The sequence below is a fragment of the Quercus robur genome, chromosome 5, assembly GCF_932294415.1.
Source record: "Quercus robur chromosome 5, dhQueRobu3.1, whole genome shotgun sequence".
Classification (NCBI taxonomy): domain Eukaryota; kingdom Viridiplantae; phylum Streptophyta; class Magnoliopsida; order Fagales; family Fagaceae; genus Quercus; species Quercus robur.
The window spans coordinates 81,648,698-81,720,786 of NC_065538.1; the positions used below are offsets into that span (position 1 = coordinate 81,648,698).

The 72,089-nt window shown below is 34.6% G+C and overlaps 2 protein-coding genes and 1 pseudogene across 8 annotated transcripts; all 3 read right to left on the reverse strand.

The window, feature by feature from the left end:
- Nucleotides 1-518: 518 nt before the first annotated feature.
- Nucleotides 519-45,105, reverse strand: LOC126727355 (G-type lectin S-receptor-like serine/threonine-protein kinase At1g11330). 7 transcript variants are annotated; one of them, XM_050432965.1, is made up of 9 exons: nt 43,993-45,091; nt 39,014-39,469; nt 37,680-37,787; nt 37,476-37,597; nt 2,041-2,112; nt 1,754-1,964; nt 1,284-1,521; nt 1,047-1,197; nt 519-933 (listed from the first exon to the last, which is right to left on the reverse strand). In XM_050432965.1, exons 1-9 carry the CDS (start codon nt 44,816-44,818, stop codon nt 625-627), a joined length of 2,493 nt encoding a protein of 830 aa, XP_050288922.1. In that variant the 5' UTR covers nt 44,819-45,091; the 3' UTR covers nt 519-624. The 7 variants fall into 7 exon arrangements, 5 of the variants coding, with proteins under 5 accessions (XP_050288922.1, XP_050288924.1, XP_050288923.1 ...); XM_050432967.1 differs by lacking the exon at nt 2,041-2,112 and having other exon boundaries at nt 37,404-37,597; nt 43,993-45,105; XM_050432966.1 differs by lacking the exons at nt 1,754-1,964; nt 2,041-2,112 and adding an exon at nt 37,117-37,327 and having other exon boundaries at nt 37,404-37,597; nt 43,993-45,098.
- Nucleotides 45,106-46,563: 1,458 nt separating this feature from the next.
- On the reverse strand, nt 46,564-51,153 carry LOC126727366 (G-type lectin S-receptor-like serine/threonine-protein kinase At1g11330). The gene is made up of 7 exons (XM_050432979.1): nt 49,559-51,153; nt 48,418-48,539; nt 48,142-48,335; nt 47,856-48,066; nt 47,339-47,576; nt 47,099-47,249; nt 46,564-46,990 (listed from the first exon to the last, which is right to left on the reverse strand). The coding sequence occupies exons 1-7, from the start codon at nt 50,920-50,922 to the stop codon at nt 46,682-46,684; spliced, it is 2,589 nt and encodes an 862-aa protein (XP_050288936.1). The 5' UTR covers nt 50,923-51,153; the 3' UTR covers nt 46,564-46,681.
- Nucleotides 51,154-66,053: 14,900 nt separating this feature from the next.
- LOC126727359 (G-type lectin S-receptor-like serine/threonine-protein kinase At1g11300) lies at nt 66,054-67,803 on the reverse strand (annotated as a pseudogene).
- Between the last annotated feature and the right edge of the window lie 4,286 nt (nt 67,804-72,089).

The following is a 72,089-nucleotide window of genomic DNA, read 5'->3' on the forward strand; positions in this document are numbered from 1 at the left end:
TCACTAGAAAAATCTCCAAACTGCAGCAACCATGGCTGCAAATTTCTTTGTTGGTACTCTCCCTTTATGTGCATTGTCCATGCGCAGTTGATGGCACTCAACGTGGCCAGGTCTATGATATAATTCGCAAGGTGACCTAGGTCTGTAAGGATCACCAATATTACCAATTTGTGGAGTTCTTGGTGTGGAATCAACATTAAATCCCTCAATTTAAATGTTTGTCAACTGGCTTTCCTGCTAATGCAAAGTTGTCAGCAATTGAGTCGATCTGTTTTGTCAACAAATTCGGTAATAGAGAGATGTCCTCTATAGGTGGTTTGAAGTTGATGCTTTAGTTGTAAAATTCAAGAATGAGATTGAGACGCATTGCGTTTTTTCCAGCTATAGCCACAGTGTATATCATTTGTATAAAATGACCCTTCACTTAAATTATGCAAGAAATAAAACTCCCCTAAATTCTTTAGCTTCTCTTATCATAAAAATAATATGTATATTATTTGTATTGACGGTTTTGAATATTCGTTCAGTTTGATGAATATCGACACATGTTTTAAGATTCTTATCAAAGTGTACAAATGAACATAAATATAACCACAATATGATTATCTCAAGAACACATGCTACCTATCGACCTTCAACCACTGTGACAGTAACATTGTTAATAGAGCATTTACTTTGGCTGCTTTGAGAGGACTCTGTACACAAAGCAATCTCCCTTTCAGTAAATGCAGGCTGCTTTGGACGAGGAAGATCAGCAATCTCACTTTTAAGCATGGAAATAACAGCAGATATAGTCGGCCTCTCTTTGGCAAAATCTTGCACACACAACAATCCGACATGTATGCATCTCAAAATCTCTATTTTCAAACAAGGTTCAGATATCATTGGGTCTATTAAGGCTACAATGTTGTCTACATTCCACAATTTCCATGCCTGGAAAATAACATAAAAACAAGATTGCAATTCTTAGCTTCAATACAAAAACACACAAGAAAGAAACATTGGAGGTTTTCAAGAAACAGGGAAATGAGAGAAGGAAGACTTACAAACCCTAAAAGGCCCATGCATTGCTCATCATGATGAAAGCTTGTGTTTCTTCTTCCACTAACTATCTCTAGTAACAACACTCCAAAGCTGAACACATCTGATTTTTCTGAAAATCGCCCTTCCATTGCATATTCAGGAGACATATAGCCACTAAATTTTCACAACAAAAAATATCAAAATCTTGTCATCTCAAATAGACATCTAATTGAATTGGTGAAAAATAAAAAGGTACTTACTAAGTTCCAACAACCCTATTAGTATTGGCCTGGTCTTCATTTCCTCCAAAAATCCGAGCCAAACCAAAATCTGATATTTTTGGATTTAGCTCTTTATCCAACAAGATATTACTTGCCTTTAGATCTCTATGTATAATCCTTAATCTAGAATCCCTATGAAGGTAGAGCAGACCTCGACCAATTCCTTCAATAATGTTGAACCGTTTTCTCCAATCTAGCAATTTTTGTTTGTTTGGGTCTATTGAGTTTGAACAAAAGAGAGAAAAACTCACAAGGTGAATGAACACAAAGTTTGCAAAAGAAGTTCATATAGTGAAGTCATAAGAGAATTGGAAAAGTCTGTTCAATTGACATATCAAAACAAAGACTATTGTTTCGTTATCTCGAAATACACTAACAATATTTATATGCAGAAAATGTAAAAATGTAACGTATTTGTTTTATAATAGAGGGCATCAAAATGAACTAACCGAAGAGAAATGCATCCAGGCTTTTGTTCGGCATGTATTCATAAATCAACATCTTTTCATCTCCTTCAACACAACAACCAAGGAGTCTAACAAGATTCCGATGTTGGAGTTTAGAAATTACTATCACCTCATTCATAAATTCTTGTAACCCTTGTCCGGAGGCTTTAGAAAGTCTTTTTACTGCGATTTCTTGTCCATCGGACAATTTTCCCTATATACAAACATCAAAATGATTAATTAGCTATTCAAATTATTAGACAAGAAACCTCTAGTAGAACAACCATTACCCTATATACGGGACCAAATCCACCCTGCCCAAGCTTATTAGATAGATGGAAGTTGTTTGTTGCACTCGCCAGCTTCTCAAAATTGAATAGTGGTAGCTCTTGGACTCTGACTTGGTTCAGGTTGTCATTATGATATTTTTGACGTGCTTTCCCTTTGTTGAACAATAAGATCTCCTCTGCTTTCGTTTTCCTTGCTAATTTACATTAATAGTAGTAAGTAGTGTAGTATATAGCAACATTTCCGGGCCCACCGTGATAATTTAAGTTGGAAAATTACCTTTTTGTTTTGTCATCCACCTCCACAGAAAATAAGTGCAGACAGAAATGAAAAATATTCCTATGATCACTGTGATTGTGACAACTTTTTTCATATCTCCCGCTTTATCTGTAAATCAGGGGAAAAAAAGTGTAACAATTATTCTAACAAAACAGATGGCAAAACAGTGTTGAATTAATAGTCTTCTAACAATGATTTCCTTATCATGGAGAGCTGGGGGGTAATGGGAGTTGGTTGAAATTGAAAGACTAATCAGTCAGTCCTAGCTCTGTCTGTGGTTTCTCCGTAGTGTCCATATTATACAAGTCATATTTTGTTTTAGTTAGATTGTGTTAAATTGGATTTTGGCTCAGAATTGTTAAGAAGGAAGATTGTTAGATTTTAGTTTAGCAAATTCCATGATATTGTAATCTTAGTTGAGTCTGTAATGTTTGTCAAATGTTCAAGATTGTGTGTTCAAGATGCAGCTCAAAGAAGACAGTTATTGAAGATATCAATGGCCCTTCAATCACTGCTCAATCGACCGAACTTGAGTTTTTGACAGTCTTTTGATCACAGGTTGTTTGATCGAATGCCAGTTCTTGACGGTGTGGCTTGATCTGTTGAGCTTTGATGATATACAAAGATTAAAGACTAAAAATACTATGATTGATTATATAGTAAATTCACAATAATTTTACTTTAAATGTACAAAATCAAAAAGTCATCCAAAAAATCATCTTCCTTTTTGTTGTGAAACTTCTATTTTTGATGATGTTTATGACTAAAATGCCCATCTTGTAGTTATAGAAGAAACAAAAAGAGTAAATATAAGTACAATTACTCTATAAACAAATTGATAAATTGTTGAGCTTTTAATCTTTATTGACCATTTTAAACTATTCAAAAGGAAATGATGAACAATTTTAAAAAGGAAAAATGTGTACTTCAGATCTACTACCATCCCATCAAAATTTTAGAAACAAGAAAAAAGGGAAATACATTCACAAACATGACCCATACATGCACATATAAAATCAAGTAACTAAGTTAAAATAAAAATATAAGTGTAATTCTGTTTCAAGACCCTTAGTCTCTTATTACTTAGTTTGTCCTTAATTTCTACTAATGAAGAAATATTTTTTTTTTGTTATTACTTAGTTTGTCCTTAATTTCTACTAATGAAGAAATTTTTTTTTTTTTGTTGTTTACTAAAGATTGTTAACTGCATAAAAGACAAAAGCCCGAAAAAGAAAAGCATTTACAAAAAATATATTTTTAAAATATTATTTTATTTTAATTGGATTACTAATCCAAATCATAACTTACAGCATTCAACTTTTATTATAGATTGCACGACTCTCCTCAGCCACATACCGAGTCTGAAGATGTGGCATTGCTTTCAGAAAGCAAAATCAATGTGCTGATAGCGTGGCAAGGAAAGGTCCGACTTCAGCCACGATTTTGTAGTTTTTCATAGTCCCCTTGAGGACATATGTATTTTGCTAATTTATGACAGAGTTGGTCTGTATAATGAAAGGCATTATCCTCTTAACTTTATTTCTTCTGCTTCTTCCTCTTAGTTTATGAAATTGTTTATTACATATAGTAAAAGAATTAAGGAGACCTGTTGGGCTAGGAGGGTCATAGCCCCTTTAGGATTAAAGTGGCTCCTTCCCTGCGGTGGTGAATGATTTAAGAGTAGTGTTTATTACACACATACTAGTGTACACATAGTACACACAAATCACAATTTTCTTGTAAATTGTGACTTGTGTGTAGAATATTGTGATTTGAGTAATCACGCTGCAGGGGCGTCCTCCTCACACATCCACTAGCCCAATTTCCTCTACTCCATTCTATTGTGTTATTTGGCTCAAACCCCCGTAAACAGCTGCAAATTGGTGAATTCCGTGAATCACAGCTTCCAAATGCACCACACTTACCATAAACATGGCACTCAGTCTTCAAAGCTTTCCACCGGACCTCCCAATCGTCCTTCTCATTATCCCAATATATTAGCTCTAAATCTCCTTGCGTAGTCAGGACAAAATGTGACAAAGACAGGTTCACATAAAAGAAACTTAAAGATAATGTTCCATCTGGATCCTCTACGAGACTAAATCCATGATGATATACAGAATACATTTCTGGTATTCCAATAAAGTTCCGAGTGTTCCACGGGCCACTGCGCCAAAATGGGCTACCGTCTTTCCAAATAAATGCTTGAGGAAGACTTCGAGGCTTCATACCACATGAGAAGCTTCCGATGGATGGATCAGAAGGGCTTTTCCATGGTGTCAACTGATCTTTCTTACCTGTTCTTGAATTAGAACTAATTTTCATATTGGGCAACATTGTATTAGTAGGAAACTGGAAACTCCCCCATATGATTGACCCATTAGTGTCTTGCAAGACAAGGTTCCCAGAATCTAAAAGCTTGGCATTTGAATTGACAACAGTGTTTGTGGCTTTTGATGACCAAATTATCCGTTTTTGTCCATCTAAAACTACAAGATTTCCATCATCAGATATAGTAACAACCCCAGAAGCATCCTTCAGGGGGTTTTGTCTGTTGGCTATCCATACCCATTGGGCAGGGAAACCTGAATTTTTATTATACCATATTCCGACGTACCGATTGGTAGAATTTACAGGGCTGAAGAACCCCAATTTGAAAGTACTCCCATTGGAGATTATGTAGTCAGAGTCTTTGATGGGTTGAAAAGAAGTAATGGTGTCTGTGGCAGAGCCAGATTCTAAAGAAAAGCGACATAGCAAGATTAGAAGAACTGACATTCTTGTGTTTTGAACAAGTCCCATTGTAACTTGTTCAATGCTTCTGGTTTGTGTGGTTTTGTGGGGATGATACCCAAATCTATTCAAACCATTGTTTATAGACCAACCATGGTGGGTGGCGGGTCCTTCACGAAAACAAAGCTGGACAGACAAACAGATTTTTAAATCAAATCAAATGTACAATGATTCTGGTTTGTGATAACGATGACTTTTGACGCTAGTAGCAGTCACTGTTATTCTTTTCCCACATATATTGTACAAAAATTCTGGTTTCTGAAAATCATGATTTTGGATGAAGGGAGCATTTATTGCTTAAAATTTTATTCTTTTCCCATATCTTTCTTTTTGAAGGTTAACACTTGTTGCACACATATCTGTACACACAGCCATCATGTTTCAGTTTTAACTGACGTGTCGCACACACTCCGCATTTGCCGGTATGTAATAATCATGGTTCTTTCTTTGAAATCTCTCGCAATAGCCAAAAACTTGACTTCCTTTGCTTAAAGACCCCGCCCAACTCTCTCTCTCTCTCACACACAACAAAAAAAAAAAAAAAACCATATTGACTAAAAACGTGAAACATTTAGATCCCGTATTGACGAAAACGGGATACAGTTAGCTTTGTGAGCTGTAAAAATTTTAGGGGATAACATATTGAGTTTCGGTTGCAGAATTGCATCGGATTAAAATCTGGGATAACATATATTCTGTATCGAAGTCATAATAGTGTGTGAATGATCACTTAAAAGTTCTATATATTATCTCATCTTTATATATTATGGAAAAAGCTCACCTCCAAATAAAATTCTTCTTCGTGATTCCCCAATATTGTAAAATAGAATATGATAGGATGAGATAGAATGTAATAGACAATTAATAAAATAACTCACTCATATTTTTAATCACATGATCTATTTAATAAATTATGTAACTGTAAGGGCACAATTTAGTAATCAAGTTCTTGCTGTCACAACCTTGATCCAAAAAGCCCAACACAATGAATTCTTATAGAGTATGGGTTGAAGAACTCGGTTTAAATAAGTTTAAACGGGTTGTTGCATGGGCTAAGGGAACACACAAACAAGAACCAATGCTATTGTGTTGAAAGGTCACCCGGTAATGATAGAGCTAAAAACTTGATTAACAATCAGTGTAGTAAGACTTCTCTACAGTATTCTCTCCTTTTTTTTTGTCGTCCCCTTCTCTTGGGGGACTTTTACATATTATATAAGCTCTTTCTAATCATCAGGGCTTTACACGTGTTGATCATCCAAACCCCTACTTGAGCACCTGTCCCATCAGACACCCCTCTCAGTTCTTTGTGAGTTGCGGTAGTCAAGGTAGCACTGTTCAGAGGTATTCTCCTCATTAATGTGGTCAGGAGAGTAGTTGTAATGCATTTAATGTGGTGGTGGCAGTCTTTGCTGAGATATTTCGGGTTTCCTTCCTTTTTACGTATTTGGGAGATGGACTATAATGGCTTGGATGTACCTTTGCTCCGAATTTTGCAGTATCCGAGGAGAAATTACTCCTCGGACATGTTCTCTTTGCCCCAGTGGGCCTAAATAAGGATTGCTTGGGCCACACTGACTCCTTGAACGGGCTGCGTCCTCGGACGGGCCTAGGGCCCAGCTAGCATGTTATTTTGGGCCGGTCCCCACAGTAACTTATTTAAATAATATAGGTGGACCATTTTATAAATCACTACATAAATTAACCATGATGGTTAAAAAAATACCCAAAGAACATACATGGTTTAAAGTGAAAATCGAGTTGGTGTCTGTTATGTTTTAGGAAAAGAAAACATTCACATCCAAAAACACGTGCACATGAGTCTGAGTAATCGCAATGTAGGGTAACAAGTTTTTCAGAAGGAGAATAGTCCAGCCCTTTAGTTGGTAGACGATATATTAAATAAGGGATTAAATTCTATAAGGATGGGGAATAAAACCAATGTTTTACACCATCTAATAAGTGATTGCCACATCAGTATTTTACTTAAAATTCAATACATCCTACCACACCTAATAACATCTTAATAAATTCCCAATTTGGTTGGATTTATATATGGGTATTAGAATTGATTAAGTATGATTGTGTTTATTCTTAAATATGTGATAAGATGACGTGACATATTGGGATTGGAGGGGTAAAACATGGGTTTTACACCACGTCCTTATAGAATTTAATCTCATTAAATAAATAACACAATTGAAATATTATGTCTAAGAACTAGTTTCCATTCCAACCTGTGTATGCCTTCTTGAATTACTTGTCTTTCCTATTCTGGGGGATTGCTGGATCTGTACTCCAAACAGTCTTTCACTTTTGTTTCATTTGCTGTCTTATGTCAGTTAACGTCCCTAGTTGTTGAGCATAAAATAAGAGGAAAAAGTGGGAGACAAGCTCATCCCAAGTGACCCTGACAAAAGAGGAGAAAAAAAGAGACCCACTCCCACCCTTTAAGTCAATGTCTCTTTTTTGTGCGTGTAGCACGAGCTGAAAAAAATAAAAGAAAGAAAAAGGCTGAAGATAGGAAGCAGGAAAAAGGGCCTTTCGGCCATCTCCTTCTCTTCTTTTCTCTCTCTTTTAGCCGTAGGTCCCTCACTCTCAATCAAGAGAAAAATATCACCATATCAAAGATAGTTTTCAAGGGTTGAAAAGATTTGCTCCTTGCTTTCTCCCTTTCTTCTTTAGTCCTATTCTTCATCCACAGTTTCTTTTGCGGGTTTTGCTTTTGGGTTTTGGAAAAGGATAAAGTTTGGCTACAAATTTGGTTATAGTCTAAGAATACAACTTCCGTTAAAAAATTAATATGACTATATATTTTGAAAATCTAATTATTGAATTACATGTTTCTTATGCTTTTAACTCATAAGTCAAATTTTGTGCCAATCAAAAGTTATGTATTATATGATGGCCAAAATTGGGTTTTATTCCTTTCAGCCAAACTTTCTAGCAAAATGCTCACTGTCTGAAACTATTTAGAGATATGTCACTATTTTGAAACTCAATTTTTAGAAAATCAAGTTTCAATGTAAAACTTGATTTTTGGACAATAGAGTTATAGCGAACTAAACTTAAAAAATAAAATAAAAAATTTGTGGAACTCGAGTTCCACAAGTGTTTTTTTTTTTTTTTTTTTTTTTTTTTTTTTTTTTTAAGTTTAATTCTGCTATAACTTGATTTTCCAAAAATCGAGTTTTACATTGAAACTTGATTTTTAGAAAATCGAGTTTCAAAACAAGGGCATATCCCTAAATAGTTTCTGACATGGGGCATTTTGCTGAAAGGTTTGGTTGAAAGGGGTATTTTGCCATTTTGGCCACTATATGATCCATAAACTTAGTTTTTATGTATAATTTTATACTAAAAAAACTTGCAATTTAAACAATTGATTGATGATATAACTATTAATCTATAATTTTTTGGAAAATTTTCAAGCATGGAGGATATAAGAAGAAAATGTAATTCAATGGTAGTTTGTCAAAATTCACATCTGATAAAAAAAAAATACTGAATGAAGTTGTAGTCTTAGACTACAACCAAGTTTGTAGCCAAACTTTGTCCTTTGGGGAATCATTTTATGATTAAGGAAATGCTTTTTTTAAGGTTGTTCTTGAGCCTTCCTCTTTGGGTGTAAGTCCATTGAGAAGGTTATTGCTATAGTCTAATCCTAAGGGGTTTATTCTGCCAAGAGAACCAATCACACAAAGTTTTACTCCAAGTGGCACAAATAAACTTTTAAAGACAACACTTTCACATGATTCTATAGCTCCTACTAAACTTACTCTTTTGATTTATTGTCAATATTTTTTTAGGGTTTTTATATTTCTAAATCAAAACTTATTTATATAGCTATATTTTCCAACAAAAAATACCCTAAGAACACACACAATTTAAAGTGAAAATCAAGTTGGCATTTCTTATAGGGTTTTAAGAAAGGAAAGCATTAACATCCAAAAACACAAAAGTTTGAGTAATCACAAGTTTTTCTAATTTCGCAGAAGTTACAAGAAAGCAAACAGGTTGCTTTCTAAATAGAAAATAAACTAAATACATTAGCTTCTGAATGAAAACCATGAATCCATGAAAGGTTCTTTGAATCTACAAGGTGATATAGGGTTCATCCATCAAAGAGAAATAATAGATGAAGTCTGAAATTTTATTAATCTGAAAAACTAAATTGCCTTGGAGGCCACTATGCATTTAAATAGTAGAAAAGAAAATCTAGGGCGGCAAGGAAAACACCTAGAAAACTTTAATTTGCATTAATCACGTAATTAGGTGGCAAAATAGTAGTTTTTACCAAAAATTGCAAAATTGAGATAATTGCGGAAATTGAAACTATTGTCTCTAAGAGACGTCCTAAAATAGAGATGACCTTATCCTGACTTTTAAATTAAAAGTTATCAAGGAAAACCTATATTACTTAAAATAGCAAAATAATTGTTTTCGGGACCTTAATGGAAGAATTCACCTAAATTAGAATGTTGTTTCCCTTCAACCCTCCAAATTTAAGCAATTCCGACATCATCACTTTGATGACTTCTACTAATACCTCCCCTTGATATTGCACCACGATTTTCGGTGCCTTCGCTATTCCAAAAACTCTGCTCTAGAAAGGTTTTTAATGTTTGTTCTTGAAAGCTCGAATATGTGTGAAAACACAAGAGCTGTTTAGACCACCAAATTAAAAATTACGGCTCGGTTGATTTTACTCTAACTTAAACTAAGTGCGGAATAGAGTAAATGCGAGCGAACAAACAATAAAACTACTTTAAGCCATATTCATCAAATATCAACTATAAAATGAAAGCTAAAAGAGTAGGGAAGAAGGATGCAAACACAAGATAACTCCGAGACGTGTTATCAAAGAGGAAACTGAAAAATTCGCCAAAAAACCTCTCCACCACCCTCCAAGTGGTAAATCAATCTACTAGAGAATAAGTTGGAGTACGCAAATAACAAAATGTTAGGTTCTAAGACTTTAGGAACTAATGTATTAGAACTTCAATTTGTATTTTCTTGGCAAACCATGATCAAAACATAAGGTCTAGGTTTAGGCTTGCTCAAAGTATGTTTATTTGTAAAATTGGAATTGAGTGATTGTAGAATTTATTGGACTAAATCTGCAAGGCTCGGTCGATCGAACCACGTGCAAATTTATTTTTCTATAGAGTTCCAATTCAACCTAAACTCTACTTAAACGCATTGGGTTTCAAGTAAAACACTCCTATATATAAAGGAAACCCTAAAATGTTTTCATAAGTTTTTTAGAGAGAGATTAGAGTGCATCTTGTGCCTTTTTTGTACATCTAGGGTTTTGTACCCAAAAGCTCTCTAAAGGTTGCTCTTTATGTTGTGTGTGAATCTTCTGTGAGATCTAGGGTGTTTGCCTTCACATACACTTAGGGTTTCCAATCTCAAGATTAATGTCAAGAGTTTGGTGATCAATTCAGTTGATGATTCAAGAGCTTAAAGATACACAAGCGGGAGTGCTTGTACTTGCTGGGAATCCAAGAAAGAAGTAGTCTGTGGACTCGGAGCTATCATGTGATCGTGGTAGTAAGTTTCCTACTCGAGGTAGTAATAGGATGTTAATAGTCTAAGTCACTATTGTGTAAACTTCAATTCTTTCATAGTGGATTCGTTTTACCTTAAGGATAGCTAGATTAAATCCTCCCCAGGTTTTTTACCGGTTTGGTTTTCCTGGGTTATCATATTGTTGTGTTCTTTATTTTTTGCACTTTACAATAATATGATATTTGTGTGTTAATCTAGATTTGATAATTTGATTAAGTAATCACTTGACTAGTTAACTAGGTTAATCTGGTTGTGTTTTAAGAGGTCTAAAAACAAACACAAACGACCCTCCCAACCTAGTCTACCCCATGTACTTGAGCTCTCCAAACTCTTGCTACTAACTGAATTGACGAAGCCTTGTCTTCTCTAACTCTCCGGATCACGCAATTTAGCCCGATTGCATCCACCAAACAAATGGCTTCATCCAATGCTTCCCAGCAGCACCAAAACCTTACTTTACATTCAAAATGGTTGTAGTAAGTGTTTGGGCTATCAACCTCTCAAGGATATGGATATGGATATGGAAAGGTAGGAGTTAAGAAAAGCCACAAGGGATTGTGTAGAGGATTGTAGATATAACAATCTCTAACTCTCAAGGGTTTTATCTAGGATTTTCTCTCATAAAAGTAGTCCTTACAATATGTAGGTAATAAGGGTATATATAGTGTGGGTGAAGACATGGTGTAGCAGATATGCCAAAATAGCAAAACAGAATGTTTCGCAGGTATGTTGCAGGAAGGCCTTACCCGCAAAATACTCATGAAAACCAGCTGTCATAACTCTTCGCATTACAGTCATGTGCTCTGCACGTGGCTCACTTTGAGGGAAGGCTTCTTGCGAAACTTCTCACGAAATCCACTTTGTCTTCAATAATTTCTTGAGTCTTCACACTCTCTCTCACACACAACCCTTACAATAAAATCTCACATAAAATACAGGGTACATATGATTGAACAAAATTACAAACAAATTTGGTACAGAATTAAAGCCAACACAGAATAGTTGTAAATCATAATTTTACAGTTCTACATCATTTTCACAAGGGGAAACATAGTCCAACCCTCCTTTAGTTGGTAAATGATATATTAGATAAATAGCACTATTGTAGTATTATACCCAAAATCTAGTTTCCATTCCAACCTGTGCTAGAAGAGTAAGGCTAGTATCAACAACGTGTCTATGTTTTCTTTCGGAAAAACCACCTTGTTTTGGTGTGTGAAGGCATGACATGCGATGAAAAATTGAAAGGAAATTTTAAAAGGCGATGTCAATATACTCTCCACCTTAATTGAGTTGAAATTTTTTATTTTTGTTGAATTTTTTTTTTTTTGATGAAAAATGTTTTTAGCGAGGGACTTGAAAATTTTGAAATAATGGAATAATTCACTCTTAAAAGGATATATCTACGAATATCTAGAGTAATCATCAACAAATCTATAACTAAAATATTTAACAGCTAAAGTGTAAAATTTATGTTTGTTGACATCCCATTTTGCAACCGGTATTTAACTTCACATGGAGGGTAAAAGGGTAATTTCACCTTGGAAATATGCATCTTGATTCTAGTCATTAGATCCTTAATCTCATTTCACCAAAATGATCTTAATGTTGTAATGATCAAATCGACTTGTCATAAGCCCTAATCAGACCATTAGATTGAAAGTTATCACCAAGCCAAGTTTTAATGGCCGAGATGTACTATCACAAATTGAGCCTAGCTATATGTGATTATGAACAATTGATTTCAATTGGTTATAATTATAATCAATTTGAGATTAATGATGTGTCATAATTTGATTGGTTAGGACTACATTTTATGGTAAGGTTGCACATAATTAATTAGATAGTCAAACATTAATTATTCAACGAGTGATTTGTGCAATTAACAATTTCATTGATATCTCTCAGAATATTTTGAATCTGTGAATGTGGTTAATTTTTCCAAAAACTAGATATCCGAGGTTTCAATTTAAGCACAAGAATGAGACAATTCCGATCAGAATTGAGTAAAATATGATTTTTTGAATTGGACTCTACAAGCTGTTATAGTAGCTACGGGAAACTAAATTTTGCTTGCTTCTCACTCCCACCAATCTCTATATTTCATGCACCCGATTTCCCCAAAAGCTAAAATAAGGTCTAGGTTCATGATTCTTTGTCAATCCCCATTAAATGACCTTCCATTCATACTTTCTCCATCACTACCATATAAACCCCCCTCTCCTCCATTCCAACATGAAAAACCCCCCTCTCTTCTCCTCTCTTAAGTTCTTGTGAAGTAGAGTAGTCTTGTCATATCTTGGTCTTCCTAAAACTCAAGGTATTGAGTGAGACTCACTCTCCCTCTCCTAGCTCTTCTTTTCCTCCACCCTTAAAACCTCCACCAAGAGTCTCCTCATCCACCGTATGGGTCTTGCATGAAGGTATAATCCCTTTCCCTAACTTGTTTTTTATGTTGTCATGATGAGAATTTAAGATTAAAGCATGACAGTAATTATTTAAATTTCCTTGAATATGTTTGAATGTTCTTATGTGTTTTTATGTGTTCTTCACATGTTCTTAGTTTTTCAACACATGTTCATGCATAACACTAGCTTTGATCTTAAGTCCACATCAAAAATATGAAAAAGATATTTGTTTCATAATTCTTTCAAATTCTTGAATCTAGGATATCATCATCCATACACATTCACTAGAATTTATTTTTCAATCCAAATGCAATGCTTAATAAATTGAATTAGGGTTTATCACATGCACACACATTAAATTCAACATGCAAATTGATTGATAACATATTGGATGATGTGATATGAATGTTGGCTACCAGAGTCTAGAAGACCGGTTTCACCAGGTAAGGTGGGTGTCTAACACCTTCCCACCTTGTAACATAGCTTTTGAGTTTAGATCAAGGGTTGATAGATCAATATTTATTCTTGTAATTTTTAATTTCTAGATTGTAACTAGGAAATAAAGCCATGTACTTTATCTTAGATTGTATTTAGGACCAAAGCCATGTAATTTTCCTATAATCAATGTAAATTCAATTTCAAATTAATAAAATGAGGAATTTTTCAATTTTGATTTTCTTATTTATTCCAATAATTAAATAAGTGGCGACTCCATTGTAAAACCCTTAATCAGTCGAACCTCCATTTTGATAGGCAATAACACGACTCTACCCATTTACGTAGGTTTGGCCCAACATCCCAAAAAATGGGGCCGGGGGTGCGGTCTCTCACAATGTTACCAATCTCCTATTGAGTCACATTAGTATGCATTTTGATCTATTAGGTCCACTTTAGCCCATTCAATTCATTTCAGTCCATCTGGTCCATTTTGGTCCATTATATCCACTCTAATGATGCTTTAAAAGGAGAGGTTTGCGTAGAAAGAGGAGTTGCTTTATTGACAATTTTGTCACATTCTCAGTGTAATGTTGGTAAGTTCTTAATAAAATTACACGTTTCTTATATGTTATTAAAGTTATATATATATATATATATATATATATATATATATATATTCTCTAATAGGTGATAGATTTACTTATATCTGCTTTCCCTTTAGATTATTTAAGACATATAGAGGATGAATCATTTGTGAGGAGCACTAGAAAAAAATTTCATCCACATACATTAGATTATACCTTATATTATAATTAAATGTAAATGCATTATGTTTCCTTGAAAATAAAAACCTTATAAAATTTAAAACATTTTCAAATAACAACTGTGGATAACTTAATTTAGAAAATTTAATATATTGTAAAATGATAAGTAGTTAGAAAATAATCACATTATTTGAAAAATGATATGGGACTAACACTTATAAGTCTTATTTATCATTTTCATTTAACAAAAACAAATTGTCAACTTTTTCTGCATTACACATGTCTACAACTAGTAAAAGATAATACTTGCAACCTTATAAGGGCACATGGCGAAGTCCATACATCGGAAGAAAATGCATCTTAGATGAAGACAATTAAAGTAGCAACTTCATGACCCTTTCCTAAAGGACATGTATTTCAAAAAGGCATGGTCTTTTGCATTCCTTGTTCATTGATAGACTTATTTGAATTAATACAACTAACTCAAAGTTGATATAAAAAAAGGTTACATTAATGCCAAATGGATGGTGTAAGTTTGAGCGATAATCCACACGAAAGCAAAAACATAAAAAATAAAAATTGCAAACTGCGCCAATATGGGCTACCATTTTTCGAAATGAATGCTTAAGGAAGACTAAGAGTAAGAGGGTTGAATGCTAGTAGATAAGCTTCCAACGGATGGATCCAAAGGGCTTGTCCACGATGTCAACAGGACTTTTGAAAGCTCGTATTTGTGTTAAGACACAAGAGCTTGTTTAGACCTCCAAATAAAAATTATGGCTAGATTGCATTTACTCTAACTTAGACTAAGTACAGAACAAGAGTAAATAAGTGCAATGAATCAATAACACTACCCTAAGCCATATTCACCCATCATCAACAATAAAATGAAAGCTTAAAGAATAGGGAAGAGAGATGCAAACACAAGATAACACTGAGACGTGTTATTGAAGAGGAACCGAAGAACTTGGTGAAAAACCTCTCCATGACCCTCCAAGTCGAAATTGATCCACTAGAGAATAAAGTTGGAGTACACGAATAACAAAAGACCCTTTAAACCTAGTCTACCCCATGTACTTGAGCCCTCCAAGCTCCTACTACCAATTAACTTCTCGGAGTCTTGTTTTCTCTAACTTTCCAAATCCCGCAATTCAGCCCGATTGCTTCTGCTAGGCCTTGTCAATGGGCCGGGCCGGGCTGACCCGGCCCATTTTTACTTGGCCCATGGGTCTAATGGGCTAGGCTTAATGGGCTGTTGACTAGTCAATGGGCTGGGTCGGGTCGAGCTGGATGGAAAAACCTAACCCATGGCCCTACCCATGGGCAATGCCCACTTGGGCTTTAGCGGGCTGGGCTAGTGAGATGGGTTTAATGGGCTACCCATGGGCATTTTTAACAGGTCTTCAATGAGGTTATAAAAATTTAACCAAAATAATTATAATTATATATTATTACAAACTATCAAATTGAACAATTAAATCTACTAAAAAGATTCTATTAAAAAAAATACTAAGACATACTTCTTAAAAAGGTACTAAAATAGGATTAATTAACTTGTATTGATAAGAATAAATAAGTACATTGAAATTTTCATGAATATATTAGATTGAAAATAGTTGCATCACTACAAAATGTGTACATCCCAACTAGGTTGAACAATATTTGATTCTTCAAATATTTAAATATTTGAAGAATCAAATATCAATTCTTAAAGGAAATATTTGAGGAATAAAATATCAATTCTTTAAGGAAATATATGAAGAATCAAATATCAACTCATTAAGGAAAGAATTTCTTCCAACCAACGGTAAGCCTTTTTTTTTTTTAAAGAAATTTCTGCTATGATTGTAACTTGTAAGGAAAGAATTGGAATTTATCAAAGGAAAAAATGACTTTCTTTCCAAAGGCACAGAGGTAGGGCAATAGTCATCTTAGTAACTTTGTTTTAAAAATCAAAGCTACTAGACTAATACCAAAATATATATATTTATTATGCATATTGTATCACAATCATTCCAAGTATTTAGTGGTTAGGTGTGTGGTCTTAAAGTTTTTATAATGTCTAAAGTTCAATCCCTCACCCACCCAACCCCCAAATTATTTTGTTATAAATTTTGGACAACGGGTCGGACTAAGGGGCTGGGCTAACGGGCTAGGCTAACGGGCCGGCCCACTGGGCGCCCATGGGTAAAGAAACCAACCCATAGTCTGTCCCATTGGGCTACTGGGCTGCCCACGGGCTTCAATATTACCGGGTCGGGCCGCCCATTAGCCTGGTGGGCTAGCGGGCTACTGGGCCAGTCCATGGGTCATGGGCTATTTGATGACCCTTAGCTTCTGCCAATGAATGGGTCCTTCCAATACTTCCCAACAGCACCAAAATCTTACTTTACACTCAGAATAGGTGTTTCTGAGTATGATAAGTGTTTGGACTAGCAACCTCTCAAAGATCTAGAGATGGAGAGGTAGGAGTTAAAGAAAACCACACGGAAATATGTAGATGATTGTGGGTATAATAATCTCTAACTCTCAAGTGTATTTTCTAGAGTTTTCTCTTAGAAAAGCACTCCTTACAATTTGTTGGTAATGAGTGATAGGCCAATAATGTATTGACTCCTTGTGATAAATTAACCAATTAATTTAGCCAAGTGAATTAATTAAGTTAATTAACATGCAAAGCGTGTGGTAGCACAAACAAATCACCAATTAACTAAAATGTAGTGGAAATTAAATTGACACGGTGATTTGTTTATGAATGGGGAAAACCTACACGGCAAAAACCCCACCCGGTGATTTTAAGGTCACCACTCTCGAGAATCCACTATTATAAAAATAAGTGGTTACAAGTAAAGGAGTCTTAGTACCTTGTGTCGGACCGTGTGCTTTACCAATCCATCCAACGACCAATTGGTGAAGGATGAGGGGGCATAAATCTTTTATAACATTCGATTGCAAACCAAGCCCATTGGTATTAGAGTGAATTGTGAAATCCCTCGCACCTTATACCAACCTACAGTTGAACCCTTACCCCAATACCCAATTGGATTTGTTCTGTAGTGACAATCTCTCCTTTCAATGCACGGCTCTCAGTACGTGACTAACCAATAGATGCGCAGATCCCAGTATGCAACTTAATCACTAACTTGAGAAAGATGTTGGTTACAAATTTCTTCAGTTCATCACACGATAAAGATCAATAAGCTCCTTGGTCACAAAACCCTATAGTGTACAAACACAGTAGCTTCTTCAAGAAGAAGATGAACTAGGGTAAATTCTATCTCCGATCACAATTTGCATGAACAAAACTTTACTTCACACTTGCGCAACTTGTGTAACCTTTGACGGCCGTCAAAATAATCCTTATATATGTTTAGGGTTGTGAGAAAAGAAAGCCTAAACACATATTCACGGATTTGATGAAAAACAACTCTGAAAAACTGAGTTTTATAAACCTCGATAGATAGCCATCTATCGAGATAGCTGTCGAGCCACGGGCTGAAACAACTTTTAAACCTCGATAGATGCTAGCGGTCGAGTTTTAAAATCTAGCACTTTTCACTTGATTCTTGGATAGACTTGCATGGTTTTAACACTTGAACTTGAAACCTTGTTCTTTGAAATATTAAACACTTCCTACATCTACCCAATTACAAATAAAGTGCGTTTTGTCAAAGGATTAGCCAATTACATAAAATATTTGACATATGTTCCTATCATTGAATCACATATGTCCTAACAATGAGGGTATATATAGTGTGGGTAAAGACTTGGTAAAGCAAACACAACTTTTTGTCAAACAGAAACTTTTACGAGTCCTTCGTGGGTTGGCCCTTCTCACGAGACAGTTGCGAAAATGATAGCCTGGTACGACTCTTCGTCTTCCAGTCATGTGCTAGACACGTGGCCTTTTCGCAGTTTGCTTCTCACGAGCTACTCGTGAGCTAGTTGCGAAATCTACTAATTCAGCTCTTGAAGCTTGATTCTTCATTGATCTCTCACACTCATCCCTTACAAATAAACCCACATACATATAGGGAAAATGATTGAAGAAATTACAATCAAATTTGGCACGAAATTAAAACCAACACAATATAGTTGGAAATCACAACTTTACAACTTTCTTACTTGTGTTTACCTTAGTACTAATTTTCATTGTTGGCAAGAATGTATTAGAAGATGTTGAAAACAAAATCTCCAATATAATGTCCCTGCAGTGTCCATCTAGTACTACAAGATTATCATCTTCATATACAGTAAGAAGCCCAGAAGAATCCTTGAAGGGTTTTCGTCTTTAGCTATCCATACAAATGTGGATATTGAAATGTTATTAAACCATATTCCAAGGTAGTGATTGGTAGAATTTAATAGGCTAAAGAATCCAAGTTTGAAATCACTCCCATTGGAGATTATTTAGTCAGATTCTTTGATGGATTGTAAAGACATAGTGGTGTCTATGGCAAAGCCAAAATCTAAGCAAAAGCAACATAGCAAGACTAGAAGAACTAGTACTTTGGTATTTCAAACAAGTCGCATCCATGGTCAGTGAGGGTGTCCCGTAACCGGAGGATAAGGGGCACGTTAAAGGTTTGACTCCAAGATAGCAACAAAGCTGTGTTTAGACAATGATTCTGGTTTGTGAGAATGATGATTTTGGATGCCAAGAGTAGTCATTGCTTCTTTCACATAATTTGGACAGCACCCATTTTGACTACAACGTGAAGGGGATTCTAGCCTTTTACCCCTATTTTTAAAAATATTTGGCAATATGTCTCTGTTTTGAAAATATATAGGTTCGTGCCCCTGTTTCGAAACTCAATTTTACTAAAATCGAGTTTCAATGAAAAACTCGATTGGTTTAAAATTGAGTTATGCCCGATCAAACTTAATAAAAAAAAAAAAATTGTATGGAACTCGAGTTCATGGAGCTCGAGTTCCATTTAAAATGCTACTATAGGGCTTTAAAATGCCACTATAGGGCTCCTTGAACCTAGTATGGGGCTTATAAAAAAAAATTGCATGAAAAACGCCACTATAGGGCTTTAAAACACCACTATAGGTCTTTAAAACACCGCTATAGGGCTCTTTGAACCTGGTGTAGCATTTAATATTGCTATGCTCTCATTGAGCCATATCAGCAACCATGTCATTACCCTTTTTTTTCCTAAAATTCTTCCATAATTTAAAAATATTTTTTTTCTAAACTTTTCCCATAATTTTAAAATACTATTAAAAAAGGTGATTTCCAACCCTATCTACATCATAAAGCCCAATCTTACGGTAATGATGTTAATGTTGTCCATCATAAAGCCCAAACCCAAGCCAAATAGTATTTAATGCTAACCTCTCTGTGTCTCCCCTCCTTCTCCTTTTGCTCTTCCTATCTTTCACGCTTTCAAAACTTCAGAATTTCACCTTTCTAACTCCAAACTCCCTCTCTTCCCTCCTTGGTCTCTTTCGCTCCTCATTTAACAGAATCACTTCTCCGTACTTGTTCAATTGCCACTACGCTAAAAAAATCAAAATTCTTATTAGGTATGCATTATCTCTTCCTTTTGTAATTAACATTTTGCTATTCTTTCAAGTAATTGAGCATTAATTCAGCCCTTCTTCAAATCTGTGTCTCTTGATTAGTGGTGATTCTTCCTATTCCCAATCAAGAGGTTTATCATACGTTCAATTGTTGCCTATTGGAAATAGAACACCCACTGCTTTTTTTTTTTTTTTTTTTTCCTATATATATCTGCAATTTCTCTTCCTCCATAGATAAAGAGCCTATTAGCCTAACCTATGCCAATGTAGAATCCAATCCTTCCCACCAAGAAGCCCCCACGAAATTATCAGATTTGAAGCCATGGATATTTGTCATGGGGTTCTTAGCAAACAAATAGACCAAAAACAAAACAAAAATAAAATCTTTTACAATCAAAGACCTTCAACCTCCAAACCAAATCAAAAACCTCCCGAGTTTGATAACTATGGACGATTCTCACAAGTTCAGATCACAGATATATATATATATATATATATATATATATATATTTTTTGGGTACTTGCAACCATTGTTGAAGCTTCAACCACCATGAGATGCTGTCAAACCATGAGATTGCATTGCTATTTCTTCTATTCTTCTTCTATGTCTCTCTCACTCTCGCTATGTTTTCGCCAATTTTGTAAGTCTTTGCTTAACTGTCACAATGAAGGTTTGGCTGTTGCAGACGGACTGGTTGTGCTTGACCTACTAAATGCTTAGGCAAGCTTAGTTGTAAACCACTTTATAGTGTACCAAATGTTTGCAAGCCATCAACCACTTTTTTCTTTTCTAAATTGCCTTGGGCTTGTGTTTGTACTTGATCAATTTTTTAATGGGCAGACAAACCAATGTCCGACCCTCTTCTAGTTTTTGTAATTTTTTTTTTTTTTTAATTTCATAAATGATAAATGGGGTTGGACATAATAAAAAGAAGGGAAATTTTAATGGATGCCCTAGAAACAATGATTAATAATCCATTTAAAGAAAGTTTTTATGAGAAAAGAAAAAAATAGCAATTAATGTTTTGACAGCTTTTTACATTCCCATAAAAGTGGTGTCAAAACATTCCTTAAATGAATTATTGACCATTACCCTAAGGGCACCCATTAGCATGAGCCTAAAATGAATATTGGGTAATCAAATGGGCTAGACATGATTTTTTTTTTTTTTTTTTAAAAGATGATGTAGATAAAGACTTGAATAAAAATAGTTGCATATTAAACTCTAACAAAAAGTTTAAATATATTAATTTCATATATATATATATATATATATATATATATATATTAATTGTTTGAAATATAGACATTTATATTTATTTGAACTATTTTAGTCAATTTTTATATTTTTACTAATTTAATATATTTATTTATTTTTAAAATAATTATTAAATTAATTATGACGCCATCACGGTTTGACTTCAATTCAACCTCAGTCCACTCTAAAAAACCTTGAACCTCTCCCTTTTACTTTTCTTTTTTAACAATTCGGGTTTCAAAACCATCATTTGTATAACAAATCGGAGAGAAAATTATGGAGAGAAATCATAACTTTTCTTTTCTTTGTTTCTCATGAAAAAAGTATATGGGAAAATGGTTTTTTTCCCCCAAATTCTGTACACTATGGTTGGTCATGATTATTGAGAGTTGGAGTTGTTTGGTTGTTGACGATAAATGGGTCATGAATGTTTTTAGGGTTTGAGAAGATAGTTGTCAATTGGAGATTGTGTGTGTGTGTGTGTGTGTGTTTTATTTATTTCACTCTTTGTATTGGAACAGTTGTTACATTGTAGATATTGCATATATTCACCAATTGTAAGAGATAAAGTCCCAAAATTTGCAGATTTAATTTTTAACTTGTCCCTAAGAAAAATTATGTATTTCTTTTAATAATTAAACTATTGTTGATACCATATTTTGTCCAACCTCGATTTGCGTACAAGACCCTGGAAAATCCAAAAATATTATTTTCTCTCCATGAGACTGCGAGAACATCCTGAATGACATGGCGCAACCCATTCGGACACCGGTGCACCCAAAGTGCCTTTTTTAGCAAAATGACCAAAATGCCCTTGGTCAACCCTAGGTTGGCCGAAAGTCAAATAAGGAATCCACTTGAAATATCACTTTTCATAGCTTTACATCAAACCCAAGCTTCTCGGAGATTTTTGGCAACTTTGACGAATTTTGACCCAAAGTTGACTCCCAATGGACCCCGGAAACCCTAATTTTAATCTGGTCATTAAAACAGGTTTAGAACAATGCCATTGTGAAGATAATCAAATTCTCTTTCCAACGACTATTCATGGGTTGAAATTGGAGTTAAAACGGTTGAGATATTGAAAAAATCGTGAAAAGCGCGTTAGCACGCTTCCTAAGATCATAACTTTTGATCCAATTGTTTGAATTTTAATTTCTTTAGTTTTCTGAAAACTAGACATCCAGAGCTTTCTAGGGACATCAAGATTGTGTCAATCTATGTCCGGGAAGACCTCTAAATGCATGTTCAAGGGAAAAACTGAAAAAGTGCAGGAGGACCCGGCACACCTTGCAGGTGCGCTGGCCCCGAAAAGTGTGCCAGGACCTATAAAAGGCTCTTGGCAGCTCAAAATCGAAAAATTATGCTTTTGGGAGCTGTTTGGGGGTTGTTTGAGCGTTTTTTGGGCATTTTTCCTCTCTTCCCAACACATTTCTCCACCAAAAGTACAAAAAATAAAAAAATAAAAATACATCAAAGCCTCTTAATTCTCCTTTCTTCACCAAAAATACAAGGTATTATTCTTATATCCAATCTTGTTTTCCTTGGTTCTATACGTTGGATTTGGGGTTTAGGGGTGTGGATGTAGCTTTTTAGCTACTTTCCACACCCCTAACCTTCTAAATCTTTTCCTAGTATTTATCTTGCTCTTTTTGCCTTAATAACATAATTTGTTGATCTCCTTAGCATGTTTCTTGCTTAATCTTGCTCCTAGCATGTTCTTAGTTTAGATCCATGTTCTTCCATGCTTGATTATGTGTTATTTGTCTTGATCTACATGCTTTATGCTTTATGCCATGCTTTCTATGCTTAGATCTTTTCTTTCCTATGTTTTTGATGTTTAGATCCACATACTTCCATGTCTCATACCATGTGTTTGTGCCTAGATCTATCCTTCCCATGTGTTGTTTGGCTAGATCCACATGATTCTATGCTTGTTTACATGTCTATTTGTCTTTCCTACGTGCTTTATGCTCTATGCCATGTTTTCCTATACTTTGTTATGTTTTTTGCTCTATGTCGACGTTAGGGTTACTTGCTCACGTGCTTGTATGATGTTGTTGGCTATGCCTTACTTGGATCTATGTGTTTATGTGCATATTTCCATGCTATATGGTTTGATCTTTGTCTTCACATGCTTATATGCTTGGATTCATGTTCTTCCATGTTTATGTGATAGGCTTGTACATATTGATGTGTATGTTTCTATGCCTATGTCTAGATCTATGTTTTCACATGCCTATGTGCTTGGATTTATGTTCCCTACAAGCTTTATACTATCTTCTATGTGCTTGTGTGCTCCATGCAATGTTTGTGTGCCTAGACCTAGGCTATGTTTGTCATGCCATGTGCTATTGTAGGCTTTTTGTAGCTTTTGTCTATCTTTCTTATGTTTTGGCCATTCGGTAGGATTTAGATCTTGACCCCTTCATGGTCTTGATCATCATCTGTACTCCTTGGCCCATATCAAAGGGTTTGATCATCCCTATTTGCATGTCTATGCTTGCTTGCTTCTCTTTATGCTTGTGTTAGCCTCTCTAGTTCTAAGTTTTGCCACGCTTGATGCCCTTAGTGGGTTTGTGGTTGTGTGGTTACATCCGACACCCATGAGGCTTTGTTCGGATGTAACCACTTAGGATGCATCTTCATGATGCCAGTTGCTTTATGCATACCTTTTCCCTTTTTCGCTCCGTGCGATAATTATGCTTGCCATGCTTTTTTGCCACCCGTTGGCTTTCTATGCATCTTTACACGCTTGCTTACACGTCCATGCATGAGTCTTGCTTGCTAGTGTGTTGTCCATGCTTCAACACAATGAAGTTATGGACATTTGATCCAAACCTACATTTATCCCTCGCGAACACCACCTGTTGTTTGCTTTCTTGCTTGTTTGCTTGCTTTCTTGTTTCTTTGCTTGCTTCGCTTGTATGCTTGTCTGCTTTATACCCATTGCACATTATTTACACATCTCTATCTTTCCATTGCTTGTCTACTGGTTTCTTGTCTTTGCCTTTACATGTATAAACATGGAGCGAGGATGCATGGAGCTAAGGCACGGTCTCCTAGGTGCAAGCAAAAAGCACGAGCATGTGGATATAAGCCAAGCGGCTGTGTTCAATAGGTTTAGGGGTCTAGCCTCTCCCATTTGGTTATGTACTCTTTTAAACCCCCTTCCTTTCTCTCTTAGATGGGTTGTGTTAGGTATATCATGCCATGTACCATTCATCCTCATCTCTAGAGTATGGCGACCCCCGTTTACTTTCCTACACCTATATTTTGGGTCATGCTCTAGGGATGTAGGCATTTACTTTCCTGCTCTATGTGCTTGTATTGTGCATGATGTATGTATATATATACCTGCTCGCCCCTTTCGGTGTGATTGTCACAATCCATGTCACCTAAGGCAAAGTGATGCCAAATTTCCCGCAAAAGTAAGGTGACTTGTCACCGGATTTTCCCTGTGGATATCTAGTATTTTACCTGAATGCCTTAGGAAAGCATAGTTTGGAACCACACCCATTCAAAAGCCAAACCTCAAAGCCCCCATGCATGTAAAGCCTTGAAAAGCCAATGCCAAAATCATGTTTTTTACTGCCAATCTTTGAAAATTAAGGTTTTATCAAAACAAAGGACCGTCCTTGGACAGGCGTTGTTGGGTGCCTAACACCTTCCCCACACGTAACCAAACTTCCAGACTCAAGAATCAAGAATTTTTTTCATCCACATTAGATTAGGAAAAATGCCTTTTTTCTTAGCTTAGGATTGGTAATAAATCAACTAGAAATAAGTGACCAATCACACCTTAGAAAAACTCAATGACTGGTGGCAACTTCACTTACATTTAGTAATCACTTAAAATTTGGCCAAGATTCCTGTCATACGTCCAAAGGTAGACCTACCTTCCTCCACCGAGAGAGAGAGCACCCGAAGCTCAGCACAATCATTGAGAGGGGCCTCCAATGGGCCCCGCGTGCGCAGAAGCGTCACCACGGCTAGTGGTCGAACGAAGGCCCTGATGGTTCTCCATTCTTGGCTGGGCGTTGACAAGTACTATACAGTGAACAAATAGAGGGATTATGATATTGCATATATTTAAATTATAGGTGGACAATTTTATCTAAACAAAAAAACATGTCTCATTTATAGCTTTGTGCACAAAAAGTGTAATGTATTCAAAAAGTATAGCAAATATGCTCTTGCAATCCTGCTTTGTTTTTGAGTAGCTATTTGTTTATTTTATTTTGGCCATACAAGGAATGCACATTGCATTGAAGTGTGCATTGCCATTTGTTGTTGGACTAATACATTTTTCGTATAAGGTTCTGTAGTTCTATTTTAAAGATCAATGAGCACTAGCCTTTTTAGATATTGAATATAGACTTCCAAAGATATTCATGCTATTTTTCTACTTGAAATTTCCAATGTTGTATGAAATTGGTAATTCTCTTTAAGGAGGTGAATGAATAGCTAGCCAAGGAAAGACAAAATGTGGCCTTGAGCAAGAGAATATTGTTGAACCATTCAAAAGGAATTGATAAGGATAAATATCTAATACTCACAAATAAGGATAAATATGATACTAATAAATGCATTTATTTCATTCTATATATATTAGCTCCTTAACATTTGGCACATACATTGTAATTAATAGCATAAAACTTAAAAGTCTAATATCGTTTATTTTAAGAATATTATCTTAAAATTTAAGTTTTAATATTACAAGTATTACATTTATATTCATAAAGAAAACAAGAATCTATTACAATTCTAAACTTACCTATAAATACTATATAACTAAAGCCGTGGACTTTATGTTGACTTCATGAGAGCTTGCCAAATCAATTTTGCAAGCCTCACAAAGTTATACCTTAGGTTATTTATTTATTTATTATTTTTAATGTTTATTTTTAGCTCCCGGTTGCTCCGAATTTTCTTTTCCATTCTTTCTCTCTATTTCCAACCTATAAAATCGATCACTTCCCCTCCCTTAACTAAGCCAAAACCCACACTGGATTCATCATTCTCTCAAGCCCCAACCAAAAGATGCAAAGAAAGATATGGGTCTAACTCCTTTGTTGAAAATGCACTCTATACTTCGCCTTTTGCTTATTCTAAATCTCGAAGACTCTTCTTCTTCTTTTTCTTCTTCAAAAACAAAGGATTTTTTTTAAAGGCTGAGATCAATCAGTTGTTGAGTCTAATCATCTTTCTTTGTGAACTTTTAGCAATGCCTTTGATATTGATCATTAATATAGATTTGCTATGTTGCTCAAACCTTGAATTAGTTTTGTGCCTAAAACTTTGGAAAATTAGAAGAAGTTTTGTTTTTGTTTTTGTTTTTTGTTTTTTGGCATATAATGTTTGACATGTTAGTAATTGTGGCCATTCTGGCCTAAATTAAATGAAGCCATCTTTTTTGAAAGAAAAAAAGAGTAGAAGAAATTTGTAGATATGGATTATGGTCGACGAAGCTCCAGTTTGCAAATCTTTTCACAAGATTATATATGAATCACACAGAAAGTTAAATGAATTGAACACTCAAAAATCTAGGATGAGTACAAAGTTAAAAAAAAAAAAAAAAAAAAAAAACCTTATGTTGGAGGCTTGGAGTTGATCCTGGAAGGAGACTCTTTCTCTCTCTCTCTCTCTCTCTCTCTCTCTCTCTCTCTCTCATACACACACACTTGTTAATATTCGGCATCTATACTCCCTATTTAGTTTGGTCTCCTTTCCTTCTTTTTTCCTCTTCTTCTTTTCATCTTTGTCTCCTTCATTTCTGAATCTCTAAGATTGGTTTGCTTCTAAGTCCTCTCCTATTGCGTGTATGTTCACAATTCAAGTGTCCAAAAGTGGGAAAAAAAAAATTTTGAACTCTGCTATGACTTTTCTTCTCTCTTTACATATTACATTTTTTTTTTTTAAGATTAGTTTCAAATATTGACCTCATTTTTTCCGTTGGTTTAATGGCCATTAGCCCATCACTCACTATTTTCTTTATTTAAAAAAAAAAAAAAAAAAAATTCACGTTGGCTCATGTCACTACTAGGCTACTCCTTCCTACAAATCAATAACCCACTAAAATACATTTACTATTTTATATGTTCATTTTAGCGTTTCATTAGTTCTGGTGGACAATGGCATTTTACTTGATGTGGTTCACATTTATTAATTTGCTAACAAAACACTCCTTTGTTTTTTAGTAGTTCTATGTCTATAATATTTTTGTAACACTTTTACAACAAATTGTTAGGACATATGTGATTCACTTGTTAGGAACATATGTCACTATTTTATGTAATTGACTAATCCTTTGAAAAAACGCACTTTACTTGTATTTGGGTAGATTTAGGATGTGTTTAATACTTTAAGAAACTGTGTTTCAAGATCAAGTGTTGAAACCATGCAAGTCTATCCAAGATTCAAGTTGAAAAGTGTCTGTCATTAAAACTCGACAGCTAGCCATCTATCGAGCTTAAGAAGTTGTTCCAGTCCCGTGGCTCGACAGCATCTCGACAGATAGGCATCTGTCAAGGTTTATGAAAAATAGAGCTTCAGTTTTGTTTTGACTCTAATCCGTGATTATGTGTTTGGGCTTTCTTTTCTCACAACCCTAGACATATAAAAGGATTATTTAAAGGGCCGTTAAAGTGTACACAACTTGCACAAGTGTTGAGCAAAGTTTGTTCAAGCAATTTTTGACCGGAGACACAGTTTTGCCCTAGTTCATCATTCTTGTGAAGAAGTTGCTGTGTTTGTGCACCATAGGGTTTTGTGACCAAGCATCTTCTTGGTTTTCATCGTTGGGATGAACTAAAGAACTTTGCAGCCAACAACCTTCTCTAATTGGTGTTTGAAGTCGCGTATTGGGATCCGCGCAATTAGTTAGTCACGTACTAGGAGTCGTGCATCAAAAGAAAAAATTGTCACTACAAAACAAGTCCATTTGGATATTGGGGTAAGGGTTCAACTGTAAGTTGGTATAAGATACTGAGATTCCTTTACTTGTAACCGCTTGTTGTGATAATAGTGGAATTTCGGGAGTAGTGACCTTAAAATCACCTGGTGGGGTTTTTACCGTGTTAGTTTTCTCCATTCGTAAACAAATCACCGTGTCAATTTATTTTCCGCTGCATACTTAGTTTAATTGATGATTTGTTTGTGAGGATTCAACTGTAAGTTGGTATAAGATACTAAGATTCCTTTACTTGTAACCGCTTGTTGTGATAATAGTGGAATTTCGGGAGTAGTGACCTTAAAATCACCCGGTGGGGTTTTTACCGTGTTGGTTTTCTCCATTCATAAACAAATCACCGTGTCAATTTATTTTCCGCTGCATACTTAGTTTAATTGGTGATTTGTTTGTGCTACCACGCGTTTGCATGTTAATTTGATTAATTAATAAACTTGGCTAATTAATCAATTAATTCATCATAAGGGGTCAATTCATTTTTGGCCTATCAAGTGGTATCAAAACAGGTATTCTCTGATTAGGTTTTAATCTTTGCTGTGTTGATCCATTAACCCCTATTTGTCATGGATAGAGGAAAGTCTTTAATCATACCTCCTTTATTTGATGGCACTAACTATGCATACTGGAAAGTACACATGTGAGCTTTTTTGCAGTCTGTAGATGAGAAAGTGTGGTAAGCTGTTGAGATAGGCTGGACCAAGCCAAAGGAAGTGCCGGCCGATTGGGATGAAGCCAAGATCAAGGCGGCAAACTTCAACAGCAGGGCATTGAATGCTTTGTTCAGCGCAGTCACCAATGAGGAATTCAAGAAGATATCCTCCACTGAAACTGCTAAGAAAGCATGGAATGCTCCAGACAACCTATGAAGGATCTAAGGCTGTCAAGGATTCGAAACTTCAGAGGCTCACTCCAATATAATTTTATTTAGAGAGGCAAAAGAGGGACTTGGGGACCCTGTCCGTAGGCTTTGACAAGAGCCCAATTCAGAATAGAGTTGATGGGTAACGCACTTACAATTCCCAATTTATACAAAGAGAGGCCTAACGTGCCCAATTGTGGACCGGACCATAATGAGCGTTCAAATGGACCAGTCTGGGCACGAGATGGGCTTGATATCAAAGCGTCAATTACAACTTTGGCATCATCTTCAAAGAGAACGGATTTGCATCCTGATTTGCAGCAATGGAGACCAGTTTTGAATGTGGAAGATGCGGAAATCTTTTCAGTGAATCTTTTACTAGACGTTTTGAATGTAAATGGCTATATTGGTGTCAAATAATATTTGGAAAGAAGACCATTGTTCCATTGCTTTGAAGCAGGGAGGATGAGGTCTACTACTTGGTCGATTTTAAGGATTGGTTGGGAGGGTGGAGATAATTGTGGAGTAAAGCTAGGGATTGAAGGAACTTAGGAACCCAAGGATCAGTCCATAATCCATATATTTGTATTTGTGCCAGATCCAATGAGGTGGCAGTGGCAGATGTTTCCTTGAATTTTTAATTTTTTTTAAAAAAATTTAAAACACTTTCAAAGAATAATTATAAATAACTTAATTTAGAAAATCTAATATATTCTACAACTATACTTTGTTAAAAAATAATCATATCATTTTAAGCATGTTTTGGGACTAACATTTATAAAGTTTTATATACTATTTTCATTTTTTTAGTTAATAAAAAAATAAATCATCAAATTTTTTGGTGCATCCGACAAGTTTACGTCTAATAAAAGTAATACTTGGAACCCTATAAAGGTACATGGTGAAGTACATACAGCGGAAGAAAATGACAGTTTAGACGAAAACAATTAAAATATACTTCATGACCCTTTCCTAAAGGACATGTATTTCAAAAAAGGCATTATCTTTTGCTTTCCATGCATATTCATTGCGAGACTTATTTAAATTAATACAACTAACTCATAGTTGGAAAAAAGAAAAAAGAAAAAAGAAAAAAAGAGGTGTTGTAAACATTGATGTCAAATGGAAGGTAAAATGGTTGCTCATGGTTTATCTCATTTTGCTTTAAATGTCTCATATTATAATGTGTGGATGGAGGGTGTACTACCACAATTTTATTCTTTTCTTTTAGCAGATTCTGATGGTATTCATTGAATAAAAAGCATTATGTTGATTCTCAAAAAAAAAAAAAAAAAAAAAAAGAAAAGTGTAAGTTTGAGTGATCCACGTAAAAGTCTACATCAAAAAGTTAAAGTATAGAATTTATTGTTGTTACACTTTTGTTGAGCCATATCAACGGCCACATAATCCATCTATTTTCAACAATTTATCTCTTATTTTTTACTCTTCCTCTTCTTATTAATTTTGTACCTTATTGTTATACTTCTTCCAACATTTCTCCTCACTTTTACATTTTCATCTCTGTACTACTCTCAACCTTAATGAATCATTGTATTTTTTTATAACACTAATACGATTAGGTGGTGTGCTTTTTGAATTTTCCATCACAACTCTTCTCTTTCCCTCTTATAGCTTTTGTTTGAGTTTTGTTTAACATAATACTTAAGTTATTTTAGAAATGAGAATTTAAATTTATATCAAAATACAATCTTGGCTATATATTTAAATGTACTTATCAACTATTTGAATAATATCAAGTGTACTTTTGAGATAAGTTTCGATTGTCATGGTAATCTCTTTTAAAAAAATGAGAAATTTAAATAATATATTTGAAACTTAAAATGGTAATATTGACGAAACAAATTCAAATAATAAAATGATGATATTTTTTTTTGACATAGATAAATGAAAAATAATTTTAGAAAATTGTTTAAATTTTTTAGAGAATAGATTAATTTTCACAAAATTTAGTAAACAAATTATATATTATGCCATAACTACAAAATAATTATTTATTATGCATGAATCTACTACTAGTAAATAAATAAAACATTAAAAAAAATGGCAACAGAAGACTTAGAGAAGGAGACCCAAACAAATAGGACAGACTTCATTTCCACTCTTGCCATGGAAAGTGTATTCCACGTGTTTAGGTCCGCTATGATGAATAGATTGGCCTATGCCCGCTGTGATGTGCGAAGAGGCCCCATTGTCTGTGTACCATGGTTCATCATTAGAAAAGTCTCCAAAATGCTGCAACCATGGCTGTAAATTTCTTTGTTGGTACTCTCCCCTTGTGTGCATGGTCCATACGCGGTAACCTTATCTCCATGGTATTCAAGCATGTTATAGATCTACAAGAGGTTTGCACCCTCATTTTTGTTTCGTCATTTTATTTAAAATGGTGAATGCTTTTAGAGAATGGTATTTATTGTTGACCTGAGTTGGGAATATGTCTTATTTTGTGCTGTTATTAGGTTTTAGTTTATTTAGAAAAAAGTTTGTTTAGTTGAAGAAAATGGTCTTTACAAATTAATTTTGTACGTGATTTCCTTTCTCTATTTTTAACCTTTTTTTTTTTTTTTTTTGACAAATTAGCTACAAATTGTTATGGCTTTGCCACTTGACATTACTAAATGTTTGAGTGATTGTTCAAAGTATTTATGAACTTTTTTTTGTTCTTCGTCTTCCTTATTTCATTCGTGTTTTCTTTAAGATTAGTGAGAAAATAAATTCATTTGTGTTTTACAAAAATTATTTACTTATCTATTCATTATTCACATGTTTGACTAGATTATGATAGTATTTACAAAAAAAAATTCAAAATTTTTTCCCTACCTTTTATTTATTATTTTTTAAAGAAAAAGAGTTACAATTGTACAACCAACACTTCTGCTTGGGATCAACCATCTATTTCTATTGTGTGGGTTCAAAGACTTATTAAAAATTTTGAACTTAATTATGCATTCTTGCAATTTTGCACACGACATAAATTATATTTCCTAATTTAGTTTTATCTATTGTTTATAGATGTTATATTCTCAATGAGAAAAAGCATAAGGGTTCTGAAATACTAAAATTGTTTCCCTTATTCTTTCTTCTTGTCTCCAATTCCAACTTCAATCTTAATGTCACATAAAAGGTGTTGAAGTAAATCTTTTTGCACTTTGGTTTTATACATTAGTTTTGTTGAGTTTTATTAATTTTTGAGATATATTTTCAATGTTTTGGATTGTATATAATAAGGAAAAAAAAGGTCCAAAATGCAAATTACACCCCTAAAGTTTGGAGCTGATTGGATTTTACATCCTGAAATTTCAGAATTTGAATTTTTCCCCCTGAGGTTTAGGGTTTTTGGATTTTACATCCTGACGTTTCAGAACTTGGATTTTACTCCCTAAAGTTTAGGGTTGTTTGGATTTTACACTTCCAAATTCTGAAACTTTAGGGTATAAAATCCAAATACTACAAAACTTTAGAAAGTAAAATCCAAACACTCCTAAAATATAAGAGGTAAAATCCAAAGTTTGAAACATCCAAGTGCAAAATTGAAACATCACCAAACTTCAAGGGGTAAAATCCAAATTCTGAAATTTCAGGGTGTAAAATCCAATCACCCTCAAACTTTAGGGGTGTAATTTGCAATTTACCCTAATTTTTATTAAGAAATTAATATTTTCCATAACTTACCTTTTGCATTCTTGAGAAATATTGTACTGTCTTTAGTTTTGGTATGACATAATTAGTTTTATCATTGTTATATAAAACTTTCCAATGCATTGTACATATTAGCCACTAGTTACTATTAATAAAAATACATATAAACATAAACAACATAGAAATAAACATCAACATAATGCTAAAACTAATAATGATGGTAATCATGATGATGATAGTACTTTTTGATTGTAATTTTGGTTTTCAAGTAATACCCTTAACCTTAAGCCATTATTATTTTTATTAACAAATAATTATAGGTTGGTAAGGGTCAATGGGAATATGTATAATTAATTACTCTTTCATCATGTACTTTCATCTTTAATAATTTGTACTTGAAATGGTAAACCCAACCAATGTTCATGGCAGCAGCAAATTGAATGGACTGGTTAATATCAATTTTAGTTGCATTTGTATTTGAGAAATTGAACACATGTACAATCAAAAGGAGATTTCAAAGCATTGATTTCCAAAACAATTTTCTAAATTTGACTGCCGTTGAAAAACATTATGATTTTTAAGGAACTCTCTTTTTGCAAGTGGCGGAAATTATTTAAATTTTAAAAAGGTAAAAAAATATTACAACTCCTATTTTCATTAAGTAGTGACATAAAATTCCTGAGAAGAATAGAAAAAATATTTATTATAACCAATGTATTTGTTCAGTATCCACAAACTCAGAAAAACTATAATTAACATTGGTGGATCCTACACAAATCATGGAGGTCTCTAATGTGGCTGTATTAAATGATTTTGTAGTAATTTTCAATGATAAAATTGAAACAAGAATTGCCTAAATGGTGAACACCTAGGCATCTATCTGCTTCACCTTTTATGGCTTCTTCGATATGAAGGATACCAAGAGGAGGTTAAGGACTCCGGGGAGCCATCCTATTAGAAATATTAACGAGGCCATTGTATCCCTATAAAACCCCATCCTTGCATTTCTTGTTTTTTGTTTTGTTTTTTTTACCTTTCTAGGAATAGAACCGAACTCTTTTCTTCTACTTACACTTGGAAGAAGTATAGTTGACAATAATATATCTTTTATTGAGTTGATAATTTCTCTTATGGTTAGGTTTGTTGTTTTCAATGATATATATCACTAATAAGTACTTTTTAGAGGGCATAGTGCTATTAATAACAATACACATAAACATAAACAAAATAATAATAAAAATCAACATAAGATAAAAACTAATGATTACCCTAAACTTCCAATTGATGGCAAATTTATCTTTGACTGTTGAATAAATATCTTTTTTATTTTTTTTATTTTTTTTATTTTTTTGTAAGATTAAAACTAAGATGATATTGATACTTCATGATTGTGATTGTGTTTTCAGAAATAACCATTAGTCTCCATCAAATGGTATTTCAAATAAAAATTAATAATGAAGATTCAATGTGATATTAACATATATATCTACTGAAATGCATCAAAAATGAAATTTAAGGGATAGTTTAGAGAAATATATTACCATCCCTTCTACAATTTGGAGCAACTATTCCTAAACCAATTAGTATTTTGAATTCCTAAATTAATTTGTTACTCATATTTTGTTTTTTTGGGTTTGGTAAATAAGGATAAATTTTATTCAGAGAGGCAAAAGAGGGACTATGGGACCTGGCCTGTCCGTTGGCATTAATCAGAGCCCAATCCAGAATAGAGTTGATGGGTTACACACTTACACTTCCCAATTATACAATGAGAGGCCTAACATGCCCAATTGTGGGTCAGACCATTAAATGAGTGTTCGAGCGAACCAGCTCGTGAACGGATTTGCATCCTTGATTTGCAACAATGGAGAATGGGAGTTTTGAACATGGAAGATGTGAAAATCTTTCCAGTAATCTTTTATTAAATGTTTTGAATATGGATTGGACTAACATTTATAAGTTTCACTTATTATTTTCATTTTTCACTTTTAAAAAAAAAAAAAAAAAAAAAACAAACAAACAATCAAATTGTTAAATTTTTTCGCCCATCATACAAATTTGCGCCTAGTAAAAGATAGTACTTGGAACCTTATAGAGGCACATGGTGAAGTCCTTACATCAGAAGAAAATGACAATTTAGATGTAGACTCTTTCCTAAAGGAGATGCATTTTCATGACCTTTTCCTAAAGGAGATGCATTTCTAAAAGGCATGGTCTTTTGCATTCCATGTTCATTGATAGACTTATATGAATTAATACACCTAACTCAGAGTTGAAATAAAAAGGTGTCCTAAACACTGACGCCAAATGGAAGGTGTAAGTTTGAGTGATCCACAAAAAAACAAAAACAAAAAACAATTAGTGCAACAGAAGCCTTGGAGAAGGAGACCCAAACAAATAGGATAGACTTCAATTCCACTCTTGCCATCGAAAAGTGTATTCCACGTGTTTAGGTCCTTAACGAAAAAATTAGAATCAGTAAAGATAGGCATAATTATAATTAAGAGCAAAACGATTTACTGATAAAATGTCAGTAGAAGAAAAAAATGGATAAATAATATAGTTTGATTCAGATAGAAATGAGTAAATATATGTGTAAAATCGAGGACCATATGTTTGAGATATGCAAATCTAAACAATTTCCAAAAGTAACCTTGTCCCCATGGTATTCATTGTGAATCAATAGAATGGCCTATGCTCGCTGTGATGTTGGAAGAGACCCCATTATCTGTGTACCATGTTTCATCATTAGAAAAATCTCCGAAATGCAGCAACCATGGCTGCAAATTTCTTTGTTGGTACTCTCCCTTTATATGCATTGTCCATGCGCAGTTGATGGCACACAACGTGGCCAGGTCTATGACAAAATTCGTAAGGTGACCTAGGTCTGTAAGGATCACCAATATTACCAATTTGTGGAGTTCTTGGTGTGGAGTCACTTTAAATTCCTCAATCTAAACGTTCGTCAACTGGCTTTCCTGCTAATGCAAAGTTATCAGCAATGGAGTCGATCTGTTTCGCAACAAATTTGGTAATAGAGAGATGTCCTCTATAGGTGGTTTCAAGTTGATGCTTTAGTTGTAGAACTCAAGAATGAGATTGAGAATCTGAGATGCATTGCATTTTTTCCAGCTATAGCCACAGTGTATATCATTTGTATAAAATGACCCTTCACTTAAATTATGTAAGAAATAAAATTCCCCTAAATTCTTTAGCTTCTCTTATCATAAAAATATATGTATATTATTTGTATTGACGGTTTTGAATATTCGTTCAGTTTGAATCAATGGACACATGTTTTAAGATTATTATCAAAGTGTACAAATGAACATAAATATAACCACAATATTATTATCTCAAGAACACATGCTACCTATCGACCTTCAACCACTGTAACAGTAACATTGTTAATAGAGCATTTACTTTGGCTGCTTTGAGAGGACTCTGTATGCAAAGCAATCTCCCTTTCAGTAAATGCAGGCTGCTTTGGACGAGGAAGATCAACAATCTCACTTTTAAGCATGGAAATAACAAAAGATATAGTCGGCCTCTCTTTGGCAAAATCTTGCACACACAACAATCCAACATGTATGCACCTCAAAATCTCCATTTTAAAGCAAGGTTCAGATATCATTGGGTCTATTAAGGCTACAATGTTGTCTACATTCCACAATTTCCATGCCTGGAAAATAACATAAAAACAATGTTGTCTACATTCCACAATTTCCATGCCTGGAAAATAACATAAAAACAAGATTGCAATTCTCAGCTTCAATACAAAAACACTCAAGAAAGAAGCATTAGAGGTTTTCAAAATAAGGGAAATGAGAGAAGGAAGACTTACAAATCCTAAAAGGCTCATGCACTACTCATCATGATGAAAGCTTGTGTTTCTTCTTCCACTAACTATTTCCAGTAATAACACTCCAAAGCTAAAGACATCTGATTTTTCTGAAAATCGTCCTTCCATTGCATATTCAGGAAACATATAGCCACTAAATTTTCACAACAAAAAACATCAAAATCTTGTCATCTCAAATAGGCATCTAATTGATTGGTGAAAAACAAAAGATACTTACTAAGTTCCAACAACCCTCTTAGTATTGGCTTGGTCTTCATTTCCTCCAAAAATCCAAGCCAAACCAATATCTGATATTTTTGGATTTAGCTCTTTATCCAACAAGATATTACTTGCCTTTAGATCTCTATGTATAATCCTTAATCTAGAATCCCTATGACGGTAGAGAAGACCTCGACCAATTCCTTCAATAATGTTGAACCGTTTTCTCCAATCTAGCAATTTTTCTTTGTTTGGGTCTATTGAGTTTGAACAAAAGAGAGAGAAACTCACAAGGTGAATGAACATAAAGTTTGCAAAAGAAATTCATATAGTGAAGTCATAAGAGAACTGGAAAAGTCTGTTCAATTGATATATCAAAACAAAGACTACTATTTCGTTATCTCATAATACACTAACAATATTTATATGCAGAAAATGTAAAAATGTAACGTGTTTGTATTATAATAGAGGGCATCAAAATGAACCAACCGAAGAGGAATGCATCCAGGCTTTTGTTCGGCATGTATTCATAGATCAACATTTTTTCATCTCCTTCAACACAACAACCAAGGAGTCTAACAAGATTCCGATGTTGGAGTTTAGAAATTACAATCACCTCATTCATAAATTCTTGTAACCCTTGTCCGGAGGTTTTTGAAAGTCTTTTTACTGCGATTTCTTGTCCATCGGACAATTCTCCCTATGAACAAACATCAAAATGATTAATTAGCTATTCAAATTATTAGACAAGAAAACTCTAGTAGAACAACCATTACCCTATATACGGGACCAAATCCACCCTGCCCAAGCTTATTAGATAGATGGAAGTTGTTTGTTGCACTCGCCACCTTCTCAAAATTGAATAGTGGTAGCTCTTGGACTCTGACTTGGTTCAGGTTGTCATTATGATATTTTTGACGTGCTTCCCCTTTGTTGAACAATAAGATCTCCTTTGCTTTCGTTTTCCTTGCTAATTTACACTATAGTAGTGAGTAATGTAGTAAATAGCAACATTTCTGGGCCAACCGTGATAATTTAAGTTGGAAAATTACCTTTTTGTTTTGTCATCCACCTCCACAAAAAATATGTGCAGATAGAAATGAAAAATGTTCCTATGATCACTGTGATTGTGACAATTATTTTCATATCTCTCACTTTATCTATAAATCAGGGGAAAAAAAGTGTAACAATTATTCTAACAAAACAGATGGCAAAACAGTGTTAAATCATTAGTCTTTTAACAAGGATTTCCTTATCATGGGAGCTGGGGGGTAATGGGAGTTGGTTGAAGTTGAAAGACTAAGTTAATCAGTAAGTCCTAGTTTTGTCTGTGGTTTCTCAGGATTGTCCATATTTTACAAGTAATATTTTGTTTTAGTCCAATTATGTTAAATTGGGTTTTGTCACAGAATTGTTAAAAAGGAAGAATGTTAGATTTTAGTTTAGCGAATTCCATGACATTGTAATCTTAGTTGAGTCTGTAATGTTTGTCAAATGTTCAAGATTAACTGTTCAAGATGCAACTCAAAGAAGACAGTTATTGAAGATATTGTTAGGTTCTTCAATCACTGCTCAATTGACTGAACTTGAGTTTTTGACAGTCTTTTAATCCCAGGTTGATTGATCGAATGCCAGTTCTTGACAGTGGCTTGATCTGTTGAGCTTTGATGATATACTATGATTCAAGAATAAATATACTATGATTGATTATATAGTAAATTCACAATAATTTTACTTTGAATGTACAAAATCAAATAATCATCCAAAAAACCATCTTCCTTTTTGTTGTGAAACCTAGTCTTGATGATATATATGACTAAAATGCCCATCTTGTAGTTGTAGTAGAAACAAAAAGAGTACAAATGAGTACAATCTCTCTATAAACAAATTGATAAATTGTTGAGCTTTTAATCTTTATTGACCATTTTAAACCATTCAAAAAGAAATGATGAACAATTTAAAAATAGAAAAATGTATACTTCAGATCTACTACCATCCGATCAAAAATTAAATACAAGAAAGAAGGGAAATACATGCACATATAAATCAAGAAACTAAGTTAAAATAAAAATAAAAGTGTAATTCTACTACAAGACCCTTAGTCTCTTATTTCTTAGTTTATATATATATATAACGGAGACCTGTTGGGCTAGGAGGGTCATAGCCTCCTTAGGCTTAAAGTGGCTCCATCTCTACGGTGGTGTATGATTTAACAGTGGTGTCCACACATTCTAGTGTGCATATAGTACGCATAAATCACAAATTTTTCTTGTAAATTGTGACTCGTGTATAGAATATTGTAATTTGTGTAATCTAGTGTGTGCACTAGTAATTATCCATGATTTAAAGCAAAAGATAAATTTTGAAAGATAACAAAACAACTCACCAAGTTCTGAATAGGCAACACGAATGTAAAGATCAACTCCGCTGCTGGAGAATTTTTGTATGTCAATTAAGTTTCTAGTCCATTGCATACAACCAGTGCCAATATCATATGCATAAGCTATACAAGAACAATTCTCTAAACACTGCTGTCTGCAATAGTCTTCATTAGCAGGTGACGAATCTGCAAAGTCTGGCACCTTCATCATCTTCAGTTTCAAAAATTCATCCATTTTGCTGGCTTCATTGCCTGTAGTGTTCACCCTCTCACACTGCAAGGGTGTCCTCCTCAAACATCCACTAGTCCAATTTCCTCTATTCCATTCTTCTGTATTCTTTGGCTCGAACCCAGGTAAACAGCTGCAAATTGGTGAAGTCCGTGAATTACAGCTTCCAAATGCCCCACAGGTACCATAAACATCACACTCACTTTTCATAGCATTCCACACGATCCTCCAATCTGTTAGAAATATTGAATGCAATAGTATTGTATTTCTCAAATCAAAGAATATACATCAGTGCCTTTATATAGGAGGCATATGTGTGCGGTACAAGTAAAGTGTAGTACAAGTACAAGTGTGCTATACAAGTAACCTAGTTGGGCCTAAAGCCCATAACATAGTATACGTTAACAGCCCCCCTCAAACTCAAGGTGGATGTGAGACCAACTTGAGAGTGTCAACTAAATCACGAGTGCGTCCCTTAGGAAGTGACTTGGTGAAGATATCTGCAAGTTGATCTTTGGAGGAGACGGAGAAAAGCTGGAGAGCACCATGGACAAGATGATAACAGATAAAATGACAATCAATCTCGATGTGTTTAGTCCGTTCATGGAAGACATCAATGTGAGCAATATGAATGGCACTCTGGTTGTCACAATAAAGGGGAGTAGCAGAGGATGTGGACACACCTAAATCCTTAAGAAGCCATCGTAGCCAAAGGAGCTCAGATGTGGTATCAGCAAGAGCACGATATTCTGCTTCAGTACTGGAGCGGGCCACAAAAGTTTGTTTCTTACTTCGCCAAGAAATCAAAGAAGAACCAAGGAGAAAGCAATAACCTGTAGTGGACCTGCGATCAGTGGGATCTCCTGCCCAATCAGCATCAGAGAATGCACGGAGTACAAGAGGAGACTAAGCTGAGTAGAAAAGGCCATGGAAGAGGGTGCCTTTCAGGTACCGAAGAATGCACAGAACAGCAGCATAGTGAGTTGATCGTGGAGCAGACAGATACTGGCTCACCTGATAAACAGCATAGGAGATGTCTGGACGAGTAACTGTGAGATAAACTAAGCTGCCAACCAATCGTCTGTAAAGAAAGGGATTAGACAATGGTTTCCCCCCTGAGGGAGTCAGATGCGCATTAAGCTCAACTGGAGTGTCAATAGTCTTACTATCAGTGAGTCCGGCTCGAGACAAGAGTTCAGAAGCATACTTGGCTTGAGTAATATAAAGTCCATCTGTAGAATGAGTGATTTCAAGACCCAAGAAGTAGCTAAGATGTCCAAGATCTTTCATCTCAAATTGCTGACTGAGAAAATCCTTGAGTTCTTGAATGCCACTGAGGTCATCACCAGTTATGATCATATCATCCACGTACAGGAGAAGTAAAATAGTGCCTTTGTCAATGCGACGAAGAAATAAGGCAGAATCATAATGACTGGCCATGTAACCCAAGCGAGAGATGGTAGAGCTGAATTTGGCGAACCAAGCCCGTGGAGCTTGTTTAAGGCCATAAAGTGCACAGCGAAGGTAACAAACCTTGTTTGAATCAACAGAGAGACCAGGAGGAGGTTGCATATAAACTTCTTCACTTAAATCCCCATTAAGGAATGCATTTTTGACATCCATCTGAAAAAGATCCCATTTACTGGCAGCAGCAACAGCTATGAGGGCACGGACAGATGAGATACGAGCAACCGGAGCAAAGGTCTCTTCATAATCAATCCCATACTCCTGTGTAAAACCTTTTGCAACAAGACGAGTTTTGTAGCGCTCAATGGACCTATCAGAGCGAGTCTTAATCTTGTAGATCCACTTACAACCAACCACAGATTTCCCGGGAGGGAGTGTCACCAAGTCCCAAGTATGGTTTTTAGATAATGCATCAAGTTCCTCTTTCATTGCAATCTGCCATAAATGGTCAGTGGAAGCCTCACGATAGGTGTGAGGCTCGTGTAGTGTAGCAAGAGCAGTGTAACAATGATAGTCAAGTAAATGTGCAGGAATAGATCTTACCCGAGTTGAGTGACGAGGTGGAATGTCTTGTGCAAGATCTTCAGGCGGAGCAGGAGCAGGGGACCCAAGCTCAAGGTTGGGGTTAGGTAACTCGTCTTCAACCTGTTCATCTTCCACCTGTTCATTAAAGGGTGAACTAGGAAAGGGATCAGTGATATTTGGTGGTTGGACAGAGAAGTCTACAAGAGAATCAGGAGTAACCACAGGAGGATTAGGAGCAGCTACAGAAGGAACATGTGCCTCATCTGGAAAAAGATCTAAAACAGAGGAGGAAGATAGGGAGGCACGGAAGTGAGAGAGCTCGACAAAGAGGCGATGTTCCCAAAAGACAACATTACGGGAAATACGAAGACGATGAGAGACAGGATCATAACACCGATACCCCTTTTGAGTTTCGCCATAGCCAAGAAAACAACAAAGCCTTGACCGAGGCTCAAGTTTGTTATGCTTATGTGGTTGAAGAAGAACGAAACAAGCAGAGCCGAAGGAGCGAAGGTGGTGATAGTCTGGAGGTGACCCAAAAAGGCGCTCATATGGAGTTTGATTTTGGATAACAGGACTTGGAATGCGATTAATAGTATGAACAGCATGAAGAGCAGCTTCACCCCAAAAAGGAGCAGGAACTTTGGCAGAGAGAAGGAGAGCACGAACAGTGTCAAGAATATGACGAAGTTTTCGTTCGGCTCTACCATTTTGCTGAGAGGTACCTGGACAAGTTAGTTGATGAACAGTGCCATAGGAATGCAAAACAGTTTGGAAAGCATATTAAGTGTACTCAAGAGCATTATCAGATCGAAAAATTTTGATGCGTTTGGAAAACTGAGTTTCAACCATTTTTGCAAAATTAGAATATACTTGCAATAATTCAGAACGATGTTTCATATTAAAAATCCAGCTATAGCGAGAGTAATCATCAACAAAGACAACAAAATATCGAGACCCACCAATACTAGAGACAGAGGAAGGCCCCCAAACATCAGAATGAATAAGGTCAAAGATATCAGTTGATATTGATTCACTAGTATTGAAAGGCAAAGCTGGTTGTTTTCCTAACTGACATGAGACACAATCAAAATTTTCGGTAGACACTGAACCTAACAAATCTCTAGAAGCCAATTGTTGTACTCGAGAGGAAGATGCGTGACCAAGTCGAGCATGCCAAAGTGCAAGGGAAGGAACAGAAGAAACTACAGTAGCTGCAGCAACAGAAACAGGAGTAACAAGTGGAAGACGAAGGTTGTCCACGGGAAACATACGCCCAACTCTGGGACCGGCCCCAAGCTCCTGTCCCGTCCTTGGATCCTGCACAATACACCCAGAATAATCAAAGATAATGCGATAACCCAACTCAGCTAATTGTCCCACAGAAAATAAATTGTAAGAAAGGTCAGGAATATTAAAGACTCCAGGAACCGAAAGGTTAGAGGTTGAAACAGAGCCTATATTATGACCAGACATTGTGGAACCATTTGCTGTGCGAATATTAAGAGGGTGTGGTGCAGGTTTAAGTTCAGAAAATAAAGACGAATGAGGTGTCATGTGATTGCAACAAGCAGAATCCATAAGCCAAGAGGTAGGAGACATACCAGACAAAGCTGAGAGAGAAGAGGAATAAGATGCATTACCAACCATACGAATGACATTAGTGATGATGTTTATAAGGTCATCTCTGGAAATGGTGAAAGTGGATCCAGAAGACTGAGACTGTGCAAAGACGGGAGCCATTGGTTGGTCACTCTCAGTGTTAGCAACAGTAGCAGCAAAAATTGAAACAGCTGATTTGTTGCGATGATAGCAAGTCTCAATACTGTGGCAAAATCGTTTACATAAATTGCAAAAACGATTGCTGGATTGTCGACGACGATTGTTGCAAAAGGAAGAAGACTTGTCCTTATTCTTCATTTAGAAGAAAAATATGCAAAAATAGACTGCAAAAATGAAATCTACGCGAAAAACTGGGTAAGGAGCACCTGAACCGCAAAAGTCAACTCTGGCAAAAAGTCAACCTTCAGTCAAAGTCAACGGTCAAAGTCAACAGACAGTCAACGAAAATTCAACGCTGACGTGGTGGGTGACGTCAGCAGATGTGGACGATGATGTCAGCAGTGGCAGTGATGACATCACCTAGGGCTGACGTCAGCAGGTGCAGATCTGGCGCGTGTAGGCGCGTGAAGAATGATGCCGGCGCGTGGCGGCGCGTGCGGAAGGCAATCGGCCAGTGGAAGCGCGTGAGCTTTTGCGCAGAATCTTTAGGTAGCGCGTGACGGCGCGTGTAAGCTCCGATGGTGGTCAGGTTCCACATGGTAGTAGATCGGCAAAGGACGATCTTAGTGGTACCTGCAAAAACATAATTGGGGCAAGGATCACGGCGGTGATGATATGGCAGTGGTCTCGAGACTCAGAACGACGGCAGCTGCAGGTCCGGAACCAGAGACGATGACTGAAATGCGTCAGAGGTTTAACGGCGAATGGCTGCAGCGGCAGTTGTAACAGCGGAAGCAATTGTGAGTCTGGAATAACACCAATGAGAGACAAGACTGCAAAGAAAAAGTCAGAGCGATGGCTCTGATACCATGTTAGAAATACTGAATGCAATAGTATTGTATTTCTCAAATCAAAGAATATACATCAGTGCCTTTATATAGGAGGCATATGTGTGCGGTACAAGTAAAGTGTAGTACAAGTACAAGTGTGCTATACAAGTAACCTAGTTGGGCCTAAAGCCCATAACATAATATACGTTAACAGTCCTTATCATTATCCCAATATCTTTCCACCAAATCTCCTTCAGTAGTCAGTACATAATGAAACAAAGAATTGATCAAATAAGAAAAACTTAAAGAAATTGTTCCATTTTGATCATCTACGACACTAAATCCATTATGAAATACAGAACTCATATCTGGTATTCCAGTAAAGATTCGAGAGTCCCATGGACCACTGCACCAATGGGGGCTACCATCTTTCCAAATGAATACTTGAACGGCACTTTGAGGTTGAATACCACAGGAGAAGCTTCCAATGGATGGAACAGAATGGCTTTTCCATGATGTCAACTGCAATTTCTCACCTGTTCTTTCATTAGTACTAACTTTTAGCTTTTGCAAGAGTGTGCCAGAAGGATGTTGGAAACTCTCCCATATGATTGTCCCTGTAGTGTTTTCTAGCAAGACTAAGTTCCCCGAATCTAAAAGCTGGGCACTCAAATTGGCAACAGAGTTTGTAACATTTGATGACCAAAGAATCTCCTTTTGTCCATTTAGTATTACAAGATTGCCGTCCCCAGATATGGTAAGAACCCCAGAAGAATCCTTGAGGGGTTTATCTCTGTTAGCTACCCATTGGGCAGGTAAATCAGATTTTTTATTATACCATATTCCGAGGTAGCGATCAGTAGAATTTACGGGGCTGAAGAATCCTAGTTTGAAAGCATTCCCATTGGAGGTTATGTAGTCAGAGTCTTTGATGGGTTCAAAAGATGTAATGGTGTCTGTGGCAGAGTCGGATTCTAAACAAAAGCAACATAGCAAGACTAGAAGAACTGGTATGCTTGTATTTCGAACAAGACCCATAACTTGTTCAATGCTTCTGGTTTGAGCGGTTTTGTGGGGATACACTGATACCCCAATATATTCAAACCATTGTTTATGGATGGCTACGGCCCACACATGGTAGGTGGTGGTGTCCTTTAAAAATTAATAAATTATGTTTGGCGCATGCTAGAGATTTGATTCCAACAAACGGGTCTGCGCCTAATGATGATTTTGGATGACAGGACTACATGAGTAGTCATTGCTTGTTTTTCCAGTTCCCACAGAGTACAAAGATTCTGGTTTGTGAGAATCACCATTTTGAATGCGATGAGCAGTTACTGCTTTATTTGCTTCTTTTCCCAAACATTTATTTGAAATTTATTGCAATAGCTGCAAGGATAAAAGCTATTACATACTTTCACACGTTTACACACGCATTAAAAACAAGTAAAACTGGGACTTGAAATCACGATTTTGAAAACCGTCACACATTAACTTTCCTTTTCGTGTGTGTAATAAATATTACTCGAGCTGAAAACTCAGACTTTCTATCCAAATGTTCCTAACACTTTATCTCTGGCTTTTTCCTTTTTTTCCAATTATTGACTTACCTCACTTAGCTGTTGAGGATAAAAGACAAGAAACAAGTGGGGAAGACAAGCTCCCACATGACCTTGACAAAAGAGAGAAAAGAGAGAAACATACGAACCCATTTAGAAAAAAAAGGCCGAAAGACAAAAAGAGAGAAAAGGGAGACAAGCTCCTACTTGATACACTCTCTCTCTCTGCCGACTGACACACTGTTTTTCAAGAATAAATCACCACAACAAAGAGGGTGAAGTTCTATTTCTATGGGTTGAAATTTGAAAAAGATCTGATTTTTGCCCTCTCCTTCCCCTTCTCTGTTCCTCTTTTTCTGGAAAGAAGAAGCATTGTGCCTAACGGCTATATTTGAAACGATGACGTTTGTAACAAAGAAAATACAAGATTCTGATAAAAAAAAAACTAAACGGTGTGGTTTTGAGTAAGTGACTTTTTTTTTATCACCAGGTCTCTAAACGACATCGTTTTAGCAAAGCTGAAGATATAATAAAAAGTCAGAATGATACCGTTTTGGGTATTGCACAATCCCTCAGTCTCGAAGATGGTTACCATATTCTAATCCTGCAGATTAGTCGTCCAAAAGAGTCGTTGGCAAATAGATGGATGTTGGAAACCCTCCCATATGACTGTTCTTGTAGCCTTTTCTTTCAAGGCAAGGTTTCCTGAATCTAAAAGAGCCAAGGCGTATTGACAGTGTAATCCTTACCTTGGGATATTTAAAATAACTCATATTGGAGTTCAAAAGAAAGGCACTTGGGATTCTTGTATTTGTGGTTGGGATCAATATCTTTATGCCAGAATTGCATTTCGGTTAGTTAATATTCCATCTCCTTCTAAATTCCAACTCATTCCAATCAATAACTCCAAAACTTCAGTTTTTTTTAGGAAAAAAGAAGAGTACATTATTTTTTTTTTTTTATTATTATTTTTTTTAAGATTCTTTAGAACTTGAAAAATAAATCAATAAATTAACAAGGAAAATCCCCAAAAATCCAGAGAACTCAGTCCAAATTTTAACTAAAAAATAAACGAAAAGATATGTGGAGAAAGGGAATAGAACCTGAGAATGAGACAATGTTACCTGTGAGATTTGATAACAAAAATATTGGCTTTGAAACCAATTCGAACAGAGAAGCTCGGCTTTGGTAAACAAAGGTTGTGGCTTGATTTAAGACAGTAGATGATGGCAAAAAATTAAAATTAAAATTACCTGATGATAATTCAATTTTTTTTTTAATCTAAACATTGTAAAGATTCCAGCATAAATATATAAAGAATTATGTCAAGAACACATGGTAGCTATCGACCTTGAACCTTTGAAACAGTAACATCGTTAACAGAAAATTTTCTTTGGCCGCTGTGAGATAATTTCTTATCTAAGGGAATTTGCCTTTCAGTAAATGCCGGCTGCTTTGGACGAGGAAGATCAAGAATCTCACTTTTAAGCATAGAAATAACAACAGATACAGTTGGCCTATCTTTGGCAAATTCTTGCACACACAACAGGCCAACATGTATGCATCTCAAAATCTCCATTTCAAAGCAGGGTTCATATACCATTGTGTCTATTAAGGCTATAATGTTGTCTGCATTCCACAATTTCCATGCCTGGAAAAATTAAAACAGGATTGAAATTCTTAGCATCAGTATTGAAAATTATAACAAACAAGCATTGGAGGTTTTCAAAAACAAGGCAATGGGATAAGGATGACTTACAAATCCTAAAAGGCTCATGGATTGCTCATCATGATAAAAGCTAGAGTTTTTTCTTCCACTTATTATCTCAAGTAACAACACTCCAAAGCTGAAGACATCCGATTTTTCTGAAAATCGCCCTTCCATTGCATATTCAGGAGACATATAGCCACTAAATTATAACAACAAAACCCATCAAAATCTTGTCATCAAATATTTGTACTAGTATCTAATTGAATTGACTAAAGAAAAGGTACTTACTATGTTCCAACGACCCTATTAGTATTAGCCTGGTCTTCATCATTTCCAAAAATCCTAGCCATTCCAAAATCTGATATTTTTGGATTTAGCTCTTTATCCAACAAGATGTTACTTGCCTTTAAATCTCTATGAATAATCCTTAATCTAGAATCCCTATGAAGGTAAAGTAGACCTCGACCAATTCCTTCAATAATGTTGAAACGTTTTCTCCAATCTAGCAGTTTTTCCTTGTGAGGATCTAACAATTTAAACAAAAGCATTACGAAAAACTCGCAAGATGAAAGAAAATAAAGTTTGAAAAAAGATGTTCTAGTGTTGAAGTTATAAGAGAATTGGAAAAGTCTATTTCAATTGAAGTATCACAACAAAGAAGATTGTTCAAATTTCTCAAAATAGTATAACGGTAATTCCTATGCAAAAAATTATCACTACTCATAAATAAATTGACATTTATATGCAGAAAATTTAACGTTGTACCGCATTTGTATTACAAGAAAGGGCATCAAAATTAACTAACCAAAGAGGAATGCATCTAGACATTTGTTTGGCATATATTCATAGATCAACATCTTTTCTTCTCCTTCAACACAACAACCAAGAAGCCTAACAAGATTCCGATGTTGAAGTTTTGAAATTACCACCACCTCATTCATAAATTCTTTTGACCCTTGTCTAGACGCTTTAGATAGTCTTTTTACTGCAATCTCTTGTCCATCTGGCAATTTTCCCTATAAACAAAAATCAAATGGTTAACTAGACATACAAATTATTAGACAAGAAACCTCTAGTAGAGCAACCATTACCCTGTATACGGGACCAAATCCACCCTTCCCAAGCTCGTTAGATAGATGGAAGTTGTTTGTTGCACTTGTCAACGTCTCAAAATTGAATAGCGGTAGCTCTTGGACTTTAACTTGGTCCAAGTTGTCACTATGAAATTTTGGTTGTGCTTTTGCTCTATTGAACAATAAGATCTCCTTCACTTTCTTTTTCCTTCCTAATGTCCAATACAGTAGTGAGTGATGTAATATATAGCAACATTTACTAGTCCATTGAGCTAATTTAATTGGAAATATTACCTTTTAGATTTGCCATCCGCCTCCACAGTAAATAAGTGCAGATGGAAAGGAAAATTGTTCCTGTGATCACTATGATTGTGACAATTTTTTTCACATCTCCCACTTTTTTTTTTTTTGATAGGCTCCCACTTTATCTGTAAATGAGGGGAAAAAAAGTATAATACTTGTTCAAAAAAAAAAAAATATATATATATATATATATAGTGCAAAACAGTTTTAAATAAAGAGTCTTTGACACTGATTTCCTTATCATGGGGAGCTAGGGCCGGCCCAAAGACTAGGCAACTTAGGCCTAGGCCCAAGGCCCCACAACCAAAAAAAAAATTCCCTAGTAAAAAAAGGCCCCATCTTTCTCCATAAAAAGCTCAAAATTTTATAAAAATATAACATTTTTTAAATAATCAGTACTTTTTTTTTATGAGTAATGCTAAAGATATAACAAATTTTACTATAGACTTAATTGACATGACACCAATCACATAAAAATTTTATTCAAACACAAATAAATTAAGTTGTTGAAATTCATTAATTACAATCATTATCACGTTATATTGTAAACATTTTATAGTATTTTAAGTATTTTTCTTTTTCATTTCTAACAAGGCTTCTAAAATAGGAGACTAATAGAAATTTAACCCAATTGAAACTCTAAAATGTTTCCCAAAAAAAAAAAAAAAAAAAATACAAATGTGATAGAACATCAATGATGACTAATCTCCCCTAATAGTTTGAGACTTTAATTTTTGTAAACTAATCTCCTACAAAGCCATACCCAAATAATATCTATCTATCTCTTCCTCTTAAAAAGAAGATATAAAATTGAATTTTAGATTAAAACTTTACTTAACTATGCATAGTCATATATCTAAGTTAAAGTAAGTATTTTTTTTTTTAAATAATTTTTTTAGTTTTTTTTGTTTAAATTTATGGTTTAACTATGTTATTCAATCCTCTATATGAAATTAACCTTAGTTTAGTTAGTATTATTCATCAATTTATGTATTTACATCAAATTAGTCTTAATTTAATTATTATTATATAATTTTATTTAACTAATGTTTACATATAAAAAGCCCCATATAAAACTAAGGAACCTAATTTGAAGCCTAATTTTCACATAAAAGTATGAAACAAAAACAACTTACCAAGTTCTGAGTAGGCCACACGAATGTAAAGATCAATTCCGAAACTGGAGAATTGTTGCGCATCAATTACTTTATCACTCCAAGACATACAACCAACGCCAGTTTCATATGCATATGCTATGCAAGAACAATTTTCCAAGCATTGCTCTCTGCATTTGTTTTCAGAAGCACTTGACCAAACTGCAATGTCTGGCACTTTCATCATCTTCAATTTAAAAAACCCATCTTTTTTGCCTTCTTCACCACCAGTGTTCACCCTCTCACACTGCAACAGTGCCCTCCTAACACATCCACTAGTCCAATTGCCTTGATTCCATTCTTCTAAATTATTTGGCTCGAACCCCTGGAAGCAGCTACAAATTGGTGTATTCTGTGGATCACAGGTTCCGAATGCCCCACACTTGCCATAAACATCACAATCAGTGTGCAAAGCTAACCACACGACATCCTTAAAATCATTAGACATATATTTGAGCACTAGATTCCCTTGTGAATTCAAGGCAAAATAGGACAAAGACTTGTCTTCATAAGCATAAGTTAGATAAAAATTTCCATCTTGACCATCTACAAAATTGAAACCATTAAGATATACAGAATCCATATCCGGTATTCCAATGAAGATCCGACTGTTCCATGGACCACTGCGCCAATATGGACTACCGTCTTTCCAAATGAATACTTGAGGAAGTCTAGGAGGTTGAATACCACACGAGAAGATTCCAATGGATGGATCAGAAGGGCTTTTCCAAGATGTAATCTGCACTTTCTTACCTGTTCTTACATTAGCACTAAGCTTCATCGTTGGCAAGACTGTATCAGAAGGATATTGGAAACTCTCCCATATTGTCCCTGTAGTGTTTTCTTGCAAGACCAGGTTCCCTGAATCCAAAAGCTGGGCTCTTGAATTGGGAACAGAGTTTGCAACATTCGCTGACCAAATTACCTCCTTCTCTCCATTTAGTACCTCAAGAACTCCGTCTTCAGATATGGTAAGAACCCCATTAGAATCGCCAAGAGGTTTCTGTCTGTTAGCTACCCATACAACTGTGCATCCAGAGATGTTATTATACCATATTCCGACGTATCGATTGGTAGATTTTTCTGGGCTGAAGAATCCCAGTTTGAAAGCACCCCCATTGGAGATTATATAGCCAGGGTCTTTGATGGGTTCAGAAGATGTGATGGTGTCTGTGGCAGAACCAGATTCAAAACAAATGCAATATAGCAAGACTAGAAGAACTGACATGCTTGTATTTCGAACACGTCCCATAACTTGTTCAATGCTGAGAATGAAGATTTTAGATGCCAGGAACACCATTAAGTCATTGCCTCTTTTCATACTTTTCTTAAAGAGCTGCATAGTTGAACTTTCTATTACTCGAAGTTAAAGCAGCCCACATTGACTCAAATGTTAAACATTTGGATCTATTTTGGGCCATTCATTCATTTGAAAATGTTTCTCTTGTTTGTTCAAGATATTTTGAAATTAGATACCCAATGGGTAGCGTTCACACACTAGATCACTATCATGGGCTTGTGAAAAATCTCACATACTTTCTTCTCAACAATCTAACATTTCAGCATCAAACAACACAACAGCAACACAATGGCTCCGTGAAAGAAAGTCATGGGAAGTTAGTTGAATTATTTTCTTGTTATTTTTACATTATTTAGCTGAAATGACAATCTAAATCATAAAAGTTATGCTGAATATTCTTTCACACTTCTTCATATCCATTATTTCATACACATATCCACAATTAATACAAAAATATACACATTTTAAGCAGAAAAAAAAAGTGTCCACTTTTAAAACTAAAAATGTATGTGAAAAAATAGATATTAAATAGTGGACGCAAGAGAATAAAAGCTGTACAAGTTATGAATCATTAAACGGACAGAATTTGATGTAGTGGGGTGCATTGTGCACATTGCACTGACTCTATTGGTCCAGCACACATGATGAAATCAATATATATATAAAACCAGAGACATCACACGAAAGAGCAGGAAGTTTTGCCAAGTGGCACTCTCTTTGAAAAGATAATTGATTTTTTTTTTTTTGAAATAAAATACATCATTCTTAATTTATTACACTTATTATATACCACATCAGTTATTTACTAAACTCAATAGATTTTAATTAGTAATAAATAAGACTAATGGATAAGATAGAGGGATGTTAATCATCAAAAACTCTTTGTTTTCCTTATTCCTCCATCCAAAGGTTTTCTTATGTTTATGCCTACTCCTCTTCCCTTATAAATAAATACTTACTCTTCCTAAACTACTACATGCCTTCTCCTCTGCCTATGTTGCTAAATTACCGATTATATGTTTTATAATTTGCACAAACTGAAATAGCATTAAGATTATTTAAGAACACATGAAATCATATAAAAATCACCAAATTAGAGTTTAAAATTATAATTAAAATTTTAAAAGAAATCTAGGCACATTTGCACAAAAATTCCATGTAACTAAGTCACACTTAGAAATATTGGACCATTTTTCCTTTGTATAAATAGAAGGGACTTATGGGATGAGGGGGCTAACAATTTTCTCTCCAAAACATTTATTGTAGGAACATAAAAGTTTTCCATTGTAAACTTTTCACGATTAAAGAACATGACTTACCAACTAATCAAACTGGAGTTTTTAGTACCTACAGCAATTTCACAACATCAAGAACAAACCCCAGTGTATACAATGTCAACTCCAATAGTCTCCTATTACATCAAATGAGTGTTTAATTTTTCTCGCAAAGTATTGAATAGTAAAGCTTCTGGGCCATAGTCTTAATTACAACTCTCAATCATGTTGGACTTGGATGACACCTATCAACAATGTATCCTTATGTGATGCAGAAAAAATTTGGAGTGTACACAACGTTTAATGTGGATGGGAAGAAATTTCATCATATTCCAATTAGTTAGGTTAGTAAGGGACCTATTCCAATTTAATGATCCTGAAATTTTGTATACAAGTAATAATCAAGGAAACTTCCACCTAAAATAAGTCGGACTTTTGGCAAGAGAGAAAATTGATGTCTAGACAAATCAAGATAAGGCCGGCCAATATGGACCATATTCTTAATTTCTTATCTCTATTTGTTCCATGTACAAGACTTATAGTCAATGCTTGGCGTGTAAAAGTTGAACATCCTATCTAAAGTCCATCATCTGAAAGCTTGAGAAAAAATTCATTTAAACCATCACAATATATAAATTATAAAGGAATCAAAGAAAAACTGTCAAAAATAATGAAAATTTAATCTATGCTTAAATTCTTATAAGGATGAACACAATAGCAATATCCTTTAAAAAAAATAAAGATAAAAAAATCTATACTTATTTTGTACGTATGATAAAGTCCTATCACAAAGTTTTTTGAGACTCATGTTGATTAATGATTATAAATTATAAAGGAATAATCATCAATATATATATAAGCAGAGATCTCATGCGGGAGTGCGTGAGGTCTTGCCAAGTGACGCTCTAATTTTGCATTTTGCATTTTTTTACCTCTTTCATTAAGTTTTTTTTACTGTTACCCAAAAGTTTACATTAACTTATTTTACTGTTATCTCATTAGTCTTTGATTAATTGCCTAAGCTTACATCACACATTTCTCTCTTTTTCATGTCTTTTAGCATACCCACCATTTTAATATTTTAAAAAAAGAAAAAAAAATTAAGGACTAATAGTAATAACTAACCAGATAAGGCTTGGGAGAGAGATAGAGAGACATAAAAATGTTGTGGATTGTTAAATAAAATGCATTGTTTCACTATAAAAGACCTGAGACTGACAAAACATTTGGAAGAGAGAGAAAGAGAAATCTAAGGGGACGTCGCCTCCATCATATTGGCCTCCCACCACCATCAAGACGCCGAAACCCCTACGGGTATTTTTATTTTTTTTTAAATTAGGAGATTAAATATGATTTAGGTTTGGGTAATTTGGTTGGATAGTTTTTGTTTTGGGTATAAAAATAGAGAGAATATTTGGTACGCAATGTAAAACCATATTCTACCATGGTTTTAAATCATCTATAGGACACGTGCATACACACTTGCCCACACCATGTTTTAATGTTTCATTATCAATGAGTGGAAGACAGTGAGAGAGTTGGACATATTTTTATTTCATAGTATTAAATATGTGAACACAACACAAATTATTTGATTTTCACGGTCCAGTTACTCTTTTGTATTTATTTTTTGTTTCATGATTTAAAAAAAAAATTAATCTTACCTTTTTTTTTTAGGGTGAAAAATTAATCTTACTTTGAGAAGGCTATAAATATGCAGTGAAACAACAGTTATAAATTGCACACACGTAACCATTATAATTATTCAGTTCAAGCAATTAGTAAAAAAAAAAAAAAATGGAGGAATATTGTAGAATAAAAGTTGTTACAAAATGTCTCTCTCTCAGAGACCTCATGCGAGAGTGCATGAGGTCTTACCAAGTGGCACTCTAATTTTGCATGTAGCCTTTTTTTACCACTTTCAATAAGGTTTTTTTTTATTGTTACCCAAAAGTTCACATTATCTTATTTTACTGTTATCTCATTAATATCTCATTAATTGCCTAAGCTTACAACACACCTTTCACTATTCTTCATGTCTTTTAGCATACCCACTGTTTTAGTATTTTAAAAAAATAAAAATAAAAATAAGTAAGGGCTAATAATAATAACTAACTAGATAAGGCTCTAAAGAGAGATAGAGAGACACAAAAATGTTGTGGATTGTTAAATAAAAGGCACTATTTCACTATATATTACCAAAATAAAAGACCTGAAACTAACAAAACATTTGAAAGAGAGAGAAAGAGGAATCTAAGGGGTCACCACCTCCGTTATATTGACCTTCCACCACCATCAAGACATGGAAACCCCTACGGGTAATCTTTTTTCCTTTTTAAATTAGGGGCTTAAATATTATTTAGGTTAGGTAATTTGGATAGTTTTTGTTTTGAGTATATAAGTAGGGAGAATATTTGGTGCACAATGTAAAGTCATATTCTACCATGGTTTAATTTTAAATCATCTATAAGACACATGCATACACACTTGCCCATATCATGTCTTAATGTTGCACTATCGATGAGTGGAACATAGTTAGAGAATTGGGTATACTTTTATTTCATAGTATGAAATATGTGAATACAACACAAATTATTTTATTTCATGGTCCCATTACTCTTTTGCATTTATTTTTGGTTTCATGATTTAAAAAAATAATAATCTTACCATAAGAAGGCTACAAATATGCAGTGAAACTACTAAACCAAATTTTAATATCTCAAAATGTATTTGTTTCTTTACTCTAATTTAGTTTACTTTTTCTTTATAATTAATGTACAACATTATTCAAAACTGTTTTACATAAAATTATCCGTACATCGCACGGGCAACTTACTAGTAGATATTAAATAGTGGACGCAAGAGAATAAAAGCTGTACAAGTTATGAATCATTAAATGGACAGAATTTGATGTAGTGGGGTGCACTGTGCACATTGCACTGACTCTATTGGTCCAGCACACATGATGAAGGCCTAATTGTAGTTATTGTAGTTTTATTTATGTGGGCTGTTCATTTTATTTGTATATCCATGCTTATGTTAATTAATCGTTTAATCACATTAATTTGGACTTAATTGTTAGATTAGCCTAAAATTGACTAAACTGTAATTTAAAATTTGGTGTCTATTTCTTAATCAAGTTAGATTTGATTGTTCTCAAAAACTGATTTTTCCACTGTTTGGTTAACAAGAGAAAATAGGGGAAAAATAGTAGGGCCCAAGAGTTTTCCACCCAGGCCCACCAAATTGTCCTTTGCCCGAATTGTTTCTGGTGGTATTGTGTTTATAGCATATTTTGTGTACTATAGAACAGTTATGGTAATATTGGTTGGGGTAGTTATTTGGAGTCGGGTTGTGTTTTAGGATAGCTACAAAATCTTCTTTAGTAGCTTTCAGGGATTGGCTCTTTGGGCCTTGTTGTGGTGTTTTATAAGTTGAATGAAATCTTCTTTTAGTAGTCAGTTGTTTATTGTAGCCCAATGGATTGGAACTTTAACCATTATATGAAGTCATAATTAATTTAAAAACAAATTAAAATACAAATAAATAGGGTGAAAATAACCAAATATCACGTTTTAACAAAATTTGTGGCAAACTAGCACTGTTTCGGAAATATATAGCAATCTATCACTTTTTTAGTACTCAAGTTCCACAAAATCAAGCTCTAAATAGTACTCGAGTTCAGTGAACTCGAGTTCCTAGTGAGTCATCAACATGGCATTACTGACCTGGAATTTGTGTAATTAAAAAAATAATGTGGTACTCGATATTACTGAAGTTGAGTACTTCTTTATAGTACTCGAGCTTCATAAAGTCAAGTACCTTATTTTTTTTTTCTTTTTTTTTTTTCTACTTTTCATACAGTCGAGTTCTTTTCTATCTCTTTGTCTCACGTAGAGGGACTCTTTCTTCTTTTCTTTTCTTTTTTTCTTTATTATTTTTTTTATCTCCCGTAGTAACTCACTCTTGCAAGTCAAATAAACTTGTCAAGTCAAAGAAAATGGCAAGCATTTATGGCCAAAGAAAAGAAGCATGAATTTGGTTTGCATGTTAGGTATTGGTCCTGGCCATCTTCTTTGACAATTCATGAAGAACATTTAATGCAAACTCTTGCATTTCTTCACACATGAAACTTCTTGAATATCATGCATCTTCCTGACATGGGCATGCAAGCCATTTAATGGCTAGTTGGCTAATGTCAAGCTACTAAGTTTGACTATTCAAACCATTCCAATGCAAACAAAAAGTAGGAAAAAAAAAAAAAAAAAAAAAAAGGGTACTCGACTGCACTAAGCTCGAGTACTATAAAGAGATACTCGATTTTGCAGAACTTGAATACTAAAAAAGTGGTAGATTGCTAAATATTTTCGAAACAGTGCTAGTTTGTCACAAATTTTGCCAAAACGTGATATTTGGCTATTTTCACCAAATATAAACAGGGTATATATATGTAAGAATTAGACACCGTAATTGAAAGCATCTAAATAAAATTAAACAATTTTCAAGTGCATTTTCTTAAATTAAATAAGAAAACTAAGAAATAACAAAGACTAAACAAAAAATTAATATTAAATTATAATAAATCCTTCAAATTCAAAGCATAATTACATAAATAAACAAATCATCTCCAAGTTTTGCATTGTAACATTACAAAATAAAGAATCATTCAATAAAAAACACACCATCATCATTTATAAACACAAATTTTAATCTTATCAAGTACATAATAAGCAATAATGAATGAAATAATAATAAAAATTGCATAGATTTTAATTTTTGTGGTAAATGATGATAATTTTACTCTAAAGAAACAATAAGGGGACTAGGAGGAACTTCCATGAGTATCAACAAAGGCCCAATTGAAAAATAGAATTGATGAGTTAAAGTTCCCAAGTTATACAACAATTAATAGGTCCAATATAACTCAACTATGGATCAAACCATTAAATGAGCATTTGAATGGACCAGTATGAGCACAAGATGGGCTTGATATCAGCATCAAATCAATTACAACTTTGGCATCACCTTCAAGGAGAACAAATTTGGAATGAAGACCATTGTTCCATTGGCATGAAGCAGGGAGGATGAGGTCTGCTACTTAATTGATTTCTGGGATTGGTTTGGAGAATGGAGATAGTTGGGAGTGAAGTTGGGGATTGTATGGACCCATGGATCAGTCCATATATTGTTATTTTGAGCCTGATTCAATGTGGTGGTGTAAGGTTGAATTTATTCAACCATCTAATTGGCTTTATTCCGTGCCAAATTTGCTTGTAATTCAGCATTTAGTAACCCTGTATTTAGGTGGGTTTGTTGTAAGAGTAATGAGTGAGATAGAGTGAAGATTGCTCAAGAGTGTGCAAGAAAACAGAGACTCGCGGCTGGGACTCGCGGGTGACTCACGGTTGCAAGCCGCCAGAAGCAGAACACGTGCCAAGCATGCTGGAAGATGAACAGTCATGCTAGCTGGAGCACTACAGGACAAAACAGGACAACTGGCCATACGGTTAACTCGCGACTGGATCTCGCGACTTAGTCAAGCCGCGAGGTCAAGCGGCGAGCCACCCCTGTTTTGTAAAACCTGACGTTTCACATTCCTCTCCTACTCCAGTATAAATACCCCTTTTACCCACGATTGAAAGAGAGCTTCCAGAGAGAATTTTGAGAGAGAAACCCTAAAGAAAAACCAGATTGTTTCACCCACAATCTATACCTTAGAGTCTCTTCAAATTCCTCATCTCTCTTCCTCTCCATTGTCAAAACCTTGAGAGGCATTATACCAAACCTGGTTCTCACCATCATCATCACTGTGAGACAGTTGTTTGGATTTCTGGGAAGCAGTTAGGAAGGAACCAATCTTCATTGGTTGATGCTACGGTCTAGTAGCGGAATCCGGGAAGCTAGAAAAGAAAAAGGTTCGGCGCAACCTCGTTGGAGCAAGAAGCTTGGAGGGCTTAGGTACATCGGGTAGATTAGGCTTGGAGGGTCTATTGCTGTTCATGTATCCCAACTACATTTTCTAGTGGATTATTGACCGCTTGGAGGGCGGCGGAGAGGTTTTACGCCGAGGGCTTCGATTTCCTCTTCGATAACACATCGTGTGTTGTCCTTGTGTTTGCATCTCTCTTCCCTTTATCTTTGCCTTTTATTTTCTACTGTGGATGTGTTTTTAATTGGCTTAGATTGTTTACCAATTCTGTATTAAGCTTTTGTTCATGTTCCGCACATTAATTGTTTGATTTAAAGCTTGTATTGGTAATTTGTATATTGGGGGTCTAAACGTTCAAGGGTGTTTATACACGTTTTTGAAATTTCAATTGGTATCAGAGCGGGTACACTTGTTGTGGCTTAAATAACTAAGTGTGATCCTTGACCCCTTGTGTTTATTTGCCATGGATTGTGCTTTGTATGCCTCTTTGCATGATTTGGTTGGTGATGAATGTAACATGCCACATGTTTGTGAAAATGCCTCTATGAGTGTTAATCCTCATAAGTGTGATGACATGTTATTTGAATCCATGGGTGTTGTTGACAAACTCTTGAAGAAAAATGCTAAGAAGTTTCAAAAGAATTTGGGCAAGTTATTTTGTGAAAAGGATGATTTAATTGCTAAGCTCAATGAATCAAACAAATTGGTTGAGAAATATAAAAAACTTGCTGAAAATTCTCTTGAAAAGCTGAAAGAGTTTGAATGTTTGAATATGGACTTGGATGCTAAACTTGTTTTGTCTAACAAACTTGTTGATGATCTTAAATGTGAAAATGAATCTCTTAAGATGCATGCCAAGTGTTTGATTGCTGAACCCATTGATAAAATGGATGATAATATTTGTTGCAATCATGTTGTGGTACCCGATTTTGTGCCTAGTGTGTGTTCTACCTTAAAGGACAAATCAGTGTACATTCCTCCACATAAAAGAAATCAAAAGGTGGAGAGAAAGGCTGTTAAGTCAAAACTTTCGTTTAGGTCTCAACCTAAGGCTTTGGATGGATCTAAGTTTGTTCCAACTTGCCACCATTGTGGTGTGATTGGTCATATAAGACCTCAATGTCATAAGTTGAAGAGGGAACAAAACCATGTTGCTAGATCCATTCCCAAAAAGCCTAGTGGACCTAAACACATTGTTTGTCACCATTGTGGTGCCTTTGGTCATCTAAGACCTCAATGCTCTAAGTTTCATGCTTTTAAAAGAATTAAAAGAAAAGAAAAACTTGAGTTTTTTGGAAGTTGTGCTAAAAAGAGTAAACCGGTTTTGAGTGAAAATAGCATGTTGTTAAAGAAAATATTTAATGCTCTTAACTCCTTGACTATGTGCATCCCCGGTTCTCATTCTTCCAACCCTCGTCTCGCTTCTCTTGAGACACTAATTCCAAACAATCGTTCCGTTTGGATGAGGAAGGGTTCATATGGTTAAGCTTGTGCTCTTTTTGGTCCTTGATCTAATTCTTTCGATCTTTGTAGGACCCTTCTTGCATTAAATGTCATATCATCATGCATTTTATGCATCTTGCATTTATTTGTATGCATTGTTTTGTTCTTGATCTTACTTTTATGTTTCTGCTTTGTGTGAGTAAAAAATCCAAAACCACATAAAAAGTGAAAAATTCAAAAAGTTTGATCGTATATGTTTGAGCACATATCACATGTGAGTTTGGCCTTGTACCTTTGTACAAATGGCTTTGTGCATTTACGAGCTTAGCTTGTTATTTTTGCACTTATATCTTTGTGGGAAAAATCTTGACATCTTTGTGTGATTGTTGTAAATCGATTTTCAAGCTTGTCATGAATGATTTGTCAATAGTCATGTTGGTTTTGATACATGCGTAGACTTGTGCTTATATCTCTTCCCACTCTTTTATTTTTATTGCTTAAAGAGCTCAATAAATGTAAATCTCAAAATGAAAAGAGATGATGAGCTGCAAAAGCCGTCGCATATACTAGTATTCGACTAGAAAAAAGGAAAAGCGACTTATATGAAAATGTATGATGCCCAAAAAGCCAAAGGCCTGTTCATCAATTTGAAATATCAAAAATTTCAGGTATCAATCTCAAAAATGAGATGTATTGCTCAAAATGAGTTGTATTGATTCAAAATGATCAAATGATATGAATTGTAAGAAGCCAAATGAAAAGCTTCAATCTTATGTAATCATTTTCTTGTGGGAGGTCATATATGTTCATTTCTATAATTGAGATAGACCACTTGACTTAGTACTAGTTGTGTATGACTTGATTGAATTGATCATTGAAACTTCACTCTAGACTAAGGACTATTCCACATTTGATACACACACAACACACTTGCCTAATGTTCAATGAATGTCTTATTCATTTGTTAGATTGTACTTGTCTAAATGTGATGTGTGTGTGCTCAATCTTATATGGATTAATCCAAAAATATTTTTGATCATTTTATATGTTTTTGGAGTGATTTTTATCACTTTTTGTGTTTATGTTTAGTGCTTACTTTGTTTTTCAATGTTTAAACATGTTCTGGTTTGAAAAACAAGTGTCAGATTTTTTTTTGGCCACTCATTTTGGCTACTTGCGTGAGCTGCCAGTTTTGGCTACTCGGTTTGGCGGCTTTCAAGCCGCGAGTTTAAGCCGCGAGTTCATACAGAGAGGTTTCGCGGCTCACTCGCGACTTGGCTTGCGACTCGCCAGTCGCGACTCGCCCAGAATCAGCTTTTTAAAGAGCTTTTTTGTGGGAAACTTGTTTTAAACCTCTCACATCCTCTCTAAAACCCCTCTTTCAATATTTTTACACCAAAACCCAACCAATTTGAATGGTTTTTCAATCCATTAACATCTCTAAGGTAATTATAAACTCTTTTCATTGATTTTGATCCTTAGATTATGTTTTGGAGAGTTTTGTGCTCTTGGTTGGGATTTTCATCATAGGGGTTGGGAAAACTTATTTTTTGTCAATTTTCTTCATGGGATTGGTTTCTTTTGTTGATATGCATTGGATGTTGGCCCCTTGTGGCAGAAAGAACATGTATTAAGGGTGGATTTCATGATGTTCATGCATTGTTTCACATTTTTGTTCATAGTGTGCATGCTAGGTGTTTGATAAAATGCCTCTTAGACATTTTCTCGCTTCTTTGGACTCCGATGAGTACCAAACTTTGGGGTTTCTCATGTTTCCTCATTAGGAACATGTTTGGTTCATTGGTTGTGTATTTTAACACACTTTACCCCACATGTGCATTTTTCATGCATTGGTCATGCATGCACTTAGCCACCTCTTGCACACACCTTTGCTACCCTTGTCATGCATTGGTCTTTACTTTATTTCTTCATCCTAGCATGTCTTGGTTACCTTATGCTTTGTAGCATGTTACTTTGTCTTAGATTTGAGCTTCATTTTCTCATTCATCTTGCACCCCTCATGCATCATTATCATTGTTTGTTCATTCATCTCTTGCCTTTTTTTTTCTCCTTGACCCTTTGTCTATTCCTGACAAAAAGGGGGAGAGTATACTCTAGAGAGTATACCGGAGTGTTTTGTCATTTCTATATGACTCTTGTTATGACTCTTGTGCACATCCTTAGGGGGAGAAATTCTATTTCTCGTGCACATTTGTAGGGGGAGAGATTTTCCATAGTGAAGATGCATATATCAAGGGGGAGAAGACATTGTGTTATCTAGAAAACTTTGTTCTGTTTGTTTTCTTGTTGACTTTATGGTGCTTTGAGTTATGCTTTGTTGTTCTCATTGCATCATGTTTGTGCTTTGGACATGCATATATCCCTATGCTATTGTGCTTCTTTGAATGCATGTTCGTATGATCATTTGCTTTGCTATGTGATCATTGTAGTCATTTCTGTATGACGGTTTTGGGGTATGATCAAGTTGCTCACATGTTTCACATCATGTTTACTTGATCACAATTTACTTGTTACATTATACTTGTTCTTTTATTACTTGCTTTATCTTGAGGGTCTAATGTGTTTTGTGAAAGTGTTTCAGGTTACAAGTATATATGTTCTAAGTGCATCACAGCTTCTCATCATTTTGAAGGGGAGAAACTTTAAGCACTTTTAGTTTATATTGTTTAAGTTTTTATTCAATATAATGTACTTTGTACCCATGTGCTTTTGTAAACTTTTAGGGTTAATGTTTTATGCATAGTTTGCAGGCTTTATGGTATGTACCTTGCTTAATGCAGCCTTTATGCTATGTTGAAATCAGTACTTTAATCTAAATGTTCTGCATTTTGGTTTATGTACTGTCACTCTTGTGCCCTTGTAGGATTGTTCCTAGATGCATATACCTTGTGTGTTATGCATTGGTTGAGTGTTGAGCATACAAGTGTCTTGCCTTGTGCTTGTTAACTTGTATGTCCTTGTGTTCATTCCAAGTGTGAATGAGCACTGTGATCACTACCTTGTGGTGTTTACTTGGTTGATCAAGCCATGGTTTGTTTCTTAACTCCATCTTTGCTTGATCACATATTGCCTGTTTCATATGCATTTATAATTTTCTGCTTACAATGATCATGGTGTATTGTTGTGTTTCAGGAGTATTATGTTCATATGATTCAAGTGCTTCACAGCTTCTAGAGTTAGGTGTGAGTGAGTTTTGTTCAACTGTTCCCAACTCACATGTTAAGCCTAGAGTTTGTTTTAGGGTTTTGTCACGGAATAGCCAAAGGGGGAGATTGTAAGGTTGAATTTATTCAACCATCTAATTGGCTTTATTCCGTGCCAAATTTGCTTGTAATTCAGCATTTAGTAACCCTGTATTTAGGTGGGTTTGTTGTAAGGGTAGTGAGTGAGATAGAGTGAAGATTGCTCAAGAGTGTGCAAGAAAACAGAGACTCGCGGCTGGGACTCGCGGGTGACTCACGGCTGCAAGCCGCCAGAAGCAGCACACGTGCTAAGCATGCTGGAAGATGAACAGTCATGCTAGCTGGAACACTACAGGACAAAACAGGACAACTGGCCATACGGTTAACTCGCGACTGGATCTCGCGACTTAGTCAAGCCGCGAGGTCAAGCCGCGAGCCACCCCTGTTTTGTAAAACCTGACGTTTCACATTCCTCTCCTACTCCAGTATAAATACCTCTTTTACCCACGATTGAAAGAGAGCTTCCAGAGAGAATTTTGAGAGAGAAACCCTAAAGAAAAACCAGATTATTTCATCCACAATCTATACCTTAGAGTCTCTTCAAATTCCTCATCTCTCTTCCTCTCCATTGTCAAAACCTTGAGAGGCATTATACCAAACTTGGTTCTCACCATCATCATCACTGTGAGACAGTTGTTTGGATTTCTGGGAAGCAGTTAGGAAGGAACCAATCTTCATTGGTTGATGCTACGGTCTAGTAGCGGAATCCGGGAAGCTAGAAAAGAAAAAGGTTCGGCGCAACCTCGTTGGAGCAAGAAGCTTGGAGGGCTTAGGTACATCGGGTAGATTAGGCTTGGAGGGTCTATTGCTGCTCATGTATCCCAACTACATTTTCTAGTGGATTATTGACCGCTTGGAGGGCGGCGGAGAGGTTTTACGCCGAGGGCTTCGGTTTCCTCTTCGATAACACATCGTGTGTTGTCCTTGTGTTTGCATCTCTCTTTCCTTTATCTTTGCCTTTTATTTTCTGCTGTGGATGTGTTTTTAATTGGCTTAGATTGTTTACCAATTCTGTATTAAGCTTTTGTTCATGTTCCGCACATTAATTGTTTGATTTAAAGCTTGTATTGGTAATTTGTATATTGGGGGTCTAAACGTTCAAGGGTGTTTATACACGTTTTTGAAATTTCAGGTGGCACAGACCATTGTTAAGCAATGGAATAGAACTGTTAAGTTCCTTTCCAGATGGGAAGAGTTGATTTCTTCTATCTTGAATATGTTTAGATTTGAGGAGATGAACCCAAGTCTTATCTGCATTAGAAGCTACTGATGAGCCCAACTTAGAGATCAAGGCTTTATTTAGATCATCAGTTCTTCTGAGGCCAAGATCTTCAACGGAGTATGCTGTCTATTTTGTGGTAGATGTTCTTTCAAAAGCAGTACGAATGTTCATTTGTTATTGGTAGGTGCCATATTAATTAGCAATTTTTGAAATTTACCTTAAACCCCTAATATACAAATAATTTTGTGTTAAAGAGAGGTAAATCATCTTAAGTGTACCAAGAAGAAAATATGGTTTATTTCTTCAAAGATTGGACTAATGGTGGTGGACATTGAAGAGGAACTAGAAGAATCAATATTAACACCATATAAGATTCTTCAGAAAGTCTTTAATATTGATATGTAAATACAACATGATTATGTCAATAACACATGCCAGCTATCGACCTTGAACCATTGTAACAGTAACGTTGTTAACAGAGCATTTTCTTTGGCTACTCTGAGAATACTGTGTATTTAACCCAATCTGCCTTTCAGTAAATGCCGGCTGCTTTGGATAAGGAAGATCAACAATCTCACTTTTAAGCATAGAAATAACAACAAATATAGTCGGCCTATCTTTGGCAAAATCTTGCACACACAACAATCCGACATGTATGCATCTCAACATCTCCATTTCAAAACAAGGTTCTGATATCATTGGGTCTATTAAGGCTACAATGTTGTCTTCATTCCACAATTTCCATGTCTAGAAACATAAAAACAAGATTGAATTTCTTAGCATCAATACTAAAACATATAAGAAAGAAGCATTGGAGGTTTTTAGAAATAAGGCAATGAGAGAAGGAAGACTTGCAAAACCTAAAAGGCTCATGGACTGCTCATCATGATAAAAGCTTGTGTTTCTTCTCCCACTGACTATCTCTAGTAACAACACTCCAAAGCTGAAGACATCCAATTTCTCTGAAAATCATCCTTCCATTGCATATTTAGGAGACATATAGCCACTAAATTTTTACAACAAAACACATCCAAATCTTGTTAACTAAAATAGGTATCAAATTGAATTGGCCAAAACAAAAGGTACTTACTACGTTCCAACAACACTTTTAGTATTGGCATGGTCCTCATTTCTTCCAAAAATCCTGGCCATACCAAAATCTGATATTTTTAGATTTAGCTCTTCATCCAACAGGATATTACTTGCCTTTAGATCTCGATGGATAATCCTTAATCTAGAATCCCTATGAAGGTAGAGTAGACCTTGACCAATTCCTTCAATAATGTTGAATCGTGTTCTCCAATCTAGCAATTTTTCTTTGTGTGGGTCTATTGAGTTTAAGCAAAAGAAAGAAAAGAGAGAAACGCACAAAGTGAATGAACATAAAGTTCGCAAAAGGAGTTCATATGGTGACGTCATAGGAGAATTGGAAAAATATGTTTCAACTGACGTATCAAAACAAAGAATATGGTCCACTGTCTCATAATACACTAACAATATTTATATGCAGAAAATGTAAAAATGTAACGTTTGTTTGTTTGTTTTTTTTTTTTTTTTTTTTTGAGAATAAAAAATGTAACGTATTTGTATTATAAGAAAGGGCATCAAAAATCAAAAATGAACTAACCAAAGAGGAATGCATTTAGGCTTTTGTTTGGCATGTATTCATAGATCAGCATCTTTTCGTCTCCTTCAACACAACAACCAAGAAGCCTAACAAGATTATGATGTTGGAGTTTAGAAATTACTACCACTTCATTCATAAATTCTTGTAACCCTTGTCATGAGGCTTTAGAAAGTCTTTTTACTGCAATCTCTTGTTCATCTAACAATTTTCCCAATAAACAAACATCATATGATTAATTAGATATTCAAATTATTAGACAAGAAACCTCTAGTAGAACAACCATTACCCTATATACGGGACCAAATCCACCCTGCCCGAGCTTATTAGATAGACGGAAGTTGTTTGTTGCACTCGCCAGCTTCTCAAAATTGAATAGTGGTAGGTCTTGATCTCTAACTCGGTTCAGGTTGTCACTATTAAATTTTTTATTTGCTTCTCCTTTGTTGAACAATAAGATCTCCTTTGCTTTCCTTTTCCTTGCTAATTTACACTATAGTAGTGAGTAATGTAATATATAGCAACACTTTCTGCTTTAAGTGGGAAAATTACCTTTTTGCTTTGCCATCCACCTCCACAGTAAATAAGTGCTGATGGAAATGAAAATTGCTCCTATGACCACTGTGATTGTAACAATTTTTTTCGCATCTCCCACTATATCTGTAAATCAGAAAAAAGAAAATGATTTCCTTATCATGAGGAGCTGGGGAGGTAATGGGAGTTGGGTTGAAGTTGTAAGACTAAGTAACCTAACAACTGGACCAGATGTGGTTAATTTGAAGCCTAATTTTCGCAAAACAAAAACAGCTCACCGAGTTCTGAGTAGGTCACACGACCATAAAGGTCAACTCCATCAGTGGAGAATTGCTGTGTGTCAGTTAAGTTTCTAGTCCATGACATACATCCAGTGCCAGGTTCATATGCATATGCTAAACAAGAACAATTCTCCAAGCACTTCTCTCTGCATTTGTCTTGATCTCGAGGACTTGACCAATCTGCATTGTCTGGCACTTTCATCATGTTCAGCGTCCAAAACCCATCTTTTTTTCCTTCTTCACCACTAGTGTTCACCCTCTCACACTGCAAGGATGTCCTCCTAGCACACCCACTAGTCAAATTTCCTTTATTCCATTCTTCTGTATTCTTTGGCTCAAACCCCGGGATGCAGCTGCAAATTGGTGAATTCTGTGGATTACAGCTTCCAAATGCCCCACACTTGCCATAAACGTCACACTCAATCTTCAAAGCTGACCAGCCTAACACCCAATCGTCCTTCTCATAATACCAATATTTTTCTTCTAGATTTACCTGTCAATTCAAGGCATAATATGACAAGAAAGGCTCGTCTGCATAATTAAAAGTTAGATAAAATTTTCCTTCTTGATCATCTACAAAACGGAATCCCTCAAGCTATACAGAATACATAATCGGTATTCCAATGAAGATCCGACCATTCCATGGACCACTGCGCCAATACGGGCTACCGTTTTTCCAAATGAATATTTGAGGAAGACTAAGAGGTTGAATACCAAAAGAGAATATTCCAATGGATGGATCAGAAGGGCTTTTCCAAGATGTAATCTGCACTTTCTTACCTGTTCTTACATTAGCACTAAGCTTCATCTTTGGCAAGAATGTATTAGAAGGATATTGGAAACTCTCCCATATGACTCTTCCTGTAGTGTTTTCTTTCAAGACAAGGTTTCCTGAATCTAAAAGTTGGGCACTTGAATTAGGAATGGAGTTTGTAACATTTGATGACCAAATTACCTCCTTTTGTCCATTTAGTACCACAAGATCTCTGTCCTCAGATATAGTAAGAACCCCATTAGAATCCCTGAGAGGCTTCTGTCTTTTAGTTACCCATACAACTGTGAATACAGAAATGTTATTATACCATATTCCAACATATCGATTGGTAGAATTTTCTGGGATGAAGAATCCCAGGTTGAAAAAACTCCCGTTGGAGATTATATAGTCAGGTCTTTGATGGGTTGAGACGATGTGACGATGTCTGTGGCAGAGCCAGAATCTAAACAAAAGCAACATAGCAAGAATAGAAGAACTGACATGCTTGTATTTGAAACAAGACCCATAACTTGTTTAATGCTTCTGATTTGTGAGAATGAAGATTTTAGAAGCAAGGAGCATCATTAAGTAACTGCATCTTTTCCTTATACTTTCCTTGCAATGAAATTTCTTTTTTAAGAGCTACATACTTGGACTTCCTATTAATCAATGCAGATAATATTGACTAAAATGTGAAACATTTTAAATTAGATACCCAAGGATTGCATTCACACACAAGAACAGCATTCAAATGAAGAAACGAAATAAAAAATTGGAATCTACGGAAAAACTAAGCAAAATACGCCCTTTCAAATATTTTGACTTTTGATCAATGGTGAACGTAATAACTCAAAGTCAGCTGAAGGTTAAAGTCAACAGTCAGCAACGGTCGGTGAAAAATCTCACATACTTTATTCTCAACAATCTAACATTTCAGCATCAAACAACACAACAGCAACACAATGGCTCCATGAAAGAAAGTAATGGGAAGTTAGTTGAATTATTTTCTTGATATTTTTACATTATTTTTATTATTAGATTTTCCATAATAAGTATCATTTAGCTGAAGTGACAATCTAAATCATAAAAGTTAAGGCTAAATATTCTTTCACACTCCTTCATATCCATTATTTCATACACATATCCATAATTAATGTGAAAATATATACATTTCAAAATGTAGAAGAAAAAAAATGTCCACATTTAAAAAAAATAGATATATATATAAATAAATAAAAAAAGAAAAAAAAGTAGATGCTAGAGAATAAAAGCTGTAAAAGCTATGAGTCATTAAATGGACAGAATTTGATATTATTGGGTGCAATGTGCACATTGCACTGGCCCCATTGGTCCAGCCCACATGTTTGGGCGTGCTATTTTTAGCGTAGGTTTGGTCTCTTATTTCAAATAGAATTCGGAGAAGGGGATAAAATTAAAATTTTCAAATTAAAAAAAAAAAAAAAAAAAGTACAATGTTTGTGTGTGCGCAAAAAAAAAAAAAAAAAAAAAATTTTTTTTTTTTTTTTTTTTTTTTTTTTACCGTGAGATATGCACAGATTGATTAAAACTATTAGTTGATTTTCTTAATTTACATAAGATTAGATTGGGACGTAACAAATATCAAGATAGATTAGGTTTCTATCTCAATTTAATTGAGAAAATTTCTTGGGTATTTGTTCAAAATGTGAATAAAATGCATTTTATAGAAAACAAATTAGTGTATTCTTAGAGATTTTAAAGAAAGCAAATTCAATTTTGTGTTTAAAATAATTTATTTACCTATTCATTTTTCACATGTTGGATTAGATGTTAGATTAGATTATGATAGTATTATCACAATACTTTTTTTTTCTCTACTTTTTTCCCTTTGGAATTGTAGTCATCTATTGCATTACTTCAAAGCCTTATTAAAAATTTTGAATTTGATTATGCATTGGATATTTGGTATGATCACATCACATTTGATATGTTTTACATATTCAAGAAAGGAGTTTAACTTTAATGTGAGTTTTAATTTTCCCTTTCTTTTTTATTTTGAATTGAAGTTTTTTTTTTTTTCAGTTTTATGAATTTTTTAGATACATTTCTTGGTGTTTTTGATTGTGCGGTAGAAAAAATTGGTTTGAGAAATTTTGTTTAAATCTAAAAGAATTATTTCCAAATTTTATATACTTTTTAATGATATCCAAAATGTTATAAATAATTTTTATTAAAACATTAATATTTTTGCTGCCTGTTGAATTCCTAAGAAAAATTGTATTGTTTTCATTTTGGTACGATAAAAATTATATATATTATTACATTTGTGATTGTTCCTATAATAAAAAAATATATATATTATTATGAAATACATTACTATTTATTAGATTAGTCCAAATTGCAAAAAATAAAATTAAAAAGACCACCCTAAAAATATTATTACGCGCAGGTCCGTGACTAGTGTTTAATAAAAATGACATCTATTTATATGGGTTTAAATAGTTTATGTTAAAATGACAAGTATACACATTTTAACATAGATAATATGAGGTGACTTTATTCATTATCCGTTTTAACACAGATGATGAATCAAGTCATCTCAAATTAATTTCCTAAGTCAACACAAAATTAATCTATCTATTAATCTTATAAATCTATTTACACTAAACATTCTTGTGAAAAAAAGTGGTTCTAGGACCACAAATTATTTCACAATTTTTGTCATAACTCTGAAATGATATATTGTGAGTGATTATCTATCATTTATATATAAACTTTTAATTTTTCTTAATCATTTACACTCTACCACATCACAATTGTGGGAAAGAAATGGTGAAATAGTACATGCACCTATTATTCATTTTAATAGTATTCTTATTTAAGACTAGTCGCAGACCTACACAAAGCGTGGGAATAAATAATTATATTTTAGTTATGATATTATTCAATTTTTAGGCCATCGATATTTTTATAAATTACGTTATTGTGAGTTACATTTTCCTAATTTGTTTTTCTTATATAACTAAACTATTTGAGATTCAAATATATTATTGAAAATTTTCATTCTCTTAAAAATAGATAATTATATTTATAATTTTTCTTATCTTAGGAATAGCTTTGAACTGTTGATTGGGTTTTTTTTACTAATATAGATATATGAGATTGAAAAAACATATTTCTTAGACATTTCTAAGAGACTATACCATATTATAAATTTAATATTTAAAATAATATGTAGGAAAGAATTATACTTTATATCTATAATTGAACACTTCACCTATTGAAATGAAAGAAAATAATTTGTATAACAACATATAAAGAATGTAATTTAACAATTTTTTTTTTTACTACATACACCTTCATTTATTAAGATTTATTTTTTGACTATGCCCATGTTAAACCTTCTCATCCGTCACATCATTGGCCACATCATTATTATTATTATTATTTATTTATTACTTTTAATTTTTTGACAATATTAAATATATAAATATATTAGCTTTACAAATTGATCTTAGGTAGTTTTACCTTTACATATTCATCTACTTTAATTTTGATGTTATAACTAAATAAATTAATCAATGAAAAATTAAAACAAAAATAATGTCTATACATATTCATCTTGGGCGGTTTTAATAGTTGATAGACACATTCAAATACATATCCAAGACTGTATTTTGATATAAATTCAAAATCTCACTTCCAAAATAACTAAGCATTGAGAGGGAGAAAGAAGACTTTCGATGGAAAACTTAAAAAGACAAACACACTACCAAATTGTATTAGCCCAAAATAGTATTATAAAAAATACAATGATTCATCAACCTAAAGTAAAGTTGCAAAAAAGAATAAATTATATATATATAAATATATATATATATATATATATATATATATATATATATATATATAGAGAGAGAGAGAGAGAGAGAGAGAGAGAGAGAGAGAGAATAATTACCTTTTTCGGGAGAGAAATAGAAAATAAATGAGAAGAAGCGTCAAAATAAAAAATATTGTCATAAGTCAACACCAAATTATCCAAGCCATGCTATATAATAGAATAACATTATATTCTTGTAAACTATATTTATATGCAATAGAATAAAATTTAACAATCATAGAAAATAAAAAAGATAATAACTTAAAAATACAAAACCAAATTGCATCAACCCAAAATAAAATAGAGCACATAAATTCATCAATCTATAGTAGTGATACAAAAAATAAAAAATTCACACAAAAATAAAACGTGAGAGAGAGAGAGAGAGAGAGAGAGAAAGAGAGTAATAACCTTTTTCATGTGAGAAAATATCTATAGAATGGTAGAGAAAATGACATATTTATAGTAAGGCAAGACTTGGGTACAGTACTTAGGTGATGTTTCTTAGGTTCTCCTCTTATGATTCTGCCATGTGGATTTTTTCTTATGAAATGGAAGTGTATTTTTTAGTTAAGTAGCCACATGGCTAAATCTTAAAAGAGGAACCTAAGGAACAATACCTAAGGTACTGTACCTAAATTTTGTCATTTATAGTAATAGAATGGGGATAAGAAGAGCAAAAATAAAAGGAAGAGGAAGGGATAGATGAAGAGTGACATTAAGGTTGAGAGTAGTGAAGCGTTGTGATTAAAATAATGCAAACCCAAGTGCAGATTTTTCACAAGTAATAATATCTCGGTGAGTTCGAGGTCAATCCACAGGGAATGATTGACACTAATGTAAAAACCTCTATTATTAAGTAGTAAATAAAAATAGTTATTTGTTTGTTTGTTTGTTTGTTTTTCCACCCAAATATGGAGCAAGATAATATTGAAACTACAATTGAAAATAGTAAAATAAATCTAAGAGAAATTAATGGAGAGAAAACACTAGGAATTCAAGGATCCACCAAATATTTTATCACAT

Bases quoted from the DNA above. Each gene is read 5' to 3' on its own strand.
- LOC126727355 (XM_050432967.1), bottom strand. From the start codon at position 44,818: ATGGGTCTTGTTCGAAATACAAGCATACCAGTTCTTCTAGTCTTGCTA. The intron at 39,470-43,992 runs GTTAACGTATAT...TATTTCTAACAG, and splicing joins TTGGGATAATGATAAGGACT to ATTGGAGGATCGTGTGGAAT. The intron at 37,598-37,679 runs GTAATTTTCCAA...AGTGTAAATTAG, and splicing joins GTGGATGACAAAACAAAAAG to CAAGGAAAACGAAAGCAAAG.
- LOC126727366 (XM_050432979.1), bottom strand. From the start codon at position 50,922: ATGCAGCTCTTTAAGAAAAGTATGAAAAGAGGCAATGACTTAATGGTG. The intron at 48,540-49,558 runs GTTGTTTTTGTT...ATAAAGTGGGAG, and splicing joins GCCTACTCAGAACTTGGTAA to CCTATCAAAAAAAAAAAAAG. The intron at 48,336-48,417 runs GTAATATTTCCA...ATTGGACATTAG, and splicing joins GCGGATGGCAAATCTAAAAG to GAAGGAAAAAGAAAGTGAAG.